The sequence below is a fragment of the Peromyscus maniculatus genome, chromosome 17 (assembly GCF_049852395.1).
Source record: "Peromyscus maniculatus bairdii isolate BWxNUB_F1_BW_parent chromosome 17, HU_Pman_BW_mat_3.1, whole genome shotgun sequence".
Lineage (NCBI taxonomy): Eukaryota > Metazoa > Chordata > Mammalia > Rodentia > Cricetidae > Peromyscus > Peromyscus maniculatus.
In genome coordinates this window covers 5,118,609-5,190,697 of record NC_134868.1, presented here as the reverse complement: position 1 = coordinate 5,190,697, position 72,089 = coordinate 5,118,609, and the positions used below count along the sequence as shown (strand labels likewise).

The window sequence follows — 72,089 nt, the reverse complement described above, 5'->3', positions numbered from 1 at the left end:
ACTCCCAGCACTCCACCCGGGGCCTAGCCGTGGATGTCTGCATCCAGATTCCTCAGTCCTTGGATGGTGTTTATGGCACAACTATTAGGGTGTTTGGCCATCCCATCACCAGAGTAGGTCAGTCCTGGCTGTCTCTCGACCATTGCCAGCAGTCTTTTGTGGGGGTATCTTTGTGGATTTCTGTGGGCCTCTTTAGCTCTTTGTTTCTTCCTTTTCTCATGTGGTCTTCATTTACCATGGTCTCCTATTCCTTGTTAACCCTCTCTTTTCTTGATCCAGCTAGGATCTCCCGCTCTCTTTCCCTCGACCCTCGCCCTTCATTGCTCCCACTCATGTCCAGGCTGTTCATGTAGATCTCATCCATTTCTCCATGTCTTTCTTGGGGTCCTGATTTCCAGGTAGCCTCACTGGTGATGTGAGTAGCAGTTCAGTCATCCTTGTTCCACATCTAGCATCCTCCTATGAGTGAGTACATATCATATTTGCCTTTCTGAGTCTGGGTTACCTCACTCAGGATGATTTTTTTCTAGATCCATCCATTTGCCTGCAAACCTCATGATGTCATTGTTTTTCTCTGCTAAGTAGTATTCCATTGTGTATATGTGCCACAATTTATTTATCCATTCTTCAGTTGAAGGGCATCTAGGTTGTTTCCAGGTTTTGGCTATTACAAACAATGCTGATATGAACATAGCTGAGCAAGCGCTCTTGTGGTATGATTGAGCATTTCTTGGGTATATGCCCAAGAGTGGTATAGCTGGATCTTGGGGGAGATTGATTCCCAATTTTCTAAAAAAAGCGCCATATTGATTTCCAAAGTGGTTGTACAAGTTTGCTTTCCCACCAGCAGTGGAGGAGAGTTCCCCTAGTTTCACATCCTCTCCAGCATAAAGTGTCTTCAGTGTTTTTTATCTTAGCTATTCTGACAGGCATAAGGTGGTATCTCAGATTTGTTTTGATTTGCATTTTCCTAATGATTAGGGATGTTGAGCAATTCCTTAAATGTCTTCAAGCCATTTGAGTTTCCTCTGTTGAGAATTCTCTGTTTAGTTCTAAAGCCCATTTCTAATTGGACTGTTGGTCGTTTTGATGTCTAATTTCTTGAGTTCCTTATATATTCTGGATACCAGTCCTCTGTCACATGTGGGGTTGGTGAAGATCTTTTCCCATTCTGTAGGCTGTTGTTTTGCCTTGTTGACCGTATCCTTTGCTCTACAAAAGCTTCTCAGTTTCAAGAGGTCCCATTGACTGATTGTTTCTCTCAGTGTCTGTGCTACTAGTGTTGTATTTAGGAAGTGATCTCCTATGCCCATATGTTCAAGACTCCTTCCTACTTTCTCTTCTAGCAGGTTCAGAGTAGCTGGATTTATGTTGAGGTCCTTGATCCACTTGGACTTAAATTTTGTGCACGGTGACAGATATGGATCTATTTGCAGCCTTCTACACGTTGATATCCAGTTATGCCAGCACCATTTGTTGAAGATGCTTTCTTTTTTCCATTGTACACTTTTGGCTTCTTTGTCAAAAATTATATGTTCATAGGTGTGTGGGTTAATGTCAGGGTCTTCAATTGAATTCCATTGGTCCACATGTCGGTTTTTATGCCAATACCAAGCTGTTTTTATTACAGTAGCTCTATAGTAGAGCTTGAAGTCAGGGATTGTGATGCCTCCAGAGGTTGTTTTATTGTACAGGATTCTTTTGGCTATCCTGGGTTTTTTGTTTTTCCATATGAAGTTGAGTATTACTCTTTCCAGGTCTGTGAAGAATTGTGTTGGTATTTTGATGGGGATTGCATTGAATCTGTAGATTGCTTTTGGTAAAATTGCCATTTTTACTATGTTGGTCCTGCCTATCCTTGAGGATGGGAGATCTTTCCATTTTCTGACATCTTCTTCTATTTCTTTTTTCAGGGACTTAAAGTTCTTGTCATATAGGTCCTTCACTTGCTTGGTTAGTGTTACCCCAAGGTATTTTATGTCATTTGTGGCTATTGTAAAGGGTGATGTATCTCTGATTGCCTTCTCAGCTTCTTTGTCCATTGTATATAGGAGGGCTACTGATTTTTTTGAGTTGATCTTGTATCCTGCTATGTTGCTGAAGGTGTTCATAAGCATTGTCAGTTCCTGGGTGGAATCTTTGGGGTCACTCAAGTATACTATCATGTCATCTGCAAATAGGGAAAGCTTGACTTCTTCCTTTCCAATTTGTATCCCCTTAATCTTCTTATGTTGTCTTATTTCTCTGGCTAGAACTTCAAGTACTATATTGAATAAGTATGGGGAGAGTGGACAGCCTTGCCGCGTTCCTGATTTTAGTAGAATTGCTTTGAGTTTCTCTCCATTTAATTTGATGTTGGCTGTTGGCTTGCTGTAAATTGCCTTTATTATGTTTAGGTATGTTCCCTGTATTCCTGATCGCTCCAAGACTTTTATCATGAAGGGGTGTTGGATTTTGTCAAATGCCTTTTCTGCATCTAGTGAGATGATCATGTTTTTTTCTTTCAGTTTGTTTATATGGTGTATTACATTGATGGACTTTCGTATGTTGAACCACCCTTGCATCCCTGGGATGAAGCCTACTTGGTCATGGTGGATAATTGTTCTGATGTGTTCTTGGAGTCTGTTTGCCAGTGTTTTATTGAGTATTTTTGCATCAATGTTCATTAGGGAGATCGGTCTGTAGTTATCTTTCTTTGATGTATCTTTGTTTGGTTTAGAAATCAGGGTAATTGTAGCCTCATAGAAGGAGTTTGGTAATGTTCCTTCCATTTCTATTATGTGGAACAATTTCGAGAGTATTGGTATTAACTCTTCTCTGAAGATCTGTTAGAATTCTTTGCTGAAACCATCTGGTCCTGGGCTGTTTTTGGTTGGGAGAATTTTAATGACTGTTTCTATTTCCTTAGGGGTTATTGGACTATTTAAATAGTTTATCTGGTCTTGATTTAACTTAGGTATGTGGTACCTATCCAGAAAAATGTCCATTTCTTTTAGGTTTTCCAGTTTTGTGGAGTAGAGGTTTTTGAAATATGACCTGATAATTCTCTGGATTTCCTCAATGTCAGTTGCTATGTCCCCCTTTTTATTTCTGATTTTGTTGATTTGGATTCTCTCTCTGTCTGTCTTTTGGTTAGTTTAGATAAGGGCTTGTCTATCTTGTTGATTTTCTCAAAGAACCAACTCTTTGTTTCATTAATTTTTTGTATTATTCTCTTAGTTTCTAATTTATTAATTTCACCTCTCACTTTGATAATTTCCTGGCATCTATGTTTCCTGGGAGACTTTGCTTCTTCTTGTTCTAGAGCTTTCAGGTGTGCTGTTAAGTCACTAATGTGAGATTTCTCCAACATCTTTATGTGGGCATTTAGTGCTATGAATTTCCCTCTTAGCACTGCTTTCATAGTGTCCCATAAGTTTGGGTATGAGGTGTCTTCATTTTCATTGATCTCTAGGAAATCTTTAATTTCTTTTCTTTATTTCTTCCTTAACCCATTGTTGATTCGGTTGAGCATTATTCAGTTTCCATGAGACTGTTGGTTTTCTGTAGTTTTTGTTGTTGTTGAACTTTAAACCATGGTGGTGTATTGGAACACAGGTTATTCCAATTTTTTGTATCTGTTGAGATTTGCTTTGTAGCCAAGTATGTGGTCAATTTTAAAGGAAGTTCCATGGCATGCTGGGAAAAAGGTATATTCTTTTTTGTTAGGATGGAATGTTCTGTAGATATCTATTACGTCCATTTGGTTCATGACATCAGTTAAGCATTGCTAGTTTTTATTTGTGCAGGTATAACCATGATGGCCATAACTTCTAGAAAATGTGTGATTACTGAATCAGCTTTTTCAGAACTCAGAGCAGTTGCTCATTGAAATCCTGAATAAGTATCTTTGGTGTGGTATACACATTTCTGCATTTGACAAATTCTGCAAAGTGAAACACATCCATCTGACAGATTTCATTCTCTGAGTACCCTTCGTGTCACATCCTGCTGGTAGTGGAGTCTGATTGTAAAAAGAACAAGTAGGACATTTCCTTACAATTTCTTGGCTTGTTGCCAGGTTACTGAAAAATCCATTGTTAAACCTTTACTATTGACATGATGTTTTTTATGAAATTCTGAGGCCACCAGCACATTTCCTATCAACTGTTTATCAATCTCATCATTACCTTTTGCTACAGGGCCTGGCAGACATATATGGTATCAGATATGACTTATATATAAGGGCTGCTTCCTATTCCTGATTATGTCTTGAAAGTGAATAAAAACCAAAGTTAATTATGACTCATCAGGAATAAATTATTAAGTCTCAATATGTAAGACCACCCTTTCAGAACACTGAGAGTCAGTAACTATGTTGACAGGTTCAGAAAAATCCATTAATACCAACAGAATAACATACACTTCCAATTTTTGAACCAAATAATAAGGACTTTGAATCACTTGACTTAAATTTTCTGACTTGTAACATGCCTTTCCTTGTTTGTTCGCCTCTATATAAAATGTATGAGCTCCAGATATGGGTGTTTCCCAAGCAATTTGAGGCAGAATCCAATCAACTCTCATTATAAGTTGAATTCTATCACTTTTGGGATATCTCTCCCAAAAAAATTATTGCAAGATCTTTGCCAAGGTTCACTTTCTGCCCATAATTTGTTTATGTTATCCTTATTTAAAGGTACTATAATTTTTGCTGTGTCTATTCCTGCTGAACTGACAAAGTCTCAATTTTCCTTTTAAAATCATATCAGATATCTTTTCCACATAAGTTTGTAATTTTTTACTCTGTTTATATCATGGAAATAGCCATTAAAATATAATGTTTTCCCTCTGCATTAAAATTCCTGTAGGAGAATGCTTAGAGGGTAAAATAACGAAAATTCAATCAACCTTTGGATCCATACTTTCCACGTGTCCTTCCTGTACTTTCCTTTCCACCAAAGCCAATTCTCTCTCAGATTCACCTGATAATTCTCTTGGACTATTTAAGTCCTTGTCACCTCCTAAGGTTTTGAAGAAATTACTCAGTTCATCCTTTTTTACCCCAACAACAGTTCATAGATGGGAAATGTCTTCAAATAATCTTTGAAAGGCATTAAAATACATAATTGATCTCTTCTAATTTGCACCTTTTGGGGTTTAATTTTTGTGGACCTGTTTTGTAACCCACATAATTAATAGAATCTTCTGTTTGTATCTTTTCAGGAGAAATTTGTAATCCCCAACAAGGCAAAATTTTCTTTACTTCTTCAAATATTCTTTCTATAGTATCTGCATTTGAATCAGCTAGTCCATGTAATGATAAATTATAGATTTAGGAAATTATATTATGTATTCCAATGACTGTTGTACAAAATATTGTCACAGGGTTGTGCTATTCAACATTCCCTGTGGGAGAACCCTCCATTGATATCTCTTGACTGGCTGAGAATCATTATAAGTAGGCATTGTGAAGTCAAATCTTTCTCTGTCTCTTTTTGTAAGGGTATTGAAAAGAAACAGTCTTTTAAATTGATAACTATAAGAAGCCATCCTTTAGGTAATGAAGGAGGCAAAAAAAATTCTAGAGTGTAGAGAGGTCATTGGCTGAATTACTTTGTTAACTGCTCTTAGGTCTGTTACCATTCTCCATTACCAGATTTCTTTTAATAACAAAAACAGGAGAATTCCAAGGGCTGGTTGATTCTTTAATCAGCTGAGCATTTAACTGCCCTTATACCAGCTCTTCCAAGGCCTGCAGTTTCTCTGTTGATAAGGCTATTGCTGAATCCATACAGGCTTATCTGTAAACCATTTTAAAAGTTGAGTTGTTGGTGACTTTGAAAGTTCAGCTGTTATTGTGCCCCGTTGTTCCACAATCTGAATGGCCAGTGACTTGTCTTAATATAGATACCTCCTAACATTTCTCTCAGAAACATGTATTAGTTTATGGTTTGTTTCTGAGATTGGGGGATTGTTAATCTTGGTATTCCATTGTTGTAACAGATCATGATCCCTTAAGTTCAAAGCTATGTTTGCCATGGATGGCTTTAATTTTCCTCTCTGTCCTTCTGGACCTATACTTTCAAGCCATCTTGCACTCTGTTTCACTGAGGTAGTGTTCTAATCCCTAACAGCTGAACATTTACATCCTTAAGAGGCCAATTTGGAAGCCAAAATTCTGGTGCAATTCTTGTAACATCTATTTGTACTTTTAATTTTGTTCTTTGTTCATTTATAGTAGTTTGCCACATTCGCCTTATGGTTTCTCCTGAATTTCCTGTTCTCTCTGCTACAGCTGTTACATCATCATGAACAGCGTGGTTTATTTCAATATGCATTTGGTTATTTAATTGCTCTGAGAAGGGGTTTCTTCTAATATGGCAGGAAAAAATCTGAACTGAATTTGTAATGGGGTCCTGCATGAGGCTCCTGTGAGAATTGCATGATGTCAAAGGCAAAGGATTACTTTGTCTGCCCCTTGTTGATCTACATTCATTGGTTCAATGTTTTCCCTTACCACATATTCTGTATAATCCAGAAGGAAGAAGCATTCTGTTGGCCTTATTCCTTGAATAAACATTCTTTCTAGGAAAGCCCTGTTTACACTCCCTTTTCTAATGACCTTGGTTAATGCAACTGAAACATCTGACATTATTATTTTTCCTCAAAGTTTTTCATATCACATCTCCTATCCACATATCATCATGGTCATGAGACTCAATTTTAATTATATCCCTGATTGGATCCTCCAAGGGTACTGATCTTGCATTTTAAAGACTGGTTATTGTTTTGCATGCTGAATTTGCATTCTCAAAAGCCAAAGATTTAATTATTATCTGACTAGCTTCTGAATTTCATGTCCTTCTATTTACTGCTGAAGAAAGCATTTGTAAGAAATCTGTGAAGGATTCTTTTGGGCCTTGTGTAACTTTTATAAATAATTCAATTTTCTTCCCTGCCTCCTCAAATCTCTCCCATGCATTCATGGCTGCCATGTGGCATAAATTTATAAATATTGTCTTTGTATATCAGGGTAATTGCCTTCTCCAAGAAGCTGATCCTTGGAAATATCCACACCTCTAGTCCTATGTTCTTGTTCTATTGTTTTAGCTTCCTCTTTAAACCAAGTTGTCCATTGAAATTGTGCTCCAGCCTCTAAGACAACTGTAATTAATTATTTCCAGTCATGAGAGATAATTCTACACAAATTCATCAAAAGTTTAACATCTGCTTTACAAATGAAGAATGAATGCCATATGTTACTATAGCTAGTTTAAATCTCCTTAAAACTAACATTTCCACCGGATTCCAATTAGCTTGTACATGCCCTTGAGGAGGTATTTCCTGTAAGGTTACTAGATAGATTAATTTTGTTTGTTTGAAAACAGGCTGTCTCTCTGTAACTGTATAATTCAATCCTGAAATAATTTCACCTTTAAATTCTGTATGGGTCTGAATTTGTCTATAATTCATTTTAACAAGTTTTTCTAAAGTCAACACTGAATTAGATTCACCTTTAAATTCTCCTGTCTGGGTCTGAATTTCTCTATGATTCATTTTAACATTTTTGTCTAAATCTTTTATCTTATTACTTAAATTGACCAACATTTTTAATGCTCAAATGAAAATAATCAAGCAAATAATATTCATAATTTCTAATCCCATCAATATTAATTATACTCTCATTTTATTGTTCCATTTTCAGACTGCCTTATATGTTATCAGTAACAAAATTTATTGCATAGTAAAGACGTTTCCCATTTTTTTAATGTGGAAAAAACAATTTTTAACTAATTTCACTCTTTAAGATATCTTAATTGACTTACCAAATTTGTCATTGCATAGAACAGTAGAAGTCCAAGAGATTTTCAAAGCAGCTACCTAGTGTGGTAGCTGTCTGAGATGGGAATCGAGAGAGAGAGAGACCATACCACCCACCATGAGAAAGAAAGCCAAAGAGACTCTAGCCATGTGCACTGGCCTGACCTTTGCAACCAGGCCTGAGCCAGGGGCCCTGTAAGCCCACAAGCATTTTTGAATGAATTCTTGCCAAGTTCATTGGGTGCCACTTGTAGACAAATTTCTAAATGGTCTTAATAAATAAAAAACACAGAGCCAGAAATTTTAGTTAAAGCCCAAAAGAAAGATCAGAGGTATAGGAAGAACCATGAGCTAGCCTCACCTCACCAACTCTGCAGCTTCCAAGAAGAGCTTCTTTCTGTATACTCACATTTATATGCCTTTTCTGTTCTGTTCTCTCATTGGCTCTCTTATTCCAACTACATCACTTCCACTTCCTACACAAGTCTGTCACTTTTTGTCTGTCTGTACAGACCTCAAGACCTCCATGTTTGATACTGGGATTATAGCTAAGGTACTGTTCACCATTATCTTTTGGTAGGTTTCAGATTAATCATTAGTACCATCAACATTAGTCATTAGGGCTGGAGGTTCTAATTAGGAAACTTGTCATTTTCTCTGTGTTTAATGTATTATCTAGGCATAGTCTTCAGCAAGAGGACCTTCCTCTTAGTTTTTGGAGAGTAAAAAATAGCCTAGATGAATATATTGTTTGATGGAGTTAACAGAGCCCCTTTTGATAAAAATTCCATCTGATGGAACACATTTCAAGCACTGAAGGTTTCATTTGGTGACAAGAGATGACTAAATGTGGAATCTCCCCATTTCCTGGTCTCTTACTAATAAATTTCCCTCAAAACTTTTTATTTCACAACAGATATGGAGCAGTGTTTGAGGTGTGGAGATAATCAATATGCCAATATGCAGAGAATTCACTGCATTCAAAAAGGTGTGACCTTCCTATCCTATGAAGATGCTTTGGGGATGATTTTAACCTCCTTATCCTTGTTCTTCTCTGGACTGGCAGTTTCTATTCTTGGGATCTTTGTAAAACACCGAACCACTCCAATTGTCAAAGCTAATAATAGAACACTTAGCTATATTCTGCTCATCTCCCTCACCCTCTGTTTTCTCTGTCCTTTGCTCTTCATTGGTTATCCCAACACAGCCACTTGCATTCTACAGCAGACAGTATTTTCAGCTGTGTTCACTGTGGCTCTTTCCACTGTCTTAGCCAAAACTGTTACTGTGGTTCTGGCATTCAGCATTACTTCTCCAGGAAGAAGGATGAGATGGTTGTTGATATCAAGAGTACCTAACTTCATAGTTCCCTTCTGCACTCTGATCCAACTTATTCCCCTTGGCATATGGCTGGGGACATCACCTCCTTTTGTTGACATAGATACACACTCAGAATATGATCACATCATCATTGTGTGCAACAAGGGTTCAGTCACTGCTTTTTACTGTGTCCTTGGATACCTGGGCTGCCTGGCAGTGGGGAGCTTCACCCTGGCTTTTCTTGTGAGAAACCTGCCTGATACTTTTAATGAAGCCAAGTTCCTGACCTTTAGCATGCTGGTTTTTTGTAGTGTCTGGGTCACCTTCCTTCCTGTCTACCAAAGCACCAAGGGCAAGGCTGTGGTGGCCACAGAGGTATTTTCTATCTTGGCTTCTAGTGCTTGTCTTCTAGGATGCATTTTTCTCCCAAAGTGCTATATTATTCTGTTAAGGCCAGAAAGAATTTATGGTTATCATTGTAGGAATAAGAAACATTTTGAAACTAAAATGTCTGAAATTAAACTTGTTTGTTTCCTACATTGAGTATCTTGGGACAGTTACAATATACTCCAGTCATCACACTGTACTCTTGGTTTTGCTATTATGGACATATGGCTCTGGGATTATTCTAACATTTGAAGTACTACAAACCATAGCCATCAGCCCTTCACCTCTTACTCCCCCCACACACACTTTATTTTTAGAAATATATGATTCTTCCTTTAAATATGAAGCTTCGTCTTGTCACCTTGGAATATATAACAGGCATTTTGTTTATCCAGTCTAGATATTTAGTTTCCTCACATTATTTTATCCCATCCAACCTTTGAATATCTGCAGTCCATTATCTCATATTGTGCTTTGGAAAATAACTATTGTTACATTGTATTTTGTATACACTAATGTATTAATTTTGCATGCATTTGTGTGTTTTCTAATTTTTATTAAATATACACATGTACTCCTTTCATCTACTAACTGTAACCCTATGATTTAACAGCAATTATTGGATCATCTTTAAATTTTTCAACAGTATCAAACTTTAATTCTCTCTCTGAGTTTTCACCTGTTAATCACTGACTTAATTTGCTATATTGATTTTTAGAGATTATTCATTTGTGCCTATTTTATCTTCCACAATTTGCTGTTTGTAAAACCATCAAACTCAGCCAATCATAGCAGCAAACCCTCAGCTAATCCAAAGAAAACTGTATAAAACAGTGTGTCCAAATGAAACAAATGCAGAGCTTTTATCAAGCCACCCATATCTTCAGCTTAAGTAGTTTCTGTACTCTGAAGATTTCCTGTGTGCTCAACTCCCCCCCCCCCACAACCGCCGCAAAAGGTCACTCTTTGTTTTGGTAGAAATGCTCTTCAAAACTAATCACTTTCTTAGAATAAGAAGATTGACTTTACTTTCAGTGATTCACCTCTTTCTAAATCTTTATAATGGGCGTATTTCCACCATGATCCTACCTATAATTTTGCATTTTCACTTTTCAAAATAATGTCTACATAATTATTAAAATTTGTCAATAAACATACTATACTTTATTCTTTGTTTAAAATGTGTCAACACAACTAGGCTGTCCCTTACAATACACAGTAATATAGGAGAATGTCTTTGAGAATCATTTCATAGTAGTAGAATGCTTGAGAAAAATGCATGCTGCAGTTACACGGTAGTACTTCAGTTCCTTTCTCTAGAAGGTAGTTTTTGCAAATTGAGGTAATAAATTTCTAGAAGATTGAGCTATTCAAACATGTAGACAATGGGTATTAAGCTGGTTGTCAAGATAACGTGATGAAATTTGCAGGCAAAGGAGTGTTGTTATTTTCTTATACAGCAAGAAGAAATGTCTTTTCTCTGAGAAGGGAAACCTGACTGCTTTAGCCCGTGGTAATATTAGGCAGGGTTTTCTGAAACACCAGAGAACAGAGAATAGTTGTATATTTCAAAAAATATTGACTGATTATGTTTGTCTAGGCAAAAGTGGCTGTAGTCTTTGTCAATATTCATGGTCAAGAGTCTGAGGACCTACACCTACTTAGAACACCCCATCTTCACTCATCCTGATCAATGTCCTTCAATCATTAATCATATGATATTTATTGTGGTAATGAATCTACATTGTTAAGTTGATAGGATCTAGAATCTACTAGGAAAAAATCTGAATGTGTCTTGATGGTGTTTCCAGAAATGACTCCTCTGAGTTTGTAGTATATTCCTACAAGTGAACCAAATATGAAGACAAGTGAGGAAAAATCAATGCTAGCATCCAACATTTCTGCAGTTGATTTTTGGTTAGTATGTTTCTCAATACCTATTGCTGTTGCTCCTTCAATCATTAACTGGCATGAGAATTTTAAGTTCTTTAGTCATTCTCTAAGACTGAATATCATGAATTTTGAGGACTCTCCAGGTTTAGTGATAGATAAAGATTTCTCACGCCACTAGTTTTGTGTTCTAATTGGATATAGGTCCTCAGACTCTTGACCATGGCCATTGCCAAAGACTACAAAGCCACATTTCTCTAAGCAAACCCAGTCAGTCAATTTTTGTCATATATTGTGGTGGTATTGTGTTCCCCAAAATATTGTGTACCTTAATAAACTTATCTGGGGTCAGAGAACAGGAAAGCCACTAGTTAGTCAGTGATAGCACACACCTTTAATCCTAGCATTCCAGAGGCAGAAATCCACCTGGGATCTCTGTGAGTTCAAGGCCACATTGGAAAGAGCCAGGCATGGTGACTCACACCTTTAATCCCAGGAAGCAAACCTTTAATCCTAGGGAGTGATGGTAGAAAGCAGAAAGGTATATAAGGCATGAGGACCAGAAACTAGAAGCATTTGGCTGGTTCAGCATTTGGCTGGTTAAGCACTCAGGCTATTAAGCAGCAGTTCAGCTGAGAGCCATTGGGATGAGGACATAGAAGCTTCCAGTCTGAAAAAACAGGACGAGCTGAGGAATTGGCAACGTGAGATAGCTGTGGCTTGTTCTGTCTCTCTGATCTACCAGCATTGACCCCAACAACTGGTCTCGAGTTTGATTTTATTAATAAGAACTTTTAAGATTCCTGCTACAATATATGTACATTCTTGGTTTTCTTTTGTTCTAGAAAACCCTGTGTAAAATCACCATGGGCTAATACTGTCAGCTGTCCCTATCAGGGAATGGACATTTCTTCTTGCTTTATAGGAATGAAACACTAATTTCTCAGAAAATTTCATGATACTCTATTTTTAACAGCTGAGTAATACTCCTTTGTGTAAGTGCACCACATTTTATTTATTCAATTCTCAGTTGAGAGACATCTAGGTTGTTTTCAGTTTCTGCTTATTTCTAATAAAGCTGCTAAGATTATAGTAGAGCAAGTATCTTTGTGGGAGGATGAAGTGTCCTTTGGGTATATTTGCAGGAGTGGTATAGCTGGGTCTTGAGGTAGATTGGTTCCCAATTTTCTGAGGTGTCTGCATAGTGATTTTCATAGTGGCTGTACATATTTGTACTTCCAAGCAATGAAAGAGTGTTCCCCTTGCTCCACACCATCAGCAGTATGAGCTGTCACTTTTGCTTTTGAGCTTAGCCATTTTGACAGATGTAACATAGACTCTCAGAGTCATGAAATTTGCAGGCTAATGGATAGAAGTAGAAAAAAACATCCTGGGTGAGGTAATCCAGACCCCAAAAGAAAATAATAGTGTATACTCACTTTTAAGTTTCTATTAGCTATAATAAGTATAAAAAGTAAAGATAGTCATGATACAATCCACAAACGCAGAGTAACAAGGGGAGATGCATGGATTACCCTGGGAAGAGGATACAGAATAGAATCCATGGGAAGACTAGGGGCATATAGGGAAGGGAACAGGATTGATTAGGTAGGGGGATTTGAGGGAGAATACAAGCAGACATGACTGGAATTGAGAGATATTTTAGAGGTGAGATAGAAACCTAGATCATTGGAAACCCCCAGGAAGACATGAGGGTGACTGTAGTGAAGACTCTGAGTAATAGATATAGGGAACCTGAAGTGGCCAAATTCTGTAAAGAGACATTGAAAATGAATTTCCAAATGGAAATGGATCTACCACCTGCCTCCAGCATCCACTACCACTTCTCAGGGCCCCATTGCTGGCTCCTCAAGGTCCTTGGAGCCTGGGAACAATGGTGACTATACCAAGATAGCCCTTGGTGTGGCTACATCTCACCGCCAAGACCCACCCACTCTTCCACCATGATCCTCACACTCATGGCCAATGGTGGTGGCAAAAGCTAAATGTGGCACCCCAGGGCTGGGACTAAAGCTGTTTTTGATGCTCCTGCTCCTGGACAAAGTCCCCCACCCAGCCCGGGGCCTCTACTTCTCAAGAGATGCTTACTGGGAGAGGCAATATGTGGCCCAGCCATCTGGCACACCTCTACTCTATGTCCATGCTCTACAGGATACCCCGAAGTAGTCCCCAGTGTAGATGTATCCAACTGTCTTTTTAAATAAGAAACACAGAACCAATGTAAAAGAGAAAGCCGAGAGATCAGAGCTCAGAGCTAAAATCTTACCCTTCCTCCTGTGTGCTTCTAGCTTCCTGAAAGAGACCTATTTCCTGTGTGTATGTCTTTAAATAATCTTTCTGTTCTGCCTTCTCATTGGTTGTAAACCCAAACACATGACTGCCTCATCACGGCCTGTAAGTACAGCCCTCTAGGTCTTGAAGGCATAGGTCTCCAATGCTGCCTGTATCCCTGAACACACAGAGTTCTATGGGATTAAAGGCTTGCACCACCACCACCACGCTCTTTCTATGGCTCTAATAGCTCTGACCCCCAGGCAATTTTATTTATTAACATACAATTAAAATCACATTTCAGTACAGATAGAATACCACCATATTTCCCCTTTTCTATTTTAATAAAAAAAAGCAAAAGGTTGTAAATAACAAAAGAAAAACTATATACAAAAGTACAATAACTATATACAATATATACAAGTAATAAATACCTAAACAATGTCTAGTCCATTTGTATTTCACAAATCAGAGAAAATAATTCCATTATCTATTCTATTTTGGTAAGTCTAAAATGTATCTAATTCACTTTCTATCCTAGTTAATCTTCATCTATAACTAACCTTCAACTATAACTAATTAATCTTCAACTCCCTCAGAGACCCAAGAAGGAAATAATATTAGCTAACAAAAATAAAAACAGGAAGTGCATGCAAGCAACTTCCAAAAAATTTGTGAGTTGACAGAAACAGGCAGCTGCCTGGACAGTCACCTGAGGTTTCCCCACAGTTTGGGGCATCATCTTCAGCCTATAGGCTTAGCATATCTGACAGACTCATTTGTGAAGTAGGATATACACAGGGTCAACAGTTCAACCTCACATTGGGTGAGAGCAGTCCATGTACCAGAAACACCTGAATTCCACTAGTGTCATGTCATGATTCAGGATTTTAAATTCTGGAAATTGTTGGTGGTTTTTTTAATTCAGCTGTTCATTTTTCTTAGCTGTGTATATATGGCTTCATCTCAGCATCCCCTTCTTCTCCACATCCTTCTATTAAATGCCAGTCTACTATCGAGAGGCATGAGCTTTCAGCTGCTGTTCCATTGCACAAGAGAAGCCATCGGCCCTCTGTTTGTTAAGCTGCCTTCGAAGAAAAGTGCATTATACCTTTACTGGATTGCAAAGGCCACTTCAGGGATGGTGCCATGTTGTCCTGGCCTCAGAAGATGCCTTTTGATAAAGCCATAACCACACTTGTTTTGGCAAGAATCATTAGTCCTTTGTTTCGTGTTCTGTCTGTCCATTTTGTCCTGTTGATTCGAGGATACTTTGTTGTCCAGTGGCAAACTTTTGCCACAATAAAAGTTAACTCCATATGCAGTTTCTTCAATGCCCATATTTTCTCTGAAGTAGATTGGTACTGCCAGGAGCTGACACATCTCAAAAAAGAAAAATTTTCTAAGTTATTAAAACATTTTAAATGCCATATTCTGTAGATCTCTAAAGGGTTTGAAGATTACCTGACTAAAATATATCTGCTCAATTTTTAAAACATATCTAATATGACGACAAGTTCTATTGTAATGTCTAACTACTAACTTTCATTCGTTTATATCCTAATAGTCTGTAATAATAACATTCAATGATCAGAAAATTGCATTACATTGTTAAATGAATAATATAAATACAATTAGAAATATACATATAGCATTTTCTAACAATATCAATTTCAAATTTGTATACAATATAAAACAATCCAATCCAATGTAAAGTATTTAAAACTAGTAATTGTCCTTTTCTTTTCTTTCTTTTCTTTTCTTTTTTTTAAACAAGAACTTTAACTCTAATCTCCTTTGCTTAGCCTTTTTCCTAACCCTTGACAACAACTTGTAACCAACCCCCCTAAACAATGAAAATTATCCCAGACCCAAAACCCATTAAAAAGACCAAAAACCACCCACCCCACACCACCTCTTTGGGAATGTGGGCATCGTATACTTAAAATTGATTCCTGCTGGGTATGGGCGAAGTTATCTTTATCCTGAAAGAAAAATTTTTGGTTAATTGTCAAATTCTAGAAAAGGTAACTATGTCCTTCATTATCCAGTCTGTTTATAATGCCAAAGTTCAGCGTTTATCTTAAGTCCTTATTCAAGTAGTCTTTGAGACTGGATCATCTCAGCTAGTCATCTCAAAATTGCTCTGAGCACCTTGTAGTTCAAAGTTGATCTGTAGATGATGTTTGTCAGCTTAATGATATTATTATTGTCCATTTGGAATTGTTGTTGTTGTGGGGCCCCATCTTCTTTCTGGAGACTTCAGTTGATGTTAGGCCTGGCCGTGATTTCCTGCAGAAAACTGATAAGAGACTCGAACACAAAGACATATATATGCACCTAATTGAAGCCTTTTTTTCTAGAATTAGTTAGTATACTATATGACCATTCATATCTTAACAAAGTTTAAAATGTATATATATATATAAATCTTGTAAATTTTGATATAAAATTCATACTTTAAGAAAAGTTTAAAGAATCAGAATAGAATCAAAGAGTTGAGATTAGTAATAGAATAGTCCCTTAATTAATTTGGCTTTTGTCCTGTCCCATAGCAGAAGATGGCTCTTTTATTCTGGCATGATACAGGGAGTTTGCATTTTCCTTTTAACAACATGCTTGAATTTAAAGAAGGAGAGAGCCATTCTCCAACTCCAAAGTCAGCTTTAAATTTTAATTGAACTGGGACTATTAGAAGACCAATAGTGTTCAATCTTTAGAGAAAAGCAGAAACAAACATTTAGGAAGACATTCAATTTTTTAGATAATATATACCCATACGCCATTTCACTCTGTTTCCTGGGATAGATGACTTGTCCCTTTTCTTCAGTTGTCTCATTTGTCCAGTCTTCTTCAGATTCCTTAACCTTCATTCTCCTAAAAGACAAAAAAAAAAAACCTTTCCCGAAGACTAATTTTGGGGATGTTCCTTTTTGGCAAGTTATTATCTGATTAAATGAAACGGCATGTGTTACTGATACAAGTTAGTTTAAATTGAATGTTCATGCTGGTTGATGAACTATTATCTCCTCTAATTAAGAAGTTTCTCTTGTTCAAATCGAACCTTTATCAATTTTGATGGTACCCACAGCTTATAATCTCCTGTAGAAACAAAAGCAAAACCTCGTCCCCAATGTAACACATATCCTGGTTTCCATTCTGAGGTCAGCACATCCTTAAAGTATATAGGCTGATTTAATTCTGTAGTTTTTTCTATTATCCAATGTCTCTCTGCAGGTGTTGTTCCTTTCTCATTGGCATTCAGAAAATTCAAAGTTGATAGAGCATTATGCAGTCTATTTCTGGGGGTTTTTGTTACCCCTTTCTGTTCATTTAGCATATCCTTTAGAGTTCTGTTTGAACTTTCTATAACTGCTTGACCTGTAGGATTATGTGGTATGCCTGTAATATGCTTTATATTGTAATAAGCAAAAAACTGTTTCATTTTAACAGAGACAAACGATGGAGCATTGTCAGTTTTGTTTTGTGCGGGTATACCCATGATAGCCATAACTTCTAGCAAATGAGTGATTACAGAATCAGCTTTTTCAGAACCCAAAGAAGTTGCCCATTGAAATCCTGAATAAGTATCGATGGTCTGGTGTACATATTTCAGTTTTCATAATTCTGCAAAGTGAAACATGTCCATTTGCTATATTTCATTCCTCTGAGTACCCTATGGGTTACATCTTGCTGGTAATGGTGTTTGAATGTAGAAGGAACAAGTAGGACATTTCTTTACTATTTCTTTGGCTTGTTGCCAGGTTATGGAAAAATCCTTTTATAAACCTTTACTATTGACATGATTTTTTTATGAAATTCTGAGGCCTCCAGCACATTTCCTATCAATAATTTATCAATCTCATCATTGCCTTGTGCTAGAGGGCCTGGCAGACCAGTATGGGATCGAATGTGAGTTACATATAAAGGATGACTCCGTTTCATGATTGTATCTTGTAATTGAATAAATAGTGAAGTTAATTCTGAAGCATCAGGGAAAAATTCTGCAGTCTCAATATGTAATACCACTCTTTCAGCATACTGAAAGTCAGTTACAATGTTGAGAGGTTCTGAAAAATCCATTAATACCAATAGAATAGCATACAATTCTGATTTTTGAACGGAATTATAAGGACTTTGAACCACTTTGCTTAAATTTTCTGATTTGTAACCTGCCTTTCCTTCTTACTTGGAATGTGTATAAAATGTATGAACTTCAGATATGGTTTTTTTTCTGCACAATTCGAGGCAAGATCAATCAGCTCTCTTTATAAAATCAATTCTATCACTTTTGGGATATTTGCTGATAATTTCTCCCAAAAAAATACTGCAAACTCTTTGCTAAGGTTCACTTTCTGTCCATAAATTTTTAATGTCCTCCTTAGTTAAAGGCATGACAATTTCTACTGGGTCTATTCCTGCTAATTGATGAAGTCTCAATTTTCCTTTCCAAATCAAGTCAGAGATTTTTTCCACATAAGTTTTTAATTTTTTATTTGGTTTATTTGGTAAAAATATCCATTCTAATATAATATCTTCCCTCTGCATTAATATTCCTGTAGGATATTGCCAAGAAGGTAAAATAACCAAAATGCAATCCAGCTTCGGATCAATACAATCCACGTGCCCTTCATGTACTTTCTTTTCTACCAAGGCCAATTCTTTCTCAGCTTCAGGTGATAATTCTCTTGGACTATTTAAGTCCTTGTCACCTTCTAAGGTTTTGAACAAATTAGTCAGTTCATCATTTTTTACTCCAATAATAGTTCGTAGATGAGAAATGTCTCCAAATAATCTTTGAAAGCCATTAAGAGTCTGTAGTCTATCTCTCCTAATTTGCACCTTTTGGGGTCTAATTTTTTGTAGCTCTATTTTATATCCTAAATAATTAATAGAATCTCCTCTTTGTATCTTTTCAGGAGCAATTTGTAATCCCCAACAAGGCAAAATTTTCTTTACTTCTTCAAACATTCTTTCTAAAGTATCTGCATTTGAGTCAGCTAGTAAAATATCATCCATATAATGATAAATTATAGATTTAGGAAATTTTTTGCATATCACTTCCAATGGCTGTTGTACAAAATATTGACACAGAGTTGGGCTATTCAACATTCCCTGTGGGAGGACCCTCCATTGAAATCTTTTAACCGGTTGAGAATTATTATAAGTAGGCACTGTAAAAGCAAATCTTTCTCTGTCTTTTTCTTTTAAGGGTATTGAAAAGAAACAGTCTTTTAAATCAATAACTATGAGAGGCCATACTTTTGGTAGAGGAGTAGGCAAAGGAATTCCAGATTGTAGAGAGCCCATTGGCTGAATTACTTTGGTAATTGCTCTAAGGTCTGTTACCATTCTCCATTTACCAGATTTCTTTTTAATTACAAATACAGAAGAATTCCAAGGGCTGGTTGATTCTTCAATATGCTGAGCATTTAACTGTTCTTCTACCATCTCATCTAAAGCCTGGAGTTTCTCTGTTGTTAAGGGCCATTGCTGAACCCATACAGCCTTGTCTGTTAACCATTTTAAAGGTAGAGCTGTTGGTGTCTTTGGAAGATCATCAGTTGTGTTCTGTTCTTGTATAATATGGATGGCAGGTGACCACTCAAAATAATGACTTCTAATATTTCTCTCAGAAACATGTGCTGGTTTATGATTTGTTTCTGAGATTGGAGGGATGTTAATCTGAGTATTCCATTGTTGCAACAAGTCTTGACCCCACAGGTTCATAGCTATGTTAGACACAGATGGTTTTAATTTTCCCTTCTGTCCTTCTGGACCTATACATTCAAGCCATCTTGCACTCTGTTTCACCTGAGATAATGTCCCAATTCCTAACAGTTGAACGTGTACCTCCCGAAGAGGCCAAGTTGGATGCCAAAATTCTGGTGCAATTATTGTAACGTCTGCACCTGTGTCTACCAGACCAGACCGCAAAACACCATTTATTTTTATAGTTAATTTTTGTCTCTGTTCATTAATAGAAGTTTGCCAAATCTTTATTTATGTTTTCTCCTGAATCTTCTATTTTCTCTGTTTCATCATCCTGACCAGCATGATTTATTCCAATAGACATTTGGTTATTTAATCGCTCTGAGCAGGGTTTTCCTCTACGGCTGCAGGAAAGGTTTGAACTGGATTTGCTATGGGGGCCTGCATGAGGCCCCTCTGGGAGTTTCCTGAAGACTGAGGCAAAAGATTACCCTGTCTGTCCTTTGTTGATCTATATTTGTTGGTCCAGTGTTTTCCCTTACCACACCTTCTGCATACTCCAGAAGGAAGGGACATTCTGTTGCCATTGTTCCTTGAAGAAATATGTTTCTAGGAATGACCTGTTTACAGTCCCTTTTCAAATGTCCTTGCTTTCCACATCCAAAACATCTAACATTCCTCAAACCTTTTGAAATTTCTTCTCCTACCCACATATCATCATGCCTATGAGCCTCAACATTAACCGTGTCTCTAATCCAATCTTCCAAAGGTGCAGATCTTGCCTTTAACGGCCTGATTATTCTTTTACATGCTGCATTCACATTCTCAAAGGCCAAAGATTCAATTATTATCTTACTAGCTTCTGAATCCGAGACCATTCTCTTTACTGCTGAAGCCAGTCTTTTTAAAAAATTCGGTGAAAGATTCTTTTGGGCCTTGCATAACCTTTGTAAATGACTCAGTTTTTTTCCTGGTTCCTCAACTCTGTCCCATGCATTCAAGGCTGCTATTCGACATAAAATTAGGGTTTGGACATCATATAAACATTGTGTTTGTACTGAAGCATATTGGCCTTCTCCAATGCAGCCGACATGATAGTGTACATAAGGGACCCCAAAAATTCTCCCAGGGAACTCCAACAGCTGAAAAACTCCTTCAGTAAGGTGGCAAGACACAAGATTAACTCAAAAAATTCAGGAGCCCTCCTATATTCAAATGATAAATGGGCTCAGAAATCAGAGAAACATCACCCTTTACAATAGCCATAAATGATATAAAATACCTTGCGGTAACTCTAACTAAGCAACTGAAAGGCATGTATGATAAAAACTTTAAGTCTCTAAAGGAAGAAATAGAAGAAGATATCAGAAAATGGAAAGATTTCCCATGCTCATGGATAGGTAGAATTAACATAGTAAAAATAGCAACCTTACCAAAAGCAATCTTCAGATTCAATGCAATCCCCATCAAAATCCCAACACAATTCTTCACAGACTTGGAAAGAACAATACTTAACTTTATATGGAAAAACAAAAAACCTAGGATAGCTAAAAGAATCCTGTATAATAAAACAACCTCTGATGGCATCATTATCCCTGACCTCAAGCTCTACTATAGAGCTCTAGTAATAAAAACAGCTTGGTACTGGCATAAAAACTAACATGTGAACCAATGGAATTGAATTGAAGACCCTGACATTAATCCGCACACTTATGAACATATAATTTTTCACAAAGAAGCCAAAAGTGTACCATGGGGGAAAAAAGCATCTTCAACAAATGGTGCTGGCATAATTAGATGTCAACATGTATAAGATTGCAAATAGATCCATATCTGTCTCCATGCACAAAACTCAAGTCCAAGTAGATTAAAGACCTCAACATAAATCCAGTTACACTCAACTTGAGAGAAGAGAAAGTAGGAAATAATCTGGAATGCATTGTCACAGGAGACCACTTCCTAAATATAATACCAGTTGCACAGATACTGAGAGCAACAATTTATAAATGGCACCTCCTGAAACTGAGAAGCTTTTTTAGAGCAAAGGACACAGTAAATAAGACAAAATGACAGCCTACACAATGGGAAAAGATCTTCACAAAGCCCACATCTGACAGAGGGCTGATTTCCAAAACATATAAAGAACTCAAAAATCTTGACTTCAAAATACTGAACAATCCAATTTCAAAATGCTCTATAGAGCTTAACAGAGAATTCTCAACAGAAGAATCTCAAATGACTGAAAGACATTTAAGGAATTGCTCAACATTCTTAGTCATCAGGGAAATGCCAATCAAAATGACTCTGAGATCCCATCTTATATCTGTCAGAATGCTGAGATCAAAGACACTGAAGACAGCTTATTTTGGAGAGGATGTGGAGCAAGGGGAACACTCCTCCACTGCTGGTGGAAATGTAAACTTGTACAGCCACTCTGGAAATCAGTATGGCAGTTTCTCAAAAAATTGGAAATAAGTCTTCCTCAAGACCCAGTTATACCACTCTTGGGCATATACCCAAGGAATGCTCAATCTTACCACAAGGACACATGCTCAACTATGTTCCTAGTACCCTTATTTGTAATAGCAAAAACCTGGAAACAACCTAGAAGCCCCTCAACTGAAGAATGGATAAAGAAAATATGGCACACATATACCCAATAGAGTACTATTCAGCAGTAAAACAAACAAACAATGATATCATGAAATTTGTAGGCAAATGGATGGAACTAGAAAATACCATCTTGATTGAGGTAACCCAGACTCAGAAGGACAAACATAGTATGTACCCTCTCATAAGTGGATACTAGATGTGAGGGAAGGGATGGCCAGACTGCAACCCACAGGTCCAAGCTTGAACCTGTTGAAGCTTGCGAACAGGGAAAGACCCTAGGAGGGATACATGGATGACCCTGTGAAGGAGAAGTGGATGAGATCTGCATGATGGGACTGGGTGTGGTGGGTGGCAGAGGGCAAGGAGTGGAAGATGAGAACATAGGGAAATGGAAGGGTCAAGCTGGAACAGGTACAGAGTGGCAGGACTGGGAGGGAGATACCATGGTAGATGAGGACATAATGGGAATAGGAAGAGTCAGGGTTCTGGGCAGGCTCTCAGGAAGCCACAAGAATGACCCCACCTTGGTCTGCTGGCAGTGGTCCAGAGGGTGCCTGGATTGGTCTACTCTGGTGACTCATCTAGTGAATAACATAACTGTCATGATAGAGCCTTTGTCCAGTGACTGGTAGAGGCAGATGCAGAGATCCACGGCCAGGCACCAGGCTGAGCTCTGGGAATCCAAAAAATGAGAGAGAGGAGGAACTCTGCAGGTGGAGGATGTCAAGATCATGATGGGAAGATGGACTTCCACTGGCCACAGTAGTGGAAGCCCTTGAACTGTAAACTGGTGGTTGTGTAGCCCCCATGGGAATGGACTAGGACCTCTGCATACGGAAGATGGTTATTTGGCTCATATTGGCTGTCCTGGGTGGAGGTCTTTTGCTCCACCTCTTGGCATTCCTTTAAAAACCCTTGGTAGACACAGTCAGGGCCCTATGGGTTAGGATCCAGGGCCTCGAGCCTATCCTATATTTTGTATCTGTTTCTATCCCCTCTATCTTACTAACTAATATTTCCTGCTGCTTCTACTCAAGAGTACTCTGGGGAAATGTGGGGGTATGCAATGGCCCCCACACAAACCCTTTGATCTGCAATGGGAACAAACTACTCTTAAGAACAGGCTCCATGGCCATTTATAGATGGTCAACACATAAAGAACTCAGTGGAGGTTCATTGTCTCATCATGTTGTGGCAGACAATTTTTCTTTCCTTTTTTTTTTCTTTCTTTCTTTTTACCCTACAGGTACATTAGGTATGTATTATGGTATTCAGGTTTGTGTTTTTCTGGGCTTCTTAAATATGAGAAAGTGTGTTTCTGCATCTATATGGCTTATTTTTGAACTTTTCTTTTGTTTTTTGTTTCTTTCAAACTGCAGTTAGTTCATTTTTTTCAAATGTTATTCTACTTTCATTTATATTATCACTATTCCCCTGGTGTGTGTATATTTTCTAATGTGAGAGATAAAAAAGTGTTGATTTAGATGATTAGAGAGGTCTGTCTGGCAAATCTCAGAGTACTTCAGGTAGTATACTGTATTCTGTATGTACTTTATAAAAAAATCTATTTTCATTTTAAGAAAAAAAGAAAATCATACATACTGAACCACATTGATATGGACATAGAAAATGATCATGACAAATATTGATCTGTGGATTCATGAAGAAGAGATGAACATTACCATCACAATCGAAAAGCCAAATTTCAAGAAACAAACATGAGAGTTGACTTATATATTGACCTGGGGTAAATGAATCAAAATTTCCTAATAAGTATGAACTCTCCAAACAAGAAAAAAACCTGTGCATGCATATTGATATTTTTATAGAGTTTGGTACTCATATTTGAATGTTATATAAAAAAGTTCCCTGCCTCCACTGGACACTGAATGAGTGCAGCTGTTCCACTTTATATGTTACTGCATGACCTAGGTAGTTGTAATACACTAATAACTTTGGCTGTTCCTGCTTTCATTCCTTCATCTACAATCTAAAGGGCATCTTTATTTGTAATCATCTTGAAATATTTTCATACTAGTGTCATTGGACTAGTTTTAGAAAAATTACCCTAATGAGGAGAGAGATTTTCTTCAGCCTTATTCTGTGAGGTCTTGAATATAGCATGACACCTGGGAATGAGAATGACAATCCTCAATCATATTTTTCCACTTGTGATTCTGTTTAAAACAAAGACCTCAGATGCAGAGCCCCAGGACAGAGAGTGTTCCACACTCCTCTAGAGGATTTTAGCAATCTAGGTAGGGACACATTGGGGAGGGAGGTTCATTTGGGTTTCCCAGACAATATAAGATATGCTCACACATTCATACAACCTTACCAAATATTCAAACCTCCCAGATTTGCAGCCATCAACTTCATGCCCAAAAAGGCTTAGGTCTTTTTAGACTTATTAATGATGTTTCTGCTGGTTTTTATCTGCCTTATCTTGCTATTTCCTCAGCTTATGTACTCTTATGGCCCTATTTCATGTGCTTTGAAAAAGAAAGCAAGCATATTCCTAGAAGGGGATATCATGATTGCTGCACTGCTTCCTTTTTATACTTGGGAAAGACAAATCAAAGCCACAGGTCATTATCAGAATGTCAGAGGGTGAGTACTTTCTTTAATTTACTCATTTTTGTACTAGATATCAAGGATCTGATCATGAATTCATCAATGCCTGTTGTAACTTTTCTTCTGAATTCTTTACCAGATTTATAGAAAAGTTCTTAATGCTTTTCTCTCACTATTCATTAGGTCTATATATTAAGAAAGAGCAATTTTTTTAACATTTCTTCCTTTCACCAATTGCTTTTCAAGGATAAATGCTGTCAAATTACTCCAGCATGCCTATCCTTTCTAAGTATAGAATGTAATTGTATAGGACCATGTGATATACATTAAATCATAATATAATTTTCTAAAATATGTTGTGAGGTGTCACAACAAGGTTCCAACCCTCAGGTGTCCAGTAGATGATGATGTACATTTAATCACGTGTGTTATTCCTGCTATTTCATTTGAGAAGCCACTGCTACGTCTGTTCATTTATTACAGTAGGTTTCACTTAATAGGGTCCATGTATATATTTCTATAAAATTTATACTATTACTTCATATTATGCAATGTTCACAACATCTGAAATATCAACAGGAGAAAGAGAACAGGCACTTATGAGATACTTTTATTTCTAAAATTTATTTTTGTTTTACTTGGACACATTAATTTCTGCAAGTAATAAAAACACTCAATGTACTTTTGCTACAGAAAGTCTAATTTGTAGGTGCTTAAGAGTAAATCACTAGAATCACAACATTATGATTTCCCCTATGTTTGAATAAAGTATTATTGGAAGCAGCAACCACTGAAGTTCCTGATCAGATGCTAGACTCACCGTTCCAGCCAAATATTTATTAACATGGAGCAAAGAATTATAAACTGGAGCATCTTTCCAGTTTTAAAGGAATTTCCTTCCTCTTAATTAAAATGGTATGATATTTGTATGCTTAACTTTCTTCAGTTTAACACTTTCCTAAGGTTCCATGATATGTTATTTTACCATTTTCTGGAGTTGAATTTCACATTGGTATTAATGTTTACTTGTAGCATTTTTTATTTCTGATAGCTACGACTGAAAATTATTGTAACTACTGACAAATTAGTAAGATCAATTGAGATGTATGGCATAATTATTATAATACTGATTAGTTAGATTTCAGAATCCTGTGGTTCATACTACAGTAAGGAATAATTTATTACATAAAGGGCCTATGTGGATATTTAAACACTTAAAAAGAGAAAATATACTCTGTGTATGGAATAGATGTGTAAGAATCTGTATTCCATGATGACTGTGGTATCAGTAATAGTACCTTTTTTAAAGAATAGACAGAAGTTATTCCATCTTAACTATAATTAGAACAATCTTTTAAAAGCCAGTTTGTGTTACCACTAGTACATTGTGAAAGATACCTGAGTGAAATAATTAGGAATAAAAAGCTACATGAAATATTTTTTATCTAAGACAATTGGTCTGAACAGGAAATTTCCAGTACACCCACTGAAATACAAAATTATAGCTCTATTGTCTTTTTGGAGACCATTACCTATGGTGTGATACCTTGCACAGCCTTGATGCATGGGGTGGGACTTGTACCTGCCTCAACTAAATGCACCAGGCTTTGCTGACTCTCCATAGAAAGCCTTACCTTTTTGAAGGAGGGAGTGGGGTTGCATTAAGGGGGAAGGCTGGGGAGAGAGCAGCATGAGGGGAAGAAGGAGATCTGTGGTTGATATGTTCATTTTACAATGAACAAATCATTTCTTAATAAAGAAAAATGGTTTTACTATTGTATGTCTATACAGGATTGAAAATAATTATTATTGAAACATTAATGATAAATTTAAAAAGCTAAAGCTCCAGCACACTCCTTGGAGGAATTAAATATTCTCAGGAATAAACTCTTTGCAAGATCTCTAGATGCACTTGTTAGAGGGAAAGTTCATTTATCTTTTTAGGCAGAGAAAGTATGTGGGTGTTTTCTTTTCTGCTTTTCAATCTCACTACCTCCGAGACAAATGTGCCCCCAACTGGTTGCTTTCTCCATAATTTTTTAGTTGAATTTATCTAAGATGAAATAGAATCCACTTCCAACTTCCCAATTTATTCAGTAAAATTGTTATTCTATGTTTTATTCAGTAAAATAGTACATATTCAAGTTTAAATTTGAAACTTTAATATTAGATGTGTCAGGAGAGTGCATGAACACCCATGGACAGTAAAATTATCACGTCTTGTTAATTGCTAACAATATTTACATTGTCTGCATATGGAAATTCACTGAAAAAATATCTTATCCTCTTATGTTTATACTGCATTATTTTAAAAATAATTTTTCTTTTTCAACAATTTATATCTCTTCTGGTTTGCCCAAAAGTGTATTCTGTAGAAAGGAAAATTGTTTACTCCTAAATACAATATCCAACTTGTATTTGTTAGACTTTGTAGCTTCTTAAAATCTGTATGATCCTATTATATATTTTGACTTCTGCCTATGCTTTTGATATAATTTCCTGTGGAGAACCCAAGGAAGTGGGAAGAAGGACATCAACGTTTAGATACATATTTTAAATTATATATTTATTTATCTATTTACTTCAGTGTGAGCGAGGCATTGTTGCAATTTACATTCTCACAAATAGTATGTAGCATTTTCTGATCCTCAATATTATTGCAATTTTTTCTCAATTTTTTACTGATTTTAAAAATCGGCTCACGATAATATGTGGTTTTTATTTGCGCATTCCTGAAAGATAATGAGTTTGTGTAATTGTTGGCATTAATTTTGTAATCAATTGAATTCATTTTTTCTTTAAATAGATTTTTCCATAAAACATATTCTGATCATGTTTTTTATCAGAAAATAAAATGTTTATATCCAGCCCTACTTCTCTTAAGACTTTTACCATAAAATTGTGGAATTTTGCCACAGGCTTTTTCTTCATCTACTGAGAAGATCATGTAATTTTTACCTTTGTGTCCATTTATATGGTTTATTTTAATTATGGACTTATGTATGTTGAACTGGTGCTGCATTTCTGGAACAAAGACAACTTACTCATGGAGAATAACTTTGATATGTTCCTCTATATGGTTTGTTAGTATTTTATTGAGAATTTTTACATTTATATTCATCAGGGATGTTGGTCTGTATTTATTTTTCTTTTCTTGGGGTGGTGGTGGTGGTGGTGGTGGTGGTGGTGGTGGTGGTGGTGGTGGTGGCTTTTTTGAGACAGGGTTTCTCTGTGTCGCTTTGTTGCCTTTCCTGGAATGCACTCTGTAGCCCAGGCTGGGCTCAAACTCACAGAGATCCACCTGCCTCTACCTCCCAAGTGCTGGGATTGAAGGCATGCACCACCACTGCCTGGCCTGTGTTTATTTTGCTGTTGCTGTTGTTGTGTCTTTACCTGCGTTGGCTCTTACAGTAATATGGGTTTCACAGAATGACTTTGGGTATTATCGTTCTATTTCTATTTTATAAAAAAACAAATTGAGGAGTATTAGCTGTAAATCTTTTAACAGTGTGAAATAATTATACTGTGAACACATCTGTGCCTAAATATGGTGTTTGGTCATGTTGTTTTTCAGTTTTGGGTATTTTTTCCTTTTTGGTAAAGGGATATTTTTACTGTTTCCATCTTTTTGAAATTAAATTTTATAATTTTTTTTTCTATTTTGAAAACAGATTCTTTGGGTTGGAGAGTTGGCTCATCTGTTAAGAGTACTGGCAAATCTTCCAAAGGATACAGGTTCAATTCCTAACACCCACATGGTGGCTCATAGCTGTGTGTCACTCCTGTTCCAGAGGATCCAGCACATTCACACAGATATATATTCAGGCAAAACATCAATGCACAGAAAAAATGAAAATGAATAAATCATTCTTCTAAAAAAAAAGAGATAGCCGGGTGGTGGTGGCGCACGCCTTTAATCCCAGCACTCGGGAGGCAGAGCCAGGCGGATCTCTGTGAGTTCGAGGCCAGCCTGGGCTACCAAGTGAGCTCCAGGAAAGGCGCAAAGCTACACAGAGAAACCCTGTCTTGAAAAACCAAAAAAAAAAAGAGAGAGAAAACAGATTTTTTCTCATAAATACATCCTGAATATAATTTCCCCTTCCCCTACTTTTCCCAGTTTTTCCACATATCCTCTCCCCTCCAGATCTACTCCCTTTCTGTTTCTCACTAGAAAAGATCAAGATTCTAAGAGATAACAAACAAACATAACAAAATTATATATAATAAGGTGAAGCAAAACTAGCATATGGATGGTGGACAGGACAACTCAACAGGAGGAAAAGAGTCCTAAGAGCAGGTACAAGCATCAGAGACCCACTGGTTCTCACAGTTAGGACTCCCATACAAACACTAAGCCAATAGCAATAATATATATGCTGAGGTCCTGGTGCAATCAATCTAGGCCCTGTGCTTGCTGTTTCAGTCTCTGTGAACTCAGGTGATCCTTGCTTTGTTGATTCAGAGGGCCTTTGTTCTCCTAGTGTCTTCCATCCACTCTGACTCTTAGAAACTTTCTGCTTCCTCTTCCACAGGATGTCTGAGTTCTGATGGGAGGGATTTGATGGAGACCTCCAGTTTAGATTCCCTCTTCCCATAATGTCTAACTGTGGGTCTCTGTAGCAGTTCCCATTGACTGCTGGAGGAAGCCTCTCTGATGATGATTGAATAAGGCACTGATCTACAAGTTTGGCAGACTATCATTAGGAACTACCATATTTATTTTTTGAACATATTTTTTGTTTTCCCTAGGCATTTGTGCTATCTATCTTTTGGTTCTTGGTTACACAAGCAATATCCTGTCTGTGTTCCTTTTCTGAGGGCCTAAAGTCAACCCACACATTGCTAGACTACTCTAGCTAGATCAGTGCCACCATTGCCTTAGCATATTTTGGAGAGAGGATGGATTGTAGTTAAAAGGTTTGAAGCTGGGTTGGTCCACATGTCTCTGTTGGTAGCCTCCAGAGTATCCTTCTATATCAGAGACGGGAACATAGGGGTAAGGACTGCATGTAAGCTCCAGCTTGACTTCTGCCTGTTCAATGAATTGTGTGGTGTTGTCCTTGGCAAAGGAGCCCCACTGTCGATTTGCGGATATCATCCTTTTATCTTAGCATCAGTCTGGATTTCAATTTGGGAGATTTCAATGGGATGTTTTTGGCCCACAACTCAATTGGCAAACATCAACACAGTCCCACCTCTGGAAGCCTCATCTGTCTACACAAGATTGCCAGTTGAGACTCAGTATCCTCCATTACTAGGAGTCCTCATTAGGATCACCTTCGTAGATTACAAAAAGTTTACACACCACCCATCAAAGTCCCCTGAATTCCAGCCTTCTTTCCCCTTGCTCTCTCCCTCAAATCCATATTCTGCCAAACTAATTTCCCCATATGCATCCCCACTCACACCCAGTCTACCCATAAAATTTATTTCTCTCTTCCAGGAATATCCATTCATGCCCCTAAGTCTCTTCATTTCAACAAACTTCTTAGGTCTATTGATTATAGTTTGGTTATCTTTTTTTTTAATTTTTGAAATTCATTTTACATACCAATCACAGATCCCCCCTCATCCTTTTTCCAGCTTTTCCCCTATATTCCCCCCACCCTCATCCTTTCTTTCAACAGGATATGTTATCCCATGGGGGGGCAACTAAGTCTAGTACATTCAGTTGAGGCAGGAGCAAGCCCCTCCCCACTTTTTACAGGGGTGAGCAAGGTGTCTGGCCATAGGTAATGGGATCCAGAAACCCAGCTCATGTACCAGGGATAGATCCTGATGACACTGCGAAGGCTCTTCAAACAGACCCAGCTACATAACTGTCTCCCATATGCAGAGGGTCTAGTCTGGTCCCAAACAAGTTCCACAGCTGTCAGTCTAAAGTTTGTGAATTCCTTTGAGCTTGGTTCAGTTTTCTGTGTAGATTTCCCCATCATAATCTTGACCCTCTTCCTCATATAATCCTTTTTCTCTATCTTTGTCTGGACTCCCAGAGCTTGGCCTGGTACATGGTTGTGGATTTCTACATCTGCTTCCATCAATTACTGCATGAAGGCTCTATTGCCCAGCCAGCAGGGCTTTAACGGGTACTCGACCACCTTAAGGACGGTATGTATGGACAGGAGATACAAAGATAATACACCAAGTCAAGATTCTGATCAAGGTGTAACTTTATTTTTCTCCAGGAGCATTTATATAGTTCCTGCAGGGTTGGGGGAGCAAGAAGCTGTCATCTGCATAAGGTGGGTCAAGCTAACAGGATGTTTGTAGGATGTTTTCAGGGTGAAAGGTTCAAGGGCTCTGACTCAATATCCTCTTGCTAGGCAACCTGACTGTAAGAAAATCTAGTTCCCTGTCTTATGGACATCTGTATTTTTCCACTAACTAGAGATTCTATCCTTGTCCCTGACACTCTCTAATGACAGTTAGGGTATTTACCAATCTGATTTCCAGGGTAGGACAGTTCAGGCACCCTTGCTTCTGCTGCTAGTAGTCTAATCTGGGGTCTTCCTTGTGGATTCCTGGGAATTTCCTTAGCGCCAGTTCTCCCTCAACCCATAAGTCTTCCTCTATTAAGATGTCTCTTTCAACTAGAAGATACCATCCTGAGTGAGGTAACCCAGACTCAGAAATACAAACATGGTATGTCCTCATTTGTAAGTGGATACTAAATGTAAAGCAAAGTATAATCAGACTACAACTCACAGCTCCAAAGAAGCTTGGAAGCTAGGAGTACCCTAAGAGGGATGTACAGATCACCTTGGGTAGGGGAAAACAGAGGAGATCCCCATGAGTAAAATGGGGATTATGGGACAACTTCCTTAGCACCCAGTTTCTCCCTATCACCATGATGTCTTCCTGTATCATGTTTTCTCTTTCTTTACTCTCTCACTCCATCCATGTTCCAGCTTGATCATCCCGTTCCCTTATATACATCATCTCACATCCTCTACCTTCCATTACCTAACCCTTCATCCTCAATTTACTCATGGAGATCTCATCTATTTCCCCCTCCCAGGGCAATCCATACATTCCTCTTAGGGTCTTTCTTATTTCCTAGATTCTCTGGAGCTGTGGGTTATATTCTGATTATCCTTCACTTTACATCTAGTATCCACTTATTAGTGAGTACATGGCATGTTTTTCTTTCTGAGTCTGGGTTACCTCACTCAGGATGACATTTTCTAGTTTCATCCATTTGCCTGCAAATTTTATGATGTCATTGTTTATGAGTAATACTCCATTGTGTGAATGTACCACATTTTCTTTATCAATTCTTTGGTTGAAGAGCATCTAGGTTGTTTCCAGATTCTGGCTATTATGAATAATGCTGCTATGAACATACTTAGCAAGTGTCCTTGTGGTATGATTGTGTATCCCTTTGGTGTATGCCCAAAAGTGGTATCCTTGGGTCTTGAGGTAAATTGATCTCCAATTTTCCGAGAAGTTGCCATACTGATTTCCAAAATGGTTGTTTAAGTTTACACTCCCTCCCACAGTGGAGGAGTGTTCCTCTTGCTCTGCATCTTCTCCAACATAAGTTGTCATCTCTGTTTTTGATTTTAGCTATTCTGATAGTCATAAGATGGTGTCTCAGGGTCATTTTGATTTGCATTTCCCTGATGACTACAGATATTGAGCAATGCCTTAAGTGGTTTTTTGTCATTTGAGAGTCTTCTGTTGAGAAATCTCTGTTTAGATCTGTAGCCCATTTATAAGTAGGTTATTTGGTATTTTGATGTCTAATTTCTTGAATTCTTTTTATATTTTGGAGATCAACCCTCTGTCAGATGTGGGGTTGGTGAAGATCTTTTCCCATTCTGTAGGTTGTCATTTTGTCATGTTTATCATGTCCTTTGGCTTACAGAAGCTTCTCAGTTTCAGGAGATTCTATTTATTAACTGTTGCTCCCAATGTCTGTGGTACTGGTGTTTTATTTAGGAAGTCGTCTCCTGTGCCAGTGCCTTATAGGCTACTTCCTACTTTTTCCTCTATCAGGTTCAGTGTAGCTGGTTATACAATGAGATCTTTGATCCACTTGGACTTGAGTTTTATGCATGTTGGTAGATGTGGGTCTATTTGCAGTCTTCTACATTTTGACATCCAGTTGTGCCAGCACCATTTGTTGAAGAAGCTTTCTTCTCTCCATTGTAGAGTTTTGACCCCTTTGTCAAAAATCAGGTGTTTATATGTGTGTGGATTAATGTCAGGGTCTTCAAATTGATTCTATTGTTCCACATGTCAGTTTTTATGCCATTACCAAGCTGTTTTTGATTACTATAGCTTTATAGCAGAGCTTGAAGTCAAGGATAGTGATGCCTCCAAAAATTGCTTAATTGTAAAGGATTGTTTTAGCTATCTTTGGTTTTTTTTTTTTTTCATATGAAGTTGAGTATTGTTCTCTCAAGATCTGTGAATAATTGTGTAGGGATTTTGATGGGGATTGCATTGAATATGAAGACTGCTTTTGGTAAGATTGCCATTTTTATTATGTTGGTTCTAAGTATCTATGACCATGGGAAATCTTTTCATTTTTTGATATCTTCTTCAATTTCTCTTTTCAATGACTTAAACATTTTTTTTTTTTTTGGTTTTTTGAGACAGGGTTTCTCTACGTAGCTTTGCGCCTTTCCTGGAACTCACTTGGTAGACCAGACTGGCCTCGAACTCACAGAGATCCACCTGCCTCTGCCTCCCGAGTGCTGGGATTAAAGACGTGTCCCACCATCACCCGGACCGACTTAAAGATCTTGTTCTACAGGTCCTCTACTTGTTTCATTAGGGTTACCCCAAAATATTTTATATTATTTTTGGCTATTGTAAAGGGTGATGTTTCTCTGAATTCTCTTTTGGTCAACTTATCATTTGTTTATAGGAGGGCTACTGATGTTTTTAGTTAAACTTGTATCCTGGCACATTACTGAAGGTATTTATCAGCTGTAGGAGATCCCTCGTAGAATTTTGGGGTCACTTATGTAGATTATCATATTATCTGCAAGTGGCAAAAATTTCACTTCTTTCTTTCCAATTTGCACCCCCTTGATCTACTTTTGTTGTCTTATTGCTCTAGATATGACTTTGAGTACTATATTTAATAGATATGGAGAGAGTGCACAGCCTTGTCTTGTTCCTGATTTTAGTGGAATCATTTTGGGTTTCTCTCCATTTAATTTGATGTTGACTGTCAGCTTGCTGTAAATTGCCTTTATTACGTTTAGGTATGTTCCCTGTATTCCTGATCTCTCTAAGACTTTTATCATGAAGGGGTGTTGGGTTTTGTCAAATGCATTTTCAGCATCTAATGAGATGATCATGTGGTTTTTTTCTTCCAGTTTGTTTATATGATGGATTACATTGACCAATTTTTATATGTTGGACCACCCCTGCATTTCTATGATGTAGCCTGCTTGATCATGGTGGATGTGTTTTTGATGTGGTTTGCATTCAGTTTGTCAGTATTTTATTGAATATTTTTGCATTGATATGCACGATAGAGATTGGTTTGTAATTCTATTTTTTATTGAGTCTGTGTGGTTTGTGTATCAGGCTAGCTATAGCCTCATGGAAAGAACTTGGTAATGTTTCTTCTGTTTCTATTGTGTAGAACAATTTGAAGAGCACTGGGATTACCTTGTCTTTGAAATTCTGACAGAGTTCTGCACTGACACCTTGTGGCCTTGGCCTTTTTTTTTTTTTTTTTTTTTTGGTTGGGAGACTTTTTTGTTGTTGTTGTTTTTGAGACAGCGTTTCTCTCTGTAGCTTTGAACCTTTCCTGGAACTCACTTGGTAGCCCAGGCTGGCCTCAAACTCACAGAGATCCACCTGGCTCTGCCTCCCGAGTGCTGGGATTAAAGGCGTGCACCACCACCGCCCAGCGGTTGGGAGACTTTTAATGACTGCTTCCATTTCCATAGGAGTTATGGGTCTATTTAAATTGTTTATCTGGTCTGAATTTAATTTGGGTACATGGTACCTATCCAGAAAACTGTCCATTTCTTTTAGATTTTCCAGTTTTTTTGGAGTACAGGTTTTTGAAGTATTATGTCCTGATGATTCTCTGGATTTCTTTCATTGTCAATTGTTGTGTCTCCCTTTTCATTTCTGATTTTGATAATTTGGATATTCTCCCTCTGCCTTTTTGTTAGTTAGGATAAGGGTTTCTCTATCTTATTGATTTTCTCAAAGAAGCAACTCTTCATTGACTCTTTGTAGTGTTCCCTTTGTTTCTATTTTATTGATTTCAGGACTCAATTTGATTATTTCCTGGCATCTACTCCTCCTGGGTGAGTTTGCTTCTTTTTGTTCTAGAGCTTTCAGGTATGCTGTTAAGTCACTGATGTGAAATTTCTTCAACTTCTTTACATAGGCATTTAGAGCTATGAACTTTCCTCTTTATTATTTCTTTCATAGTATCCCATAATTTGGGTTATATTGTACCTTCATTTTCATTGCATTCTAGGAAGTCTTTAATTTCTTACTATTTCTTCGTTGAACCAGTGGTGATTCAGTTGAGCATTATTTGGTTTCCATGAGATTGTAGGCTTTCTGTAATATGTGTTGTTGTTGAATTCTAACTTTAAGCCATGGTTGTCCAATATGATATGGGAGGTTATTCCAAATTTTTTTGTATCTGTTGAGATTTGCTTTGTGACTGAGTATGTGGTTGATTTAAGAGATGGTTCAGTGGAGTGCTGAGAAGGTATATTCTTTTATGTTTTTTGGAATGTTTTCTCGATGTCTATTCATCCATTTGAGTCATAACGTCTGTTAGTTTTTTTATTTCTCTGTTAACTTTTTGTCTGACAGACCTGTCCATTGGTGAGAGTGGAGTGTTTAATTCTCACACTTTTAGTGTGTGGGGTTTGATGTGTGGCCTAAGCTTTAGTAATGTTATTTTAAATATCTGAGTGCTCTTGTATTTGAGGCATAAATGTTCAAAATTAAGACTTCATCTTGGTGGATATTACCTGTGATAAATATGTAATGTCCTTCTCCATCTCTTTTTATTATTTTTAGTTTGAAGTCTACTTTGTTAAATATTAGGATAGCTACACTAGCTTGCTTCTTAAGTCCATTTGATTGGAAAGACTTTTCCCTACTCTTTACTCTGATAAAGGTTGGGTTTTTCCTTCTAGTGCTTTCTGTAGGACTGGATTTGTGGATAGATGTTGTTTAAATCTGTTTTATCATATAATATCTGTCTGTCTTTGATATTAATTGTTAAAATACATAAGATATCATTGACAGAGTTAGGAATGTAAAGTGCAATATGCAATATGACAATAATCCTAAATATATATACATATAAATATATATATATATATATGTATGTATATATATACAAAATATCCTAAACAGAGATAGAACATACATACAATATGACATATATAAATTTACATTTGTATGAATATACAAAATATTTCAAATAAGAGTAGAAATATATGTACATTACAACAAATATAATTCTGTATTTGTATCAATATACAAATTATCTTGAACAGAAATATAAAAATAGTTTACATTTTTATCAATATACAAGAATTCATAACAGTGCAAATTATATAAGGCTGCTATTTTACTAAATTTGTTTACTAGTATATACAATAATCTACCATAATAACTTGTACCTATTCATCCCACAGTTTAAATAATATAAGCATCTGTGTGTCTGTTTGGGTCTGAGTGGCTGCGGGCCCAGGTGTGACTGGAGATAATTCCAGCTACGGATGTTAATGTGTGTTTCTTGTATGCAGCACAAGGATGGATCCTGTTTTTGTGTCCATTCTGTTAGCCTGTGTCTTTTTATAGGCAAATTGAGTCCATTGATATTAAGGGATACTAATGACCAGTGATTGTTAATTCTTGTTATTTTTTGCTGGTAGTGTTTGTGTGTGTGTTTATTTCCATTCATTGTGATTTACTGCTCTGGGATTATCTATTGCCTGTGTTTTTGTGGGTGCAGCTAACTTCCTTAGGTTGGATTTTTCCTTCTAGTGCTTTCTGTAGGACTGGATTTGTGGATAGATGTTGGTTAAATCTGTTTTATCATAGAATATCTTGTTTATTCCATCAATGGTGATAGAGAGTTTTGATGGGTATAATAATCTTGGCTGGCATCCATGGTCTCTTAGTGTCTGTATAACATCTGTCCATGAACTTCTGGCTTTCAGAGTCTCCATTGAGAAGTCAGGTGTTATTCTTATGGGTCTGCCTTTATATGTTACTTGGCCTTTTTCCTTTATAGCTATTAATATTTTTTCTTTATTTTATATATTTAGTGGTTTGATTATTATGTGTCAACAGAACTTTTTTGAGGGGGCGTCCTGGCTATTTAGTGTTCTATACACTTTTTGTATCGTCATAGGCATCTCCTTCTTTAGGTTGAGAAAGTTTTCTTCTATAATTTTGTTGAATATATTCTCTATAGTTTTGAGCTGCTATTCTTCTCCTTCTTCTACCCCTATTATTATTAGGTTTGGTCTTTTCAGTGTGTCCCAGATTCCCTGGACATTGGTGTTATGACTTTGTTTGTTGCATAACCAGGTGCAATAAGACTAGGGCAGAATTCCTAGTCCAGGCAGTCATGTGGCTGGAGAAGAAAGAACAGGGCAAAGGTTTTTTTATTGTTTTTGTTTTTGTTTGTTTTTTGTTTTGTTTTGTTTTGTTTTTTAGAGTAGGCATTGGGTCAGGTCAGGAGAGTAGAAAAGGAAGAACTGAGTATGGATCGAGAAACCAAGGAGAAAGATGGGATTGAAAGTCCTGCCCCTAGGACCCAAGTCCTGGGACACAGTCAGTCCCCAGGAATCCCCACCCAACTCTGCTCCAGTTGCTGACTGGCATGGAAAACTCCCTCCACCACCAAAACCCCCTTTGGACCCTGCAGTCTACACACCCTGCCCCCAAACCCATCCAACTGAGACCCCAGTAACTTCCTGAGGTACAGGAAACAAACCACCAGCCCTCATTGGACCAAGAGGTGAATGACTTTTCTCACACCCAGAGAGCCCTGCCTCTAGGACCCAAGCCCTGGGACACAGCCAGTTCCTGGGAACCACCACTCAACTCTGCCACAGTTGCTGGCCAACAGGGAAAACTCCTGTGGGAAGGCTCCTCCCACCACCCCCACCCCCATTGGACCCTGCAATCTACACTCTCTGCTCCAATACCCATCCGACTGAGACCCCAGTAACTTCCTAACGCACAGAAACCAAACCACCAGCTCTCATTAGACAAAGAGTAACTTCCTGAGACAGGGAATCCACCAGCCCTCATTAGACCAAGAGTAGCTTTCTGAGACATAGAATCTGACACCTCTCAGGAGACCAAGAGAGGCTTCCTGAGACACAGAATCTGTTGGCTCTGAATGGACCAAGAGCCCCTGATAAGACCAAGAGTGGCTCCATGAATCACAGAATCAGCTAGCTTGGGTTGAAGCAAGAACAGATCGCTGAGATACAGAATCTCCCAGCTCCAATTAGACCAATAGCTAAGTTTGGTCCCAGAGGGGCCCCCTGAGACACAGACACAACAAGCACAGAGTGGACCAACAGCAACTCACTCAGACAGGTACCTCTTATACCTATTAGAGAAAGAGATGGTCAGACATCAATGCAAAAATACATACAACAACATAAAGAGCAATATGGCATCACCAGTACCTAGCTCTCCTCCAACAGCAAGACCTGAACATCACAATGTAGAAGAAGTAGAAGAAAGTGACCATAAAAATAGCTTCATGAAGATACTAGATGCCATTCAAGAAAAAAATGAAAAATTTCCTTAAAGAAATGGAGAAGACAAACAAAAAATTGGAAGATTCAATAAAGAAATTGAGAAAAAGTCAAAAAAATTGGAAGAAATCAATAAATCCCTTATAGAGAGCCAAGAAAACCATAAAAAAGCAATTAAACACGTGAGGGAAACAGTTCAAGACCTGGAAAGAGAAACAGAAACAATGGAGAAGACACAAATAGAGGGAATGCTGGAAATAGAAATTTTTCTTAAAGAAAATTCCCATTTCCTCTTCTTTCCCTGGAGCTATCACTTGCCAATTGATTTTTCCATTATGGGTTATACTTTATACCCAAACCCCTCATTGTGGTAGAATTTGGTATGGCTGATCTATCACTTCTCTTTTGTATGCTGTCATAATTTCCATGATTTAATATCTAAAGCTGCCCTTCTGTGACGAGAAGACATTTTCTTGTAGTCTTCCAACCCATCTAGGTTTTAGATTGCTTCTCTCTCTTGTTTTGTTCTGATCCTTGAAGTTGAGAGGAGAATATGTGGTATATTTAGGCCATAGCATGCCACAATTTCTTATTCTCTGCATTTGGACAGTTGCAGATCTTTCTGATAATCACTATTTACCACAAATTGTAGCTTGTATGATGAGAGTTGAGAGATGCATTAACCTGTCAGCATCACCAGCAGTTACTAAGAGTTTTTTTTAATACTTTGTACATTTAGACATTAGATAGTGCCATGCTATGACTTGTATGTTTTGGGACAGGAATTAACTCTATTCTGAAACTCATTGTTTACTGTCACTGTGTTTGTGTCACTATTGTACTACTGGACATGTATTTCCAGGCCAATCAGTGTTATATCTTGCGACGTTATTATTGATTATTACTTTTCTCCTTTGGTGGTGTATGGATATTTACTGGACAGCTAACCATGTGAACAAAGCTTCCATGTCAGTACCAGCTTGATTTCTCCATGCTCTATGACTCAAGTGTTTGAAGTATGTGTGTGTGTGTGTGTGTGTGTGTGTGTGTGTGTGTGTGTGTGTGTATTCTACATTATGATCATATCATGTAATGGAAGTCAATGATGAGCATTGGCAATAAACTGTAATATTTAGGGATCTATGAGATCTTATGTCTATCAACTCTAAAACAAAAATAAACTATTTTTTCAATTTCTATTTATTTGTTAGACTAAGGTGTCTACTAATTCCTTTGTTGCCCTATTTGGATAATTACATTTTAAGGTTTTGCTATCTCATATTTCTAAACAGATACACACAATGTGTGTGTGTGTGTGTGTGTGTGTGTGTGTGTGTGTGTTTATATCCACATCCATATGTAATTCTGTATCTCTCTATATTATCAGAAATATACAGATATATCAGGCATACACACACATTCATATACAGATGTGAGTGTATATGTTTATGCATATATATGTATATAAAAATATTTTACTATATTAGGTTTCTTTCTGTCTTTTTAAAAAGATCTTTAGGGTTATTTATCCCAATCCATACTCCCTCCTCTATATGGTCCTCTGCCCTGCCCATCTACTATATTATTAACTTCCTACTATAATATTAACTTTGAGGCTTTTATATCAGTGAATTCTATCTCAACGTTCTTAAAAGCATACCTTTCCATATGGCCAGTTCTTCATTCTCTGACCTCCATGTATATTCTACTTGACCCATGCATTTCTTCTGTAAATTCAAATGTAGCATGTACCAATGAAAGAATACATGCATTTTTTTATCTTTCTAGATCTGTATAACCACAAGAAATGGCTGGTTCCATTCTCTGCATTTATTTATGAGTTTCAAATTTCATTTTTCTCAACAATGAATAACATTCAGTTGTGAGAATGTACCCACTATTTTGTCCATTCATCAGATGAACATCTGGGATGTTTTAATGTGTAGTTGTGAGTAGAATAGGATACAAATAAATAAAATGTCTTATTTCATTATTTAAAATTAGTTTTGTAAAAGTGTGAGTGTTTCACTGTTCTTTCTGAAGAATTGATTGTGTTAGTTATTTCTGTCATATTAGAAATGTGTTTCATGTTTTTACTAAATTTTTACCTGCAGTTTCATTCCAAACCATTGTAAATGTGTTTGAGATATCACTTTTCTTATTTTCTAGTTAAAATATCAAATGTCTGGCTAAATTTTAACTTTTAATTTAAACTGGATGTTACTTGATGCCCAGATTTTCTTTTAGCAAGCAAGATTTTTTTTATTTATTTTCAGTTTCCTTGTCTCTAAATCTTATTTAAATGTTGCTAACATGTTCTAAGCATATATATGGTTTATTCTCAAATTAAACTGATTCATCATTGCAGTCATTGATTGTTGTAAAGTTACTTAGTAGACATCAATATATTACTTCACTTTTCAGTCCTTGCCTATTTCAACTATCTCTGCCAATGTGAAAAGCTACAGCTGAATATTGATAGTTATATACAACAGATATTTCTACTTTTGTTGTTTAATTAATCCAACATAATGATGCAAAATTTTGGAATTTGTGTCCTCTGCATTCAACCCATTAATGTAGTCACACTGACAGGTTGCTATTTTTCCTGGATACTTTTTTCAAGTTTACATATGCTGTGGCCATATGGAATGCTGTTAACTCAACTTACAAAATTCCTCCATTAGATTACCTGTAGGCAAGACTATAGGAAAATTTTTATTAATGACTGATATGGGAGGGCCTGTACCAACAGAAGCATTATCACTCCTGGGTAGATGGTCCTGAGTTTTATAATAAAGCAGGATGATGAAGTGATGCAGGGTGACACAGTTAACAGTATTCTGCTGTGGTGATAGCTTATTTGTGATGAAATGTGATATTTTACTTGTATGTTAAAAAATAAAGTTACATGGAGATCAGAGGTCAAATAGCCATTAAGCAGAAGTCCGGCGGTGGTAGCACACACCCTTAATCTGATCACATGGCAGGCAGAGTCTCTGTGTGGTCAAGGACACAGCCAAGCATGGTGACACATGCCTTTAATCCCAGTAGCAACCATAGAGACCTGGAGGTCTGTATAGATAGGCAATGATGAGAAAGTCATGGGGCTGGGCTTAGAGCCAATGAGAAAACAAATCAGAAAGGCCATAAAAACACAAGTCAGATGGGGAAGAAGTTCTCTCTGGGCAAGCTACTGCTGGTGGTAAGCTAAAGCTAGTCGTGGCTATTGCTCTGATCTCTTTGGCTATTTCCTCTGTATTTGGCTCTGTGTTTCTCATTTACTAAGACCATTTAGAAATTTGTCTACATTTGGCACTCACATGACAAGAATTTATTAAAAAACCATTGGTGCCCTCACTGGACAGGGGTTACAGGCCCCAGGCCCGACCGGAACTATAAGCGATCCAGATGCACGTGTTCAGAGCTGCACTCAACCGTAGCTACAAGCAGTTACACGCAGCTGGAGCTACTTGTCGCCAAATTGCCAACTCAAGTGGCTCAGGCTTAAAGGAGCCCGTGCTACAAGCAGCTCAGGCCCAAACCAGCTCAAGCCGGAGCATGTGGCTGGATTTTGGCTTTTAGCTTTTTTCTCTTCTCCTCGTAGGTAGTAGGAACTTTTTCTCCCTCCCCCCTCTCTCTGCACAACCACACTAGGTAGCTGTCTTGTAATTCCCTTGGACTTCTACTGTTTAATGCAGACTTGGTAAGCCAATTAAGATAGCAGATATCTTAAACGGAGAAACTACTTAAAAGGGAAAATTTTTTCCCACATTAGAAAAGTGGGAAATATCTTTACAATGGAAGGAATTTGGTCTTCGTTTGATAAACATTAGGCAGTCTGAAAATTCGACAATTACATGAGAGGATTAATGTTGATGGGTGTATGTAACATCAATCATGTATGTTATTTGTTTGCTTATCCTTATTTTACAATTTGAAAAGATAGTCAATTTAAGTGCCAAGATAAAAGCTTTACAGAAACCTGTTAAAATGGATTATAGAGAAATTCAGACTCAGACAGAAGAATTAAAGGGTTAAATTATTTCAGGATTGGATTACAGAAAAACAGGCTGTTTTTCAAACAATCAAACTTAATTTATCCGGTAACCATACGGCAACTACCTGATCAAGAGCATGCAGAAAATAATTGGACTCCAGTTGAAAGGTTAGATTTAAGGAGGTTTAAGGAGGCTATAGTATCTTATGGCATACATTATCCATTTGTAAAGCAAATGTTGAACTCCTGGTCAACTTGAGGATTATTCCTCAAGACTGGAAAGAATTAGTAATCGCTGTCATGGAACCAGAGCACAACTGCCGTGTCTCATGTGGTAGCAAGATGGGGCTAAGACCATAGAAAGCCAATGGAGAGCTATAGGTGTGGAAATTTCCCAAGATTAGCTTCTTGGAGAAGGTCAATACCCTGAAATACAAAGACAATGTTTATATGATAACCAACCCTTAATTCTATACTGCATGGGAGCCATGAATGCATGGGACAAAACTGAGGAAGCAGGAAAGAAAATTGAGTCATTCAAGAAAGTTATAGAGGGTCCCAAAGAATCCTTCACAGATTTCTTACAGAGCTAGTTTTCAGCAATAAATAGAATGGTCCCGAATTCAGAAGCTAGACAAATAAAAATAAATTCTTGGGCTTTTGAGAACATGAATGCAGCATGCAAAAGAATAATCAGCTTGTTAAAGGCAAGATGTGCACCCTTGGAGGATTGGATCAGGGACATAATTGTTGAGTCTCATGACCAAGATGATATGTGGATAAAATAAGCAATTTCAAAAGGTTTGAAGAATGTCAGATGGATGTTTTGGATGTGGAAAGCAAGGCAATTTGAAAAGGGAACGTAAACAGGGAATTCCTAGAAAGAATGTTTATTCCAGGAAGAGCAGCAGATTGCCTCTCCCTTCTGGAGTATGCAGAAGGTGTGGTAAGGGTAAACATTGGACCAATGAATATAGATCAACAAGGGACAGACAAGGTAATCCTTTGCCTCTGTCTTCAGGAAACTCCAAGAAGGACCTCAGGAAGGCCCCCACACAAAATCCAATCAGACCTTTACTGCCATCATAGAAGAAACCCCGACTCAGTGCAATTAAATAACAAAATGCCTATTGGAATAAACCAGGCTGCTAGGGGTGACAGAACAGCTGAGGTGGAGATAATAGAAAATTCAGGAGAAGTCGTAAAGCAAATATTTTGGCAAACTTCTATAAATCAACAAAGACCAAAATTAAAAATACAAATAAATGATGTTTTGTTGTCTGGTTTAGTAGACACAGGTGCAGATGTGACAATAATTGCACCAGAATGGCATCCAACTTGGCCTCTTCAGGAGGTAAACATTCAGCTGTTAGGGACTGAAACATTATCTCAAGTGAAACAGAGTGCAAGATGGCTTGAATGTATAGGTCCAGAAGGACAGAGAGGAAAATTAAAGCCATCCATGGCAAACATAGCTATGAATTTATGGGATCATGATCTATTACAACAGTAGAATACTCAGATTAACATTCCTCCAACCTCAGAAACAAACCATAATCTAACACATTTGTGAGAGAAGTATTAGGAGATATTGATATTAAGAGGTCACTGGCCATCCAGATTGTAGAAGAACAGGGCACAACGACTGCTGATCTTTCAAAAACACCAGCACCTCTACCTTTAAAATGGTTTACAGAGAAGCTTATATGGGTTCAGCAATAGCCTTAACAACAGAGAAACTGCAGGCCTTGGAAGAGCTGGTACAAGAGCAGTTAAATGCTCAGCTTATTAAAGAATCAGCCAGCCCTCGGAATTCTCCTGTATTTGTTATTAAAAGGAAATCTGGTAGATGGAGAATGGTAACAAACCTAAGAGCAATTAACAAAGTAATTCAGCCAATGGGCTCTACAATCTGGAATTCCTTTGCCTACTTTATTACCTAAACGATGGCCTCTTATAGTTATTGGTTTTAAACGACTGTTACTTATCAATATAGTTACAAGAAAAGGACAGAGAAAGATTTTCCTTCACGGTGCCTACTTACAATAATTGTCAGCTGGTCAAGAACTGTCAATGGAGGGTTCTCCCACAAGGTATGTTGAATAGCCCAACTCTGTTCCAATATTTTGTTAAAAAAATCTATTGGAAGTGATATATTTAAAAAATTTCCAAAATCTATAATTTCTCATTATATGGATGATATTTTACTAGCTGACTCAAATGCAGATACTTTAGGAAGAATGTTTGAAGAAGTAAGAAAATTTTGCCTTGTTGGGGATTACAAATTGCTCCTGAAAAGATACAAAGAGGAGATTCTATTAATTATTTAGGATATAAAATAGATCTTCCAAAACTTAGACCCTAAAAGGTGCAAATTAGGAGAGATCAATTACGGACTGTTAATCATTTTCAAATATTATTTGGAGACATTTTCCATCTATGAACTATTGCTGGAGTAAAAAGTGATGAACTGAGTAATTTTTTCAAAACCTTAGATGGTTACATGGACTTGAATAGTCCCAGATAATTACCACCTGAAGCTGAGTGAGAATTGGCCTTGGTAGAAAAGAGAGTACAGGAAGGACATGAGGATCATGTGGATCCAAAGCTGGATTGTATTTTGGTTACTTTACCCTCTAGGCATTCTTCTACAGGAACTTTTTTATTATTTTATTTTGTAATTAATTTAATTTTACATATCAGCCACAGATTCCCCTGTCCTCCCTCCTCCCCTCCCAGTTCCCCCCGCCAATCTACCCCCTATTCCCACCTCCTCCAAGGTAATGTCTTCCCTGGGAATTCAGCTCAGCCTGGTAGATTCAGTTGAGGCAGGTCCAGTCCCCTCCTCCCTACACCAAAGCTGAGCAAAATGTCTCAGCATAGGCCCTAGGTTCCAAAAAGTCAGCTCATGCACTAAGGACAGTTCACAGTCCCGCTGCCTGGGCACTGTAGCTGGAGTTTTCTGGATCCTGCTTGCCCCATGGTCAGGACAAATCTCTCCCACCCACCAGTCCCACAGCTGCTCAGACCCAAACAAGTAAACACACAGAGACTTACATTACTTACAAACTTTATGGCCATGGCAAGCTTCTTGCTCTCTAGTTCTTTTATCTTAAATTAACCCATTTTTTAATCTATAAGTTGCCACATGGCTGTGGCTTACCGGTACCTTACATCTCACTTGTCATGATGGCGACTGGCAGTGTCTCTCTCCTCAGCCTTCCACTTTCCAGAATTCTCCCCACTTCTTGTCCCACCTATACTTCCTGACTGGCTATTGGCCATTCAGTGTTTTATTTTTTAACCAATCAGAGCAACACATTTAACATACAGAACATCCCACAGCACTTCCCCCGTTTCTTTTTTTTTCAAAAAGAAAGGTTTTAATTTTAACATAGTAAAATTACATATAACAAAACAATTATCAAGCAAGAATTACAGTTACATTGTCTAGTCTATTTATGATATCTAGTCTGTTTGTATTTGGCAAAATTAAAGAAGATATCCTCTCTATCCTATATTTGTGAGTCTAAGGTTTCATATCTAATTTATCTTTTATCATAACTAAGGAAAATTATAACTATCTAGTCTTCAACTACATCAAATGCCCCAGAAAGATATACTATTACCTGAGAAATGGGAGAAGGATGCATTCAACTTTTGGGAGTCTTGCATGAGTAGACAGAGACAGCTGGCAGCTTGGACAGTCACCTAATGTTCCTTTGTAAAGTTGAGGCATCTGTCTTTAGCCCACAGGCCTAGAGTCTCTTAGTCACTTCTTTCTGTGTCCTGGAGAATGTCTGGCAGTTTCCTCTGGGAAGCAGGAACCTGAAGGACTATTTGCCAATCAAAGTTCAGTGGTCACCTTCAGATGGGTCCTGCATGTCCAATTGATGAAGCAGTCCAGGCAAGAACAGTTTCTTGCCCAAATGGCTATTTTTGCCAAGGTGAAGATAAACTCTATATAGAGTATCTTTGATGCCCATCCTCCTCTCTGAAGTAAATTGGTATTACCAGGAGCAGACATGTCTCACTGTCCTGAAAGTCTAAATTTTTAAAACATTTTCAATGCCATATTCTGTAGGTCTTTGAAGTGTTTGAAGATTAACTACCTAAGTGAATTATATCTATGTATACCTAAAAACTTGACTAACATGGTTACAAGTTTGACTATCATAAAAGATTAATTATTAATCTATATTTCTTAATTATTCATTACAATTTTAAATGAGCTATAAAAACATAATACCTCAAATTAGAATATATATATATATATATATATATATACAGTATAACAAATTTAACTTTAAATTTGTATCAATAAACTAAAATCCATAGCAATGTAAAACATTTTAAACAAGTTGTTATTCTTTAAAAGTAGGTTCATTAATCTACCCTTTTATCCTGTCATATCTAAATTATCTCCTTTTCTTCTTCAGAAAGAGATTGTATTTATAATCAACCTGTTTTAAATAAAAAATATTGTTTTTTCTCTGTTCCACACCAGAGGGCTCTTTTCAGATCCCTTATATTGTGTTGGTAGAAATAATTATAACTTCTGCCTGAAGATAGAAATCTAATTTTTATCCTGTTTCCCACCTATATTATCTAGGATAGTATAAAATTTACAGTTTGAAGGATCTTTCTTTTCCCCATCTCTCTTCTCTCTCCTCACCTGTTTCTCTTTCTATTGATTATATCACAATGTAAGCTTGATATAATTTTTTGTCAAGCTTTAAGCACTGCCTCTAAGAAATTCTTCAGATATAGAAATAAAAGAATTAACTACTAGAAATGTGATCAACATAGATCTAGTTGAAAATACAGAGATCCTTGTATGGCATTAAAAATAGTTGTACTTAACAGAATTAAGCATATCTGGGTTGTGGAACTCAAATAGAGTCAGAATGGAATAAAAAAGTCAAAACATGCCTTGCAAAGTAGCATTCAATGGATGCTGTTTTCATTTTCCCATTTGTTCGCATGACCTTGTAAATCTTAGTGTCCTGATTTCTCATGTTGGTGGATACCTACATTCAGTAGCTTAGGTAGTTTAATGTTCAAGTATTGTCATACTATTTTCAATGTACAGTCATTGTCTTAATCAACTTTCAAAAACATTATGTCATCTAGTGCTTTTTTATGACTTTGCTAAAATGTCCATAACTTTATTCTCCAAGAAGGTATCAAATTATTTATTGATTTAATTACAGTTTACATTTGTTAAACAGCTACTTATAAAATAAAGTACATGGCTATCAAGCTGATTCCAAAGGTAAAGCAACCTAACTCAGATTTGTCTTCATCCCCCTGATCCATCTAGAGTTAAATGAAAAAAGAATTTCTCAAAAGGTGTTCTTGGAAATCTCCATTTGTGCTGTGGCACTCACATGTTTTGTCCCCAAAGACAGAAACATAGGTACACTAACATCAATGAAAAAATAAAAATACAAACAGAGCCAAAACTTGATCTGAGTTTTTTCTCAATAGTCATTTTTGTAATAGTTATTTTTTCCCTTTAGGTGAAATATTTTAATATCCTACAAAGCATAAATTAGGGCAAAAACATTGTCATTAAATAGTCAAATATGAACATAGATAGGCTCAAATAGCTGCAATGGTTGCCTACAGTTATGATATAAATTTGATAGCTACAGAACCTACTTAACCACATATCCAATATTAGGGGACATAAACAGGAAACATTTAGATTTCACAGTTATGGCAACTGAGAAATCAAACAAGACAATAGGGTTTGAGGTGTGTTCACTTTCTGTTTCTATGACTTAGTATTTATAGGAATTTATGTGGTGAAATGATAATAACTCTGAACCCTCAGAGGACAAAAATCTCACCTCTAACATATGCACCTTGCTGAGCTCACATAATCCTCATAACATATTATGTTCTCAAATTCTTAGTCCTCAGAGTTATGATTTATTATGTCAGTATAGATATCAATATCCATAATCCCGCTGTTGCTTGACTTAGACAGCATTCTCTTCATAGTCCATCACCCTTCTTATGGAAGGCACCACCAAAACATGGCTTTCTTTCTTACAGGGTCCATATAGACACTACCCACGACAATTTTCCAGGTAGACTACATTTACTGTCCACCCCCATACCTCCTGAATTGTGTAGTACCTTTAGTCCTTTTACCATTTGCCTGGTATTTCCCTCTTATAACATCTACTACCTTTGAGACTCACCACCAAACTGAGCCTCACTTTCAATAAAAGACTTGTATCCTGCTCATGTGGCATAGACCATTTTTATGTTAAACCTACTAATCCATGAGCCTGGCGCATCTTTCCATCTTATGATATCTTCTTCAATTTCTTTCTTCAACGACTTGAAGTTCTTCGGATACAAGGTTTTCACTTGGTTGGTTTTAGTCCCTTCAAGATATTTTATATTATTTATGACGGTTTATTATAAAGGGTATTGTTTCCTTGATTTTTTGAAGCCCATTTATCATTTGTATATAGGGGGAGCTCCTGATTTTTTGAGTTAACATTGCATCTAGCCACTTTTCTGAAGGTGTTTATCAACTGTAGCAGTTCTCTGATAGAATTTTTGGGATCACTTGTATACAGTATCATATCATCTGCCAACAGAAATATTTGGACTTTTTCCTTTCTAATTTGTATCTCCCTTGATTTATTTTAGTTCTCTTGTTACTCTAGCTAGAACTCTAAGTATTATATTGAATATATATGGAAAGAGTGGACAGCCTTGTCTTGTTCCTTATCTTACTGGAGTTGTGTTGAGTTTTTTTTCCATTTAATTAGTTGTTGACTGTAGACTTACTGTAAATTGCTTTTTTTATGTTTGAGCATGAGCCTTGCATTGTTGACCACTCTAAGACTTTTGTCATAAAGCGTCTAGATTTTGATTTTGATTTTGTCTCTAGAGTTTGTCAAAAGCCTTTTCTGCATCTAATGAAATGACCATGATTTTTTTCTTTCAGTTTGCTTATAGGGTAGATTAAAATGGACAGATTTTTGTATGTTGAACCATCCCTGTATCTTCTGGATAAATCCTACTTGATCATGGTGGATTATCTTTTTTTTTGTTGTTTGTTTGTTTTTTTTAACTTATATCTTTTTTATTTTATTTTATTTTTTTATCATATTTTTATTTATTTTACAATACTATTCAGTTCTACATAATAGCAACAGATTCCCTTGTTCTCTCCCTTTCTGCCCCCCTCCTCTTCCCCCCAGCCCACCCCTCATTCCCACATCCTCCAGATCAAGGTCTCCCCCGAGGACTGGGATCGACCTGATAGACTCAGTCCAGGCAGGTCCAGTCCCCTCCTCCCAGATTGAGTCAAGCGTCCCTGCATAAGTCCCAGGTTTCAAACAGCTAACTCATGCAATGAGCCCAGGACCTGGTACCACTGCCTAGATGCCTCCCAAACAGATCAAGCCAATCGACTGTCTCACCTATTCAGAGGGCCTGATCCAGTTGGGGGCCCCTCAGCCTTTGGTTCATAGTTCATAGCCAAAACCTGGAAACAACCTAGATGCCCTTCAACTGAAGAATGGATAAATAAATTGTGGCACATATACACAATGGAATACTACTCAGCAGAGAAAAACAATGACATCATGAGGTTTGCAGACAAATGGATGGATCTAGAAAAAATCATCCTGAGTGAGGTAACCCAGACTCAGAAAGACAAATATGGTATGTACTCACTCATAGGAAGATGCTAGATGTGGAACAAGGATGACTGGACTGCTACTCACATCACCAGTGAGGCTACCTGGAAAACAGGACCCCAAGAAAGACACGGAGAAATGGATGAGATCTACATGAACAGCCTGGACATGAGTGGGAGCAATGAAGGGCGAGGGTCGAGGGAAAGAGAGCTGGAGATCCTAGCTGGATCAAGAAAAGAGAGGGAGAACAAGGAATAGGAGACCATGGTAAATGAAGACCACATGAGAAAAGGAAGAAACAAAGAGCTAAAGAGGCCCACAGAAATCCACAAAGATACCCCCACAAAAGACTGCTGGCAATGGCCGAGAGACAGCCGGGACTGACCTACTCTGGTGATGGGATGGCCAAACACCCTAATAGTTGTGCCATAAACCCCATCCAAGGACTGAGGAATCTGGATGCCAACGTCAACTACTAGGCCCCTGGTGGAGCGCTGGGAGTCTAATTAGTGAGAAAGAGGAGGTTTTATATGAGCGAGAATTATTGAAACCAAGGTTGGATAAAGCACAGGGACAAATAACCAAATGAATGGATTATCTTTTTTATGTGTTCTTGGATTCAGTTTGAAATTAATTATTTTATTGAGTTTTTTTTTGCATCAGTTCATAATGAAAATGTTCTGTATTTCTCTTTATTTTTTGAGAGAAACCTTTCTGTGGTTTGTGTATCAGGGTTACTCTGGGCTCATAAAATGAATTTGTGATGTTCTGTTTCTCTTTCATGGAATAATTTTGGGGAGTGTTATTATTAACTCTTCTTTAAAGGTCTGGTGAAGTTCTGTGCTCAAAGCATCTGGCCCAGTCCTTTTTAGGCTTGGGAGATTTTAATGACTGCTTCTATATTCTTAGTGGTTATAGTTATATTTAAATTGCTTATCTGATACTGGTTTACTTTTGGAAAGTGATATCTTTTGAAAAGTTGTCCATTTTGTTTTATTAGATTTTCCAATTTTTTGGAGTACAGGTATTTGAAGTATGACCCAATGGTTCTTACCATTTCCTTGGTGACAGCTGTTTTATCCTCCTCTACATTTCTGATTTTTTTAATTTGAAAATCTACTCTCTGTCTTTTAGTTACTTTGAATAGGGATTTGCCTATCTTGTTGATTTTTTTGGAAGAACCATTTCTTCATTTCTTTCTTTATATTGTCCTCTTTGTTTCTGTTTTATTGATTTAATCCCTCAGTTTGATTATTTCCTGTAGTCTACTCCTCTTGGATGCATTTGCTTCTTTTGTTCTAGAGTTTTCCAATATGCCATGAAGTCCCTAGCATGAGATCTCTCTAATTTCTTTATGAAGGCCCTTAGTACTATGAACTTTCCTCTTAGCATCACTTTCATTGTTTCCCATAAGTCGGGCATGCTGTGAATTCATCTTCATTGAATTATAGAAAGTCTTGATCTTTTATTTGTTCCTTGACTGAGTAGTGATAGAGTAGAAAGTTGTTCAGTTTCCATTAGTTTGCAGGCTTTTTGTCATTTCTCTTGTAGAACTACAACTTTAATCCATCATGGTCTGATAAGGAACAGTGGTATATGTGAATTATCTTGCATCTGTTGAGACTTGCTCTGTGACTGAGTATATGGTCAGTTTTGAAGAATGTTCCAAGAGGTGCTGAGTAGAAGCTATTTTCTTTTGTGTTTGGATAAAATGTTCTGTAGATACATGTTAGGTATATTTGTGTCAAAATGTCTGTTAGCTCCATTATTTCTCTTTTTAGTTTCTGTCTAGATGACCTGTCCACTGGTCAGAGTGAGGTATTGAAGTCTCGTTCAATTGATGTGTTAAGTGCAATGTGTTATTTGAACTTTGATAACATTTCTTTGACAAATATGGATGCCCTTGCACTTGGTGCATAGATGTTCAAAGTTGAGACATCATCTTTGAGAATTTTTCCTTTGATGAGTACTAAATATCTTGTTCTCTTACCTGGGTTTTTCCTTTCCAGAATTCCCTCTGTAATTTCTTTATTGTTTCTATTTCCATTTTCAAGGTTTGAAGAGCTTCCTTCACCCGTTTATTTTCTTGACTTTCTTTAAGGAATTTATTGCTTTCCTCCAATATTTTGATTGTGTTTCCCTGAATTTCTTTAGGAGATGTTTTCATTTCCTCGTTAAAGATGCTATCATCTGCATAATGTTATTCTTAAGGTCATTTTCTTGTGATTTGGCTGGGTGGGAATGTTCAGTTTTTGCTGTCATAGGATAGCTAGGCTCTGATGATGCCATATTGCTCTTTCTGTTGTTACTTGTGTTCTTACACTGGCATGTAGTCATTTGGTTTTGGATGACTATAGTTATTAGTTCCTGAGTTTGTCTCTGTTAGATGGGTGTTTGTTCCTTGGTTTCATTTTCATTTCTAGTCTCCTGGACTATGTACCAAGGCGTTCTGGTGACCAGTGAGTCTTCAGACCCAGTAGAGTGTTTCTGCTGTTGTTTTTGTCACCTTCAAGAACTCTGAGTTTTTGGATACCCACATTGCTTTGAGGTTCAAAGTACCTGTGTGGCCTCTGGTGTTCTAGGTACCTGCTTGGTATATAATTTCTATACTGGTATGGCCTCTAATGAAGCAGAGGTTTTCTCCTGAAGTTGTGGTCTGCCCTATAGAGGTCAGGAGAGAGGGTATATTTAGAGATTGTTGGGCCATATTTAGAGATTGTTAATTAGCAGTGGGCAGAATCTGACATAGTTTCCCTAGAATCAGGCTTTCCATGTGTTAAACAGAAGTTTTGTGCCAAATTTGTGAGACAGATTATGGAGCCCAGGCAAGGGAATGCAGTCTGGAGATGCTGAGTAGACTTTGAGGAATGTTTTTTGGCAGTGGGTGGTGTCTTACCTGGGATCCATTGGACCAGCCTGGCCTCTGGTAAAGAAGCTGGAGTTGTGGGTGGGAATATCTACCCTAGAGAGAGTCATAAAGTTCTCAGTATGTATATACAAGATAGTAATTATTAAATTAAATATAAGAGTGGGAATAGGAAGTATTCGGAGAACTTACAGTAGAGGAAGGGGAACCACAAGAGAGGGAGGACTATTTTGGTAATAGCCAATTGAAAAGGACAAAATTATATTATAAACATCTATGAACTCTAATGATAAAATGCAATATTTTGTACAATTAATAAATGCTGGCAAAGTAAAAATTCAGTGTGTTTAATTGGTTGCTATATGAACTACAATCTTTAAACTTATTGCATTATTCTTGAATAAAATAATGACTTGCACCCACCTCTTCATGATTCCTTTCCATCTTTATAGGCTTAAGCTCAAGACCTACATGATTTTTCTGTCCTTCCTCTTTGCTGTGGAAGAGGTCAACAGAAACTCTAATATTTTACCAAACATGACTTTGGGAATTGATGCAAATAATTTCCCATTTATTGATGCAGACACAATGTATATTTCTTTAAAGTGGATTTCAGGGATTGACAGAATGATTCCTAATTACAACTGTAGGAAAGATAGCAAGTCTGTAGTATTAATTACAGGACCATCATGGACAGCATCTGCTCTTTTTGGAGAACTGCTGCAGCTGTACAAATTTCCACAGGTGAGTATTGCATGAATAGAGTGAAATGTATTGATTATTTGCTCAGTGATAATGATGTATTCATGGAGAAAAATGGTAAGTGGAGACTGGATTTATTCATCATGCAAAATTTCTGTTTAAACTTAATTACTGAGGGATCTTCATTAGGAATAGACTAGTGGTAGAAGTTGTAGAAGACAACGTATTTTTCTGAATCTGAGTCGTATTATGAATATTCCAAAACATTCTGAGGATATGGGTGGTGACTATAACTCTGAAAAGAGCCAATCTTACTTCCCAAACTTTTAGCTATTGTTAAGTGCAAATAGGTTTCATAATTGTGCAAGACTTATCTTTATATTATTATTAATTCTCTTATTCTCTTAGCTCACCATTGGGCGTTATGATCCCATCCTAGGTGGCAATACCCATTTAACTTCTGTGTATCAGATGGCACCTAAAGACACCTTTCTGGCCCATGCTATGATCTCTTTAATCCGTTATTTCCACTGGAACTGGGTGGGGCTTTGTATCTCAGAAGATGAAAGAAGCCTTCAGTTTTGGTCTGACGTTAGAATAGAAATGGACAAGAATGATATCTGTGTGGCCTTTGTGGAAATCATGTCACTCAGTAGATCAGCAGCACATCCACATATTAAAGTGGATGAAATTCTTCACATCTTGAAATCATCAGTAAATGTGATTATAGTCTATTTTGACTCTGATTCACTGATCACATTTTTTCACATGGTAGAACAATCTCTAATGACACAGAAAGTCTGGGTCATGGCCTCACCATATTATTCTTTCAAAATGAAACAAAGTATGTTCTTACACCCAGTTCATGGTTCTCTCATGTTTTCACACCACCATAAGGAAATAGCAGGTTTTAGAAAATTTATCCATGCTATTAACCCCTCGAAATACCCAAATGATGTTTACTTAGCTATACACTGGTCTTCAATGTTTGATTGTTCATTTTCTGAGTCTGACTGTACAAAACTGGAGAACTGTCCACTCAATGCCTCCATGGGAATGTTACCTTATCCATTTATTGACATGGCCATGAGTGAGGAGAGTTACAACCTATACAATGCTGTGTATGCTGTGGCCCATATTCTTCATGATTTATTTCTTCATCAAGTAGAATTTCAGGGACTAGGAGGTTTAAAGAGACTGGTGCATTTCCCCTGGAAGGTAATGGACACTTCTTATAATGGAACAGATTATAAGAGAGACAATTTTCTCAAGAAAGAATTTATGGGAACAGAAATTGACCAGTTGTGGGTGTGCTTTTATAGAAATCTTAGAATTTTTTTTTTGCAGTTTGCAGTAAGACAGAATATAATAAGTAATGAGATCATATTGATGAACAAATTACCAGCATGAAATGGGAAATTCATTTTATGTCAACATTCTCATTTTGTTTTTTGTAAAATTTGTGTGTGTGTGTGTGTGTGTGTGTGTGTGTGTGTGTGTACACCAATACACATATGGGATACAGGATTCACATAGAAATCAGATGATATCTTGCTAGAGTTATTTCTTCAGCAGAAAAATATTTTCTATATAAAAATGATGGTTTGATTAGAAATTGCTTTAAATCCAGCAATATATGAAATAACTTTAGGAATGCCTAAGTGCTGCTGAGAAAACATGAGTATTGTACATAAATGATGTTTAAAGTGGACTTTATGTATTAATAACTACATGAGAATACATATTACCTATATATCTCAAGTAATCTTTTAATATGTCAAGCTTTCACTACACTACTGAGATCTGGATGGACAACATTAATCATGTTCTGATTCATAGTGCATTTTGTTTCATATTATTGACCTCGGGAATATTAGTTAATTTTAGCTTTTCATACCATTGAACTTGTTATGCTTTATTCGTTGTTGTGGTAAATCTGACTTGTGATATAATGAATAAAAGAGATGAAGGGCTTTTCCATGTATTGTTTTCTGATTAACCTGATCCATTCATTGCTCCTAGCTGCACTCCTTTCTAAGGAATACTCAGCTTTATCATTTGGATTCTAACCAAGTGATTTTAGATGACAAAAGGAAATCTGTGGCAGAATATGATATCCTCAACTATTGCCATTTTCCAATCAATTTTGTGCACATGTTGAAAGTAGGAATGTTTTCTCCATTTGCACCTCCTGGTCAGCAATTGTCCTTACACGAGGACATGATAGAGTGGGCCTTAGGATTTACAGAGGTTGGTGGAAGCTAACGTAATATTTTGAACTACAAATAACTAACATCATATCCTTGTTTTTATTATTCTTGATTTCTGGTTATTCTGTTCTTGGCCTCTAATGTACATTTCTCAAATATGATTTAAGGAATTTTTTTATACTGATAGAATTGGTCTTGTGTATTTGTCAATCTTTGCATTAGATTTATGTTGTTCATAAGATCCAAATACAATGTCTTTGTTAACATTCATCACTATAAAATTGTCAAAGGAACTCTAATCCTATACTAATACACATAGTATAGATTGTGTATACCATAGTCAGGTATTTTATTGGTATTTGTCTTATACTGTGGTATTACACTAAAAGTCCACAGCAGAGGAAATTATTCTCCACATGACAGTCAAATAGCAAGTGAAAAACATCTGGTACCAGGTTCAAAATATCCACAAAGTACTAATTTAGTGAACATGAGTTTATCAGGATGCAAATTGTACAGTTCTCATGAATTCTCAGAGAATATCAGGATTAGAGAACTCTCTTTAGGCCATGAACATATATACAAACTAAAAACTTCTAAAGAATCAGTTTAACTGAAGAACACAATGTTATGTTGTAAAGTTCCTGTTCACTGAGTCCACTGTATTTATTCTTCTGTTGAATGCATGATGAAGTAGTTACTAGTGCATCTCTGATTTTCTTCAGACCCCACAATCACTGTGCAGTGAGAGTTGCAGTCCTGGATTCAGGAAAGCACATATGGAAGGAAAGGCTATCTGTTGTTTTGATTGTACTCCTTGTCCAGAAAATGAGATTTCTAATGAAACAAGTAAGTGTAAAATTTATGAACATAGTCATCCTTTCTCTTTAGTATTCCTCTCTAAATTCAATAAATGGATATCATTAGAAAATATCTTTATAACTAAATTAATTCCCCTGTACTTATTTATTTTAAAAATCTACTATTAAAACGAGAGTACAAAATTACACAATAAGCAAAATACAATCACAACTCTGTCTTTTATTATATTTATTATTATATTTTGGGGAAAGAAGATATCACAGTGTATGCCTTTGGGGACTAGAATTCTTGTGTTGTCTTATTTGTATAATAATTAGAGGAATCTCCCACCTGTTTTTCATCTTCAGTTATTTTCAAAGGTTTTATTCCACTAATAAATGGGTTTTGAAATCCTGGGTGTCTTCATCATTTTAATCAACTTTTTGTTTTTGTTTCCATGGAGATCATTCAAGTGTTTACTCTCCTTATGGTAATGCTTCTTCAAATCATTCAGCTCTTTCTTCATGTCTTCTTTAAACTCCATTTATTCTTTGATGTTTATGATGTTTCTCTCAAATTCTTTGTTCTATATTTCATCTGGGTAATTCTTGTTTGAGACCATTTCTGTTAGACTGATGAATTCAGAGAGGATGGGATACTGCTTTGATCTTTTTTTATTTTATTTGTATTTTTATGATGAGTTAAGTGTATGCAGAAACATTTTTTCAGTTTGTTGACTGACATAGACAGAGTAGGATGGAATAGAGCACAGAATATGAAGTTTGGGTTGACAATAAAGGCTGCAGAAGGCTTAATTGGATTTGAAATAATATGGACACCACAAGCTGGGCTGGCATGCATGATATATGTACAGAGTTGTGTCTAGAACAGGGAATAGTGAAAGAGGGATGATCCAGGCCAGACCAGAACAATGGATTGGGCCCAGGTTTGATCTGGGGTTTGGGTTTGGAGTATGAAGAAGGGAATCAGGCAAACTCATCTGTCTAGAAATGTTGACAAGTTGTATAGGATCTATCTGGGCAGAGAATTGTGGTGCAGTATTCAAGGGATATATAGGTTGTGGAAGGCAGACATGGGTTGTGTCCAGATCATGAATTCTGGGGTAAAGCTGATTGGTTATTCAGAATAGACCAGGACAATGGATGTGGGTCCTTGTGTAGATCTGAAGGTTGGGAAAGTCATGTGGAGGAGAAGATGAGGTAGACTTATCTGAATAGAACCTAATACAAGATGTCCAAAATGTGGGTTGGAGTAGTGGTTATATGTGATGCATAAGGGAATTTTAGTTTTGAATTTTTATCTGGTGAAACTTGAATGTGAATGAAAGCATGTTCAACATTTCTTTTTCTGCCTATAATGTATCTGTGCACAATAATTAAGAGAGAGTATACATTGTGAACTTTTTCCTAAGTATAGTAGCATGGTTTTATTTTTTCCTCTTTAGAACAATATTGGCTTTGGTCTTGTCAAAATATACCCTTAATTATGTTGAAGTATGCCTCCATATATAATTTCCTCCATAGATATTTAAGCATGGCAGGCTGATTTTTTATTAATGGCATTTATACAACTACTGTGGTGATCATGATATTTTTGTATTTAAGTCTATTTGTACAATGTACTTTTTTATTGACTTGCATATCTTAGAAAAGGTAACTTGATGTGGCCCAATGATCTGTTTGCTTTATGCGGAAATTTGTTTTGCAATTGTCTTATTGAGAGTTTGAAATTAATTTTACTAGTGATATTGGTTTATAATTACTTTTTCATTACTGGAGTAAAGTTTTCTCCCCACTTTGTTATTAGAATAATTCTAGTGTCTTAAAAGCAGTTTGCAAGTATACCTTCCTTTTCTGTCTTTTGAATAATTACTGATGTAATTATTCAGAAGTAAATTTTATATTTAATAATAAATTATTAAATTTAATAATGGTCTGGACTGGATAACTTTGCTTGCACCATTGTCAGTTCTAGGCACAAAACTAGACATATATCTGAATGCCAGCCCAATACATTGTATTCATCTAATTTAATTCCACTTAAACCATCTATTACCTTTATGTCCAACCCAAACTGCACATTCTGTGCTCTATTCCATCCTACTCTGTCTATATCAGTCAGCAAACTGAAAAAAAAAATGATTCTGCATAATGAAAATTTTCATAAATAAAAATGGTTGAAAGTCTTATCTGAAAATGTGTTAGATTTTAATTTTGAATGCATTTGAAACAGAGCCCTTTTATAATGAAGGCTTTTTTATTCCTGGACAGTCAACTTATTTGTTTGTGTGTTTACACTGTTCATTGCTTCTTTGATTTTCTTTGATCATTCAGATCTGTATAGAAATTCATTTCCTTCCTTAAGCTTTTTCAGTGTAATAACTCCTAGGCTGTTAAGTATTCCCTCATAACATTGTAAAGTTCTTTGATGTTTATTGTAATATTTTCCGAATTATGTGTGATTTTTATTTATTAGATCTCTTTTGTGTGTTTGTTTAATTCTGATAAGATACTGTCAAGATTGTTTTCTTTTTGAAGACCCAGCTTTTAGTTTCATTTGCTGTTTTGTGTTCCACTTACATTAGTTTCTGTACAGGTTTTCAATATATAGTCCAATATACTGGATTTAGGACTGTTTGCTTTTTGTTTTACCTAATTCTGGAATTTAAAAATTAAGAGACATATTTGTACAATATATTTTTAATTTTTCCAGGTATGTATATTTCTCACAGAGGACTGCTTTTAGCAAGTCCAAGATACTTGCTGTTTTGTGTTTTCTTTTTCCTTTTTTTTTTTTTTTTTTTTTTGGTTTTTCAAGACAGGGTTTCTCTGTGTAGCTTTGTGCCTTTCCTGGGACTCATTTGGTAGCCCATGCTGGCCTCAAACTCACAGAGATCCATCCACCTGGCTCTGCCTCCCGAGTGCTGGGATTATGGCTCTGCCTCCCCAGTGCTGGGATTAAAGGCGAGCACCACCATTGCCGGGCTTATGTTTTCTTTTCTATGTGTATCCAAGACCATTTAACTTTCTCTCTTTCTTTCTTTCTTTCTTTCTTTCTTTCCTTCTTTCTTTCTTTCTTTCTTTCTTTCTTTCTTTCTCTCTCTCTCTCTCTCTCTCTCTCTCTCTTTCTCTCTCTCTCTCTCTCTCTCTCTCTCTCTCTTTCTTTCTTTCTTTTTTTTTGGTTTTTTGAGACAGGGTTTCTCTGTGTAGCTTTGTGCCTTTCCTGGAACTCACTTGGTAGTCCAGGCTGGCCTCGAACTCAGAGATCCGCCTGGCTCTGCCTCCCTAGTGCTGGGATTAAAGGCGTGCACCACCATCGCCCGGCTTAACTGTCTTTCTTGTTTATTTCATGAAACATTTATCCTTTGTGAGTGTATCATATAATCTCTATAAGTTTATATATTTTCTAGTTGTTTTTATTACTATATTGTTATTTGTTATTTACTGTATAATTATATTTTGAACAGACAGAATCAGTGGAGTTATTGAAATTTTATTGTATTATTGGCTTTTGTTTTGTGTTATTAATATATGTGACTTGTCATCTATTTTATAGAAACTTCCATGGGCTGCTGGATGCAATTCATATTCTTGAGTCTTTTGTCTGGAGTATCAGTGAGGAACATTTGATATACAGTGTCATTTAGATCTTGTTTCTCTCCATTTATTTTTGTCTAGATGAGCTGTGTGTTTGACAATTCAGGATACTGTAATCAATAATACTGAATTGAAGTCAATCAGTCCCTTGATTTCTAGTAATATTTTAGAAATTGGGTGTAGCAGTGTGTAGACTTCATGTGCTTCAGGTTGTAATGTTTTCTTGGCTTATTGCTCCCTTGTCCAGAATCAAGTATCCTATTTCATATCTTCTGATTAATTTTGTTTGAAGTCCCTTTTATAAGATTTTAGGAAATTGACGCCAGCTTGTTTCCTGGTCTCATTTGATTGAAATTTTTTTCCAGTCTTTTGATTCTATGGTGGTAACTAACTTTGAAGACACATTGGATTTCTTGTAGATAATGAAAGGATGTATTTTGTTTCCTGTTCATTGAACTTTCAGTGTCTTTTGGTTGGGGAGGTGAATCCTTTACCATTTAAAGTTACTAAAAGATGTGAGTAGATTGCTGTCATCTTGATGCTTTTATTCTGTCTTTGTCCTTAGTCATATTTTTACTTCAATAATTATAGTTTTACCTTTCTTTCTTTCTTTCTTTCTTTCTTTCTTTCTTTCTTTCTTTCTTTCTTTCTTTCTTTCTATACACTCTTTGGTATGCTAATTCCTCTCTTCAGCCTAAAGTATTACTTCTAGTATTTTCTGTAGATCAGGCTTAGTGTGCATAAAGTATTAGATTGTTTATATCTTGAAACGTTTTTCTTTCTTCCTCAGATAGTTTTGCATGGTAGAGTACCTTACAGTGGCATCTGTGGTGTTTTAGAAGTTGAAGTACAATGCTCCAGGATCTTTTGTTTTTAAAAGATTCTACTGAAACTTTTCTCTCTTTCTAATTCTGTAATGGTTTTTTGTTTGGGTTTTTTGTGATGAGTGAGTGTTTTTGTTTTTTAATTATATTTTTACATTAAATAATCTGTTAGTGTTTTTATCTTCTTCCAACTTCTCCCAGATTCTCTCCACCTCTCTATTCACCTAAATTCATACTTTTCTCTTTATCTTTTATTAGAGAACAAAGGGGAATAAAAAATAAAAAAGAAAGAAAGAAAAGTAAACTAAACAAACCAGAATAAGACAAAATAAATAGAAAGTATAGAGTCATAAAAATTCACAAGATCATGTAGAGATACATACATTCACACACTGAGAAACCCCATAAAAGCACATAATCAGAAACCATGACATGCAAGCAAAGGCATCTTTAGGGGATTCTGAAAAGAAAAATTTTGGGTTAATTATCAAGTTCCTGGAGAGGAAATTATATCATTTGTTGTCCTGTCTCTGCATAATGTGAAAGTGTAGGGCTTACCTCAAGATATTGTTCAAGCAGTCTGTGAGGCTGGATCATCTTAGCTGGCCATCTTGAAATTGTCCTGAGCAGTTTGTAGTCCAAAGCTGATCTTTGGGTGATATTTGTCAGCTTAGTGATATTATTGTGCATGTGGAATCATCCTTGGGGGCCCCCATTATCTTTCTGAAATTTCAAATTTGCTCTTAGGCCTGGTCTTGATTCCCTGCAGAAAAGTGATAGAGACTCCAATAAAAAACATGTATAGGCAGCTAAATGAAGCCTTTTTCTAGAATTAGTACTCTATATGACCATTAATATAATAACAAAAGTAATATATATGTATATATATTTATTAACCTTATAAATTTTTATATGAAATTCATTCCTTAAGAAAAGTTTAAAGAATCAAAATAGAACCAAAGGATTGAGGTTAGTGACAATAGAATAGTCTCTTAATTTTGGTTTTCTTCTGTTCCATATCAGATGGCTCTTTCTTCTGACATGATATAGAGATTTTTGCATTTTCCTTTTAACAAACATGCTTGGGTGTAGAGAAGGAGAAAGCCGTTATCCAAATTCAAAGCCAGCTTTAATTTTAATTGAACTGGGACTACATAATGACCATTTGTGTTGTCTCTGTAAAAAAGAAGAACAGAAACAAACACTTAGGCAGACTTATGAAATTCTACGTGATATACTAATAGGCCAATTTATTCTTTTTGGGGGACATTTTTTCTATATGATTTGTCCTTTTTCTTCAAATGTCTCATTTGACCTGTGTTCTTCAGGTTATTTAGCCTTCATTCTAATGAAAGAAAAAACAAAAACTAAAACATTTCCCCCTTTGGGAAGGTTTCCTTTTGGCAAGTTATATCTGATTAAATGAAAAGCATTTCTTAGTGGTATAATTTAGTTTAAATTAGATGGTCATTCTTGTCAATGAACTATCACCTCTTCTAATTAAGAGGTTTCTGTAGTTCAAATCAATTTTGATGGTGTCCATAGCTTTTCTTCTCCTGTAGAAACAAAAGCAAAACCTCATCTCCAATGTTGTACATATCCTGGTTTCCATTCTGAGGTTAGCACATCTTTAAAGTATCTAGGCTGATTTAATTATGTAGTTGTTTCTATTATGCATTGTCTTTCCACAGCTGTTGTTACTTTCTCATTAGCACTGAGAAAATTCAAAATTAATAGAGCCTTATGTAATCTATTTCTGAGGGGTCTTTGTTACCCCTTTCTGTTTACTTATCATATCCTTTTGAGTTCACCTGGATCCTTCTATGACTGCTTGGCCTGTAGGATTATGTGCTATACCTGTAATATGCTTTATACTCTAATAAGCAAAAAACTGCTTCATTTTACAAGACATAGGCTGAAGCATTGCTAGTTTTTATTTGTGCAGGTATAACCATGATGGCCATAACTTCTAGAAAATGTGTGATTACTGAATCAGCTTTTTCAGAACTCAGAATAATTGCTCATTGAAATCCTGAATAAGTGTGTATGGTGTGTCATATACATTTCTGCATTTTACAAATTCTGCAAAGTGAAACACATCCATCTGCCAGACTTCATTCTCTGAGTATCCTTCATGTCACATCCTGCTGGTAGTGGAATCTGATTGTAAAAAGAACAAGTACGACATTTCCTTACAATTTCTTGGCTTGTTGCAAGGTTATTGAAAAATCCATTGTTAAACCTTTACTATTGACATGATGTTTTTTATGAAATTCTGAGGCCACCAGCACATTTCCTATCAACAGTTTATCAATCTCATCATTATCTTTTGCTACAGGGCCTGGCAGACCTATATGGGATCAGATGTGACTTATATATAAGGGCTGCTTCCTATTCCTGATTATGTCTTGCAATTGAATAAAAAACAAAGTTAATTCTGACTCATCAGGACTGAGAGTTAGTAACTATGTTCACAGGTTCAGAAAAATCCATTAATACCAACAGAATAACATACACTTCCAATTTTTGAACCAAATTATAAGGACTTTGAATCACTTGACTTAAATTTTCTGACTTGTAACATGCCTTTCCTTGTTTGTACACATCTATATAAAATGTATGAGCTTCAGATATGGGTGTTTCCCAAGCAATTTGAGGCAGAATCCAATCAGTTCTCTTTGTAAATTGAATTCTATCACTTTTGGGATATCTCTCCCAAAAAAATTACTGCAAGATCTTTGCCAAGGTTCACTTTCTGCCCACAATTTGTTTATGTTATCTTTATTTAAAGGTACTACAATTTTTGCTGTGTCTATCCCTGCTGAATTGACAAAGTCTCAATTTTCCTTTTAAAATCATATCAGATATCTTTTCCACATAAGTTTGTAATTTTTTACTCTGTCTATATCATAGAAATATCCAATAAAATATAGTGTTTTCCTCTGCATTAAAATTCCTGTAGGAGAATGCTTAGAGGGCAAAATAACCAAAATTCAATCAACCTTTGGATCCATACATTCCACGTGTCCTTCCTCTACTTTCTTTTTCTCCAAGGCCAATTCTCTCTCAGCTTCACCTGATAATTCTCTTGGACTATTTAAGTCCTTGTCACCTCCTAAGGTTTTGAAGAAATTACTCAGTTCATTCTTTTTTACCCCAACAGTTCATAGATGGGAAATGTCTTCAAATAATCTTTGAAAGGCATTAAAATCCATAATTTATCTATTCTAATTTGCAACTTTTGGGGTTTAATCTTTGTGGTCTTGTTTTGTATCCCACATAATTAATAAAATCTTCTGTTTGTATCTTTTCAGGAGAAATTTGTAATCCCCAACAAGGCAAAATTTTCTTTACTTCTTCAAATATTCTTTCTACAGTATCTACATTTGAATCAGCTAGTAAAATACTGTCCATGTAATGATAAATTATAGATTTAGGAAATTATTTATGTATTACTTCAAATGGCTGTTGTACAAAATATTGGCACAGGGTTGTGCTATTCAACATTCCCTGTGGGAGAACCCTCCATTGATATCTCTTGACTGAGAATTATTATAAGTAGGCACTGTGAAGGCAAATCTTTCTCTGTCTTTATTTGTAAGGGTATTGAAAAGAAACAGTCTTTTAAATTCATAACTATAAGAGGCCATCCTTTAGGTAATGAAGTAGGCAAAGAAATTCCAGATTTTAGAGAGGCCATTGGCTGAATTACTTTGTTAACTGCTCTTAATTCTGTTACCATTCTCCATTACCAGATTTCTTTTAATAACAAAAACGGGAGAATTCCAGGGGCTGGCTGATTCTTTAATCAGCTGAGCATTTTACAGCTCTTATACCAGCTCTTCCAACCCTGCAGTTTCTCTGTTGATATGGCTATTGCTGAACCCATACAGGCTTCTCTGTAAACCATTTTAAAAGTTGAGTTGTTGGTGTCTTTGAAAGTTCAGCAGTTATTGTGCCCTGTTCTTCCACAATCTGAATGGCCAGTGACTTATCTTAATGTCGATACCTCTTAACATTTCTGTCAGAAACGTGTTAGTTTATGGTTTGTTTCTGAGGTTGGAGGATTGTTAATCTTGGTATTCCATTGTTGTAATAGATGATGATCCCTTAATTTCATAGCTATGTTTGCCATGGATGGCTTTAATTTTCCTCTCTGTCCTTCTGGACCTATACATTCAAGCCATCTTGCACTCTGTTTCACTGAGGTAATGTTCTAATCCCTAAGAGCTGAACTTTACCTCCTCAAGAGGCCAATTTGGAAGCCAAAATTCTGGTGCAATTATTGTAACATCTGCACCTCTAACTACCAAACCTTCCGAGAGAACATTTATTTTTTACTTTTAATTTTGTTCTTTGTTCATTTATTGTAGTTTGACAAATTTGCCTTATGGTTTCTCCTGAATTTCTTGTTCTCTCTGCTACACCTGTTATATCATCATGAACAGCCTGGTTTATTCCAATATGCATTTGTTTATTTATTTGCTCTGAGAAGCGGTTTCTTCTAATATGGCAGGAAAAGTCTGAACTGAATTTGGAATGGGGTCCTGCATGAGGCTTCTCTTAGAATTGCATGATGTCCAAGGCAAAGGATTACCTTGTCTGTCCCTTGTTGATCTATATTCATTGGTCCAATGTTTTCCCTTACCACATATTCTGCATAATCCAGAAGGATGAAGCATTCTGTTAGCACTATTCCTTGAATAAACATTCTTTCTTGGAAAACCCTGTTTACACTCCCTTTTCTAATGAAGTTGGTTAATGCAACTGAAACATCTGACATTATTTTTTCTCCTCAAAATTTTCATATCACATCTCCTATCATCATGGTCACGAGACTCAATATTAATTGTATACCTGATTGGATCCTCCAAGGGTACTGATCTTGCGTTTTATAGCCTGGTTATTGTTTTGCATGCTGAATTTGCATTCTCAAAAGCCAAAGATTCAATTATAATCTGACTAGCTTCTGAATTTCGTGTCCTTCTATTTACTGCTGAAGAGAGCATTTTTAACAAATCCGTGAAGGATTATTTCAGGCCATGTATAACTTTTGTAATGATTCAATTTTCTTCCCTGCCTCCTCAATTCTGTCCCATGCATTCATGGCTGCCATGTGGCATAAATTTATAAATATTGTCTTTGTATATCAGGGTAATTGCCTTCTCCAAGAAGCTGATCCTTGGAAATATCCACACCTCTAGTCCTATGTTCTTGTTCTATTGTTTTAGCTTCCTCTTTAAACCAAGTTGTCCATTGAAATTGTGCTCCAGCCTCTAGGACAGCTATAATTAATTCTTTCCGGTCATGAGGGATAATTCTACACAAATTCACCAAAAGTTTAATATCTGCTTTACAAATGAAGAATGAATGCCATATGACACTATAGCTTGTTTAAATCTCCTTAAAACTAACATTTCCACTGGATTCCAATTAGCTTGTACATGCCCTTGAGGAGGTATTTCCTGTAAGGTTACCAGATAGATTAATTTTGTTTGCTTGAAAACAGGCTCTCACTCTGTAACTGTATAATTCAATCCTAAAGAATTTCACCTTTAAATTCTTCTGTCTGGGTCTGAATTTCTCTATAATTCATTTTAACAATTTTTCTAAAGTCAACACTGAGTTAGGTTCACCTTTAAATTCTCTTGTCTAGAGCGGGGCGGTGGTGGCGCACGCCTTTAATCCCAGCACTCGGGAGGCAGAGCCAGGCGGATCTCTGTGAGTTCGAGGCCAACCTGGGCTACCAAGTGAGCTCCAGGAAAGGCACAAAGCTACACAGAGAAACCCTGTCTCGAAAAACCAAAAAAAAAAAATTCTCTTGTCTGTGTCTGAATTTCTCTATGATTCATTATAACATTTTTGTCTAAAGCTTTTATCTTATTACTTAAATTGACCAACCTTTTTAATGCTGAAATGAAAATAATAAAGCAAATAATATTCATAATTTCTATTCCAATCAATATTAATTATACTCTCATCTAATTGTTCTATTTTCATACTGCCTTATGTGTTATCAGAGACAAAATTTATTGCATAGTAAAGACGTTTCCCATTTTTTTATGTGGAAAAAAATTTTTTTAACTAATTTCACTCTTTAGGATATCTTAATTGACTTACCAAATTTGTCATTGCATAGAACAGTCGAAGTCCAAGAGATTTTCAAAGCAGCTACATAGTGTGGTAGCAGTCCGAAATGGGAATCCAGAGAGAGAGACCACACCACCTACCATGAGAAAGAAAGCCAAAGAGACTCTAGCCATGTGCTCTGGCCTGACCTTTTCAACCAGGCCTGAGCCAGAGGCCCTGTAAGCCCACAAGCATTTTTTAATGAATTCTTGCCAAGTTCATTGGGTGCCAATTGTAGACCAATTTCTAAATGGTCTTAATAAATAAAAAACACAGAGCCAGAAATTTTAGTTAAAGCCCAAACGAAAGATCAGAGGTATAGGAAGAACCATGAGCTAGCCTCACCTCACCAACTCTGCAGCTTCCAAGAAGAGCTTCTTTCTGTATACTCACGTTTATATGCCGTTTCTGTTCTTTTCTCTTATTGGCTCTCTTATTCCAGCTACATCACTTCCACTTCCTACACAAATCTGTCACTTTTTGTCTGTCTGTACAGACCTCAAGACCTCCATGTTTGATACTGGGATTATAGCTAAGGTACTGTTCACCATTTTCTTTTGGTAGGTTTCAGATTAATCATTAGTACCATCAACATTAGTCTTTAGGGCTGGAGGCTCTAATTAGGAAACTTGTCATTTTCTCTGTTTAATGTATTATCTAGGCATAGTCTTCAGCAAGAGGACCTTCCTCTTAGTTTTTGGAGAGGAAAAATTAGCCTAGGTGAATATATTGTTTGATGGAGTTAACAGAGCCCCTTTTGATAAAAATTCCATCTGATGTAACACATTCCAAGCACTGAAGGTTTCATTTGGTGACAAGAGATGACTAAATGTGGAATCTCCCCATTTCCTGGTCTCTTACTAATAAATTTCCCTCAAAACTTTTTATTTCACAACAGATATGGAGCAGTGTTTGAGGTGTGGAGATAATCAATATGCCAATATGCAGAGAATTCACTGCATTCAAAAAGGTGTGACCTTCCTATCCTATGAAGATGCTTTGGGGATGATTTTAACCTCCTTATCCTTGTTCTTCTCTGGACTGGCAGTTTCTATTCTTGGGATCTTTGTAAAACACCGAACCACTCCAATTGTCAAAGCTAATAATAGAACACTTAGCTATATTCTGCTCATCTCCCTCACCCTCTGTTTTCTCTGTCCTTTGCTCTTCATTGGTTATCCCAACACAGCCACTTGCATTCTACAGCAGACAGTATTTTCAGCTGTGTTCACTGTGGCTCTTTCCACTGTCTTAGCCAAAACTGTTACTGTGGTTCTGGCATTCAGCATTACTTCTCCAGGAAGAAGGATGAGATGGTTGTTGATATCAAGAGTACCTAACTTCATAGTTCCCTTCTGCACTCTGATCCAACTTATTCCCCTTGGCATATGGCTTGGGACATCACCTCCTTTTGTTGACATAGATACACACTCAGAATATGATCACATCATCATTGTGTGCAACAAGGGTTCAGTCACTGCTTTTTACTGTGTCCTTGGATACCTGGGCTGCCTGGCAGTGGGGAGCTTCACCCTGGCTTTTCTTGTGAGAAACCTGCCTGATACTTTTAATGAAGCCAAGTTCCTGACCTTTAGCATGCTGGTTTTTTATAGTGTCTGGGTCACCTTCCTTCCTGTCTACCAAAGCACCAAGGGCAAGGCTGTGGTGGCTACAGAGGTATTTTCTATCTTGGCTTCTAGTGCTGGTCTACTAGGATGCATTTTTCTCCCAAAGTGCTATATTATTTTGTTAAGGCCAGAAAGAATTTACAGTTATCATTGTAGGAATAAGAAACATTTTGAAACTAAAATGTCTTCAGAAAATTAAACTTGTTTGTTTCCTAATTTGAGGATCTTGGGACAGTTACAATACACTTCAATCATCACACTGTACTCTTTGTTTTGCTGGTATGGACATATGGCTCTGGGACTATTCTAACATTTGAAGCACTACAAACCATAGCCATCAGCCCTTCACCTCTTATTCCCCCCTCCATTATTTTTAGAAATATATGATTCTTACTTTATATATGAACCTTGTGCTTGTCACCTTGGAATATACAACAGGCATTTTGTTTATCCAGTCTAGATATTTACTTTCCTGACACTATTTTATCCAAACAAAACTTTGAATATCTGCAGTCCATTATCTCATATTGTGTTTTGGAAAATAACTATTGTTACATTGTATTTTGTATACACTAATGTATTAAAATTTGCATGCATTGTGTGTTTTCTAATTTTCATTAAATGTCCACATGTACTTTTTTCATATACTAACTGTAACCCTATTATTTAAGAGCAATTATTGGATCATCTTTAAATTTTTCAACAGTTTCAAACTTTAACTCTCTCTGAGTCTTCACCTGTTAATCACTGACTTAATTTGCTATATTGATTTTTAGAGATTATTCATTTGTGCCTATTTTATCTTCCACCCTTTGCTCTTTGAAAAAAAAAACATCAAACACAGCCAATCATGGCAGCAAACCCTCAGCTAATCCGAAGAAATCTGTATAAACAGTGTGTCCAATTGAAAAAAATGCACAGCTTTTATCGAGCCACCCATATCTTCAGCTTAAGTAGTTTCTGTACTCAGAAGATTTCCTGTGTGCTCACCTCTCCCCCACTGGCCCCACCAAAGATCACTCTTTGTTTTGTTAGAAATGGTCTTCAAAATTAATCACCTTCTTAGAATAAGAAGCTTGACTTTACTTTCAGTGATTCACCTCTTTCTAAATCTTTATAATAGGCATCTTTCCTCCATGATCCTACCTATTGGTGAAATTATTATGGCCACTCCACATAGTTAAAAGGATATTTATTTAATGGTGTAATTCACAAATTAAGTGATAGGTAGGTCGCAGGGGCTGGAAAAATTGTATCACAGTCCAACAGTGTTCTCTGGAGCTCTGCTCAGTCCACCTCCACCGCTCATGGTTCCGGCACAGAGAGAGCGCTGGCCCATCCAGCTCTCGGGTCTCCAGGTGCCTCCCCTGGCCCTGCCTCATAGGCGTGACAGTTGCCAGAGTCTCAGTGGGGGTTGGAACTTCCAGATCCAAGCTGGAATGGTTACCTACTACATCTCCCCCTTTTTTTCTAAATAAGAATGTTCTAAACTAATATAGGACTATATACAAAGGAATGGTTATCCCCAGCGAGGCAAAACTTTTTTTTATTTCTTTAAACATGTTTTTTAATGTATCTAACTTTGGATCAACTTATAAGATATCCTCCATACGGTGATAAATTATGGATTATGGAAACTTTACATGAATTATTTCTAATGGTTTCTGTACAAAGTATTGGCATAAAGTAGGGCTGTTTAACATTTTCTGTGGGAGGACCTTTCATTGATATCTCTTGACTGGCTGAGAATTATTATAATTAGGTACTGTGAAGGCAAATTTTTTTCTATCATTTTCTTGTAAGGGTATGGTAAAGAAACACTCTTTTAAGTCAAAAACTATTATAGGCCATTCTTTGGGTAGCAGAGAGGACAAGGGCATCCCAGTCTGTAGAGAGCCGATTGGCTGAATTATTTTATCAATAGCTCTCAGATCTGTCAGCATTCTCTAAATACCAGATTTTTTTTAAAAAAATAACAAATACAGGAGAATTCTAATGGCTAGTTGATTCTTCAATGTGTTGAGCATTTAACTGCTCTTGAACCAGCTGTTTTAAAGCTTGTAGCTTCTCTTTTGTCAAAGGCCATTGTCCAACCCAGACAGGTTTATTAGTTAGCCATTTTAAAGGTAAGGCAGTTGGTACTCCTGAGAGTTCAACAACAGTCGTATTCTGTTTGTGGACAGCCTGAATTGTTGGTGACTGATTTTTATAGCATGTTATGATATTATTCCTAGAAACATGTATTGGTCTGTATTCCTTTTTTGAAAGTGTAGGAATTTTAATCTGGGTATTCCATTGTTGTAACAGATCTCGGCCCCAAAGATTTACTGTTACATTTGTTACATATGGCTTCAGCCTTCCTCTCTGTCCTTTTGGCCCTATGCATTCAACCCATCTCGAACTCTTTTATCTGAGATAGGGTGCCAATCCCTAAAAGTTGGACATCTACCTCTTGAAGAGGCCAATTCGGATGCCATGATTTTTGTGTAATTATAGTCACATCTGCACCTGTGTCTACCAGGCCCTCCAGAACCACGCCATTAATTTGAATTCTAAGCTTTGGTCTTTGTTCATTTATGGAAGTCTGTCAAAATATTTGTTTTATAGTGTTCTTTGTAAACTGTGATCCATCTATCAAAGCTGTTTTATCATCCATTGTGGTGTTGGTTTTTACAGTAGGCATTGGTTTATTTAGTTGTCCTGGAGAAGAATTTCTTCCACAGTGGCTGGGAATGTTCATACTACGTTTGATTTGGGGGCCTGCAAGAGGCCCCCTGAGGCATTTCCTGCCAGTAAAGGGTTGCCTTGTATATCTATTCTTGATCTGTACTCACTGGTCCAATGTCGGCCTTTGCCACATCTTCTACATAATCTAGGAGGTGGTTAAGGTCTCCTGTTTAGGCTATTCCTAGAAGGAGTATGACTTCTAGGAGTACCCCATGTACAGTTTTTACTTATATGACATAGTGTACCACATTTAAAACATTTGGTACTATGGGGCCTTCTTTTACCTCTGGGATTTGTCTCTCCTATCCAAGCCTCATTACTAAGGTTAAGAGACTGAACACCACTAGTATATTGAATCCATTCTTCCAAAGGAGCTGATCTGATCTTTAATGGTGTAAATATTCTTTTACATTCTGCATTAGCATTGTTGAATGCCAAGACAAGCTGTTGTCTAAAACAGCTCTTGTTATAGCTGTGTTTAGTCTTTGTAAAAAATCAGTGAAGGGTTTGTGTGGTCCCTGAAATATCTTTGTGTATACCTCAGTTGGTTTTCCAGGTTCTGGAATTTTTTCCCAAGCATTTAGAGCTGCTGTA

The 72,089-nt window shown here is 36.7% G+C and overlaps 2 protein-coding genes across 2 annotated transcripts in view; both read left to right on the top strand.

Moving 5' to 3' along the window:
* Positions 1-9,666, top strand: part of LOC143269141 (vomeronasal type-2 receptor 116-like) — a 22,917-nt gene extending 13,251 nt beyond the window's left edge. The window contains exon 5 of the mRNA XM_076553828.1: positions 8,720-9,666. Coding sequence (XP_076409943.1) covers positions 8,720-9,666 — 947 coding nt within the window. The remainder of the gene's footprint in view (positions 1-8,719) is intronic.
* Positions 9,667-41,732: 32,066 nt separating this feature from the next.
* LOC143269140 (vomeronasal type-2 receptor 116-like) lies at positions 41,733-68,967 on the top strand. Its single transcript, XM_076553827.1, has 6 exons — positions 41,733-41,884; positions 53,310-53,601; positions 53,968-54,777; positions 55,582-55,809; positions 56,495-56,618; positions 68,039-68,967. Exons 1-6 carry the CDS (start codon positions 41,733-41,735, stop codon positions 68,965-68,967), a joined length of 2,535 nt encoding a protein of 844 aa, XP_076409942.1.
* The last annotated feature ends 3,122 nt before the right edge of the window (positions 68,968-72,089 follow it).

Excerpts from the sequence above, each read along its gene's own strand:
- LOC143269140 (XM_076553827.1), top strand. The coding sequence starts at position 41,733 with ATGCACGTGTTCAGAGCTGCACTCAACCGTAGCTACAAGCAGTTACAC. Across the intron at positions 53,602-53,967 it reads AGCTGTACAAATTTCCACAG|CTCACCATTGGGCGTTATGA; the intron begins GTGAGTATTGCA and ends TTATTCTCTTAG. Across the intron at positions 54,778-55,581 it reads TGGTGCATTTCCCCTGGAAG|CTGCACTCCTTTCTAAGGAA; the intron begins GTAATGGACACT and ends CATTGCTCCTAG.